Consider the following 72,089-nt stretch of genomic DNA (forward strand, 5'->3'; position numbering starts at 1 on the left):
CACCAACGCGGGCCTCCCTAGGACCACGTTGTAGGGCAGACTGAGGTCCGCCACATCAAAGTTCACCCGTTCCGTGCGGAAGTTGGCGGATCCACCGAAGGTGACCGGGAGGTCGATATGACCTAGCGGCCAAGTGTGCCCCGGCGTCACACCGATAATCGGCTGGGACAGCCGGAGCACCATCCCCGGGGCCTTGATGGCGTCAAAGGCTGCGGGGGAAAGGATGTTGAGGGCTGCTCCCCCATCAATGAGGACACGCCCCAGCTTCACGTTGCAAACAGTGGGGGAAACCACCATTGCGACCTGTCCTCCCCGGGCAACGCACGGTGGGTGGTCGGTCTGGTCGAAGGTGAGGGCAACCTCCGACCACCGCGCCCGGCGCGTTGCCTCATGAGTAGGGGCCGCGGCTAGAAGCTCTCGCTTCATGGCCTTGAGGCTCCAGCGAGAAACGTGAGCACACGCTCCCCCATCGACAGTGGCAATGGTGGCCCCAGGCTCTTGGAAACCTAGGTCATCATCGCCGTCATCGATGTCCTCGGCGGGGGCCTTCTGTTTGGCCTCTCTTCGCCGATTGCCGGAAGGAACCGCCGGGGACTTGCCCTCTCGGCGCTCCTGCCTCCTCTCCTCCTCCCACTTCCTCGTCCGCTCAGCCAAACTTTTGACTGCGCGGCAGTCCGTGAGGTCGTGAAGGGAGGTGTTGTGGATGGTGCACCACTTGCCGGTTGGGCGCTCCCTGCTGGGAGCGCTGGCCTCCTTTTTGTCGCTCGCAGGCCTCCCCTTTCGGGTGGCCCGCGAAGCACCCTCGACGGCGAGGACATGACCCTCGTCGTCGGAATGGGCTGACCTTTTCTTCCTCCTCCTGTCACGCCGCCCTATCCGAGCAGCGGATCCGGGGGCGGCCGAAGCTGCCACACCGGAACCGGAGGGGTTCCAGGTCCATGACTCCTCCTTACGAGCCACTCGGTCTGCGAGCTGAAAAAGCTCCGCGGTAGTCTGGGGCTCCTTGGAGGCGATCTTTTCGAGCATGCGGTTGTGCCGCACACCCCCCCTGAACGCGTAGATCACCTCATGTGCAGGGATGCATGGTATGGTGTTGCGGACTTGACAGAACCGCTGAATGTATGAGCGAAGTGACTCATCATCCCTTCGCTGTACTGCGTGCAAGTCCGCTTCCTCACCTGGGCGCGGATATGTGCCTTGAAAGTTCATGGTGAACTGTTGGCACAAATCCTCCCAAGAGTGGACGGACGCGGGTGGCAAGTTCATTAGCCAACCCCGCGCCTGTCCCTTCAGGGCCATGGGAAAGAAATTCGCCATGACCCTGTCGTCACCCCCGGCGGCCTCGATCCCGGTCGTGTAGACCTGGAGAAACTCGGCGGGGTTGACGCTCCCGTCATATTTTTCGGCGATGGTGGGCCGGAACCTTGGGGGCCAACGGACATTCCGAAGGCTCGCCACAAAGGCTCTACAGCCGACACCACCAACCGGGGGCACGGAGGGCTGATCCCCGCGTCCGTGTCGAGGTGACACTCCGGACGAGGAGGCGCCCTCCGTTGCGTGGGCAGCACGTCGGCCATTACGCCGGTGCTCGATACTGATGCGGGCATCCGGCCCCCCACGCAGATCTTCCCGGGTCGGAGGCGCTGACGAAGGAGTGGCGGCCGAATGGCGAACAGCGGCCGCCGCTCGCCGCGCCCTCCGTCTTGACGACGCGGAGCTGGTGGTAGCAGTACCAGAGGTCTTGGTGGCGGAGGACCGCCCACCAGCATCTAGGCGCTGCCGCGCCGTCATGACCAAGTTGGCCACGTCGTCCAGCCAACGTTGGGCTGGAGACTCCGGGTCGGGGACAATGGGCGGGTGACGTAGGAGCGCGCCCGTAGCTTGGAGCGCGCCCTGGGGCGTGCTCCCGTCGCCGTAGACGAGGAGGCGACGCTCCCCATCTCGCTGCCCTTCTCCATCACCCGTGGATGTCGAAGTCGCAGATCCTTCGACCCTCTCGAGCGCCTCCTCCCGCCTAGGACTTTGGCGTGGAGGGGGCGGTGGAGTACGAGCTCGACGGCGTGGGTTCGGCTCCCCGTCGTCACCGCTAACACTCGGAGAGAGGTTGTGCGCCTTTGCTTGTTCGGCCATTGGGCTGAACAGGAAAAGCTTGGCGCACACGAAGGAATGCGAGAGCTTAGAAAAAACACACGCAGAGCCCCCTACCTGGCGCGCCAGATGACGGAGCGTGGGGCTCCTCACCGGGAGACTGCGCAGGCCCCCCTTTGCCGGTTCGGCCGGGGGCCCTGGGTGAGATTCTAAGCTCCTAGTCTGTGGAAAGTTCGCGAGAATGGAAAAAGCACAAGACACGGATGATGTATACAGGTTCGGGCCGCTGAGAAGCGTAATACCCTACTCCTGTGTTCTGGTGGATCTGTGTATGAAGAAGCTACAAAGAGCTGGAGAGCCAGAGAGCTCTTACTCTAAAAAACCCTCTTCTCCCTTTTTTCCTCTCGTGGGATCTACTCTCCAGATCCTCCCCCCTTTCAGCCCCCTTTCAGCCCCCTTTCTTAAGTGGGCAAGGTCCTCCTTTTATATCTCAAGGGGATACCACATGCGCCACTTCTCCCTCTCTCTCTTTTTGGGTGGGGGCCCATCCTATCTATAGTAAAACTTGGCTTGCCTTCTCTTGGAAGCTGAAACACTGCCTGTTTTTGAGTGTGGCCACGCGTCCTCGTTCGTCTGACCTCGGGGATCACCCTGTCATCTCTTCATAAATGGGTGGAGATTTGCAACGGCTGCTGCCCGAGTGACCCTTCCGATGGGACGGCCCATACCTACCTCCACTCCGCCGGAAGCAGGTGCAACGTGGGAACACGGTCGTCTTCCGGCGACATAACCAGTGTCAGACCAGTCACAGACCGGTCACCTTTGTCCACCACGTGTCAGTTTAGCAATCTGCATGTTCGCCATTCTTCATACAACGTCTTGCTTATAATGGTTGGGATAAAGCCTGGCATATATCTGACCAGGACCAACGTGCCATCTCCAGGAGCTAGCACGCTGGCTCCGGCTAGGGACGAGTGCCTAGAGACTCTCATCCTGACGGGACGGGGCGAGGCGTGTGTCAGATCGCCTGTCGCCACCTAACCCGCAATCTGACCGATGTATGACCGGTCACAGACCGGATAAACGAGCGTGCCATACTGCGCTACATGTGGCGTGACGCGCTCATCCAAACCGCAATAAATGCGGTTAGGTGAGCCCCGCTATGCTCACCTACCCCATATACGCGGCGCAAAACCCACAAGGGGTCGGGGCGCCTCGGCCCTCGGGGCCGAGACGGGAGCGGTCCGACCCCTCGGGGAGACAAAGAGAAGGGCGGCCGTATCGCCCTCGGGCCCGACCCCCCCGAGGGGGTTAGGCCACGTGGGTGATCGTGTCTGCCTCAAGTCTCTAAGTCATGATACTCCCGGTCCCATGTCACCGACATCTTCCATAAATGATTAGCCCATAATTTTATGGTTCATAGCTTGTTCTTCTAACCAATTCAACCTCTAACAGTATATGTTTAGGGATTATTGTTTGTTTCTTTTATATCTTTGTAATATAGCAATACGATGATGGATTCTAATGATTTTCAATACCACTATAGAACATATCCTTTATATTACTATAAATCCATAACTTGTTACTTTACTTCGATAGTAACATTATCATGGAAGTGCAGTAACACATCATGTTACTACAAAATTTATAGGTTATTATTATACTAGTGGTAGTAACATTCGGATGAAATGGCAGTAACATTAAACATATATAGTAGTAACAGTACTGCTATAGAACTACTACGTGTGCATAGCTAACAACTTAAAAAATCTCAATCTTGATAGATCAATATCTCTCACATAATATTTTGTTTTTCTAATCCGTTTGCACTACGATATTCGTAAAAAAGTGCTTAATGAAATTAGAGCCATCATGCTTTTTTTTTGAAAGGAATACTACCAGGCAATGGCCCAGTAGTGTATTTTATAGAAGCTAAGAAAGTATTTACAGGAAAAAAAGAAAAATTACAAAGGCTACAACCCCCTATAGAAACTATAAAGTTTGTAACCAATCAGAAACCAATTGTTTAAGATCATCATTCATCCTACACATGTAGAAGAATTTCATGCTTAAAAGAATTCCACCAGCTGTCATAAGAAGGATCTATATTCTGGAAAATCTTTCCATTCCTTTGCTTCCAAATGTGCCAACATGCAATGAAACAAATCTCCAAGAATCCTTTTTTCTGAAATCTTAATCTTGCTAGCACCAGCATCTGAAAGAATTCTAGAGAAGTGTTCCAAGATATTCCTAGCTTCTGCCAACATTTTCTACTAAAAGGGCATTGAAAGAACAGGTGAGACAAAGTTTCTCTGTGATGCAAAGGACATAAGACACAAGTAAGATCAGCATTTAGGGGGGCGCATTTTCTCCTGTCCAACATGTCTCTCGTGTTCAGCCTATCAGAGAAAAGAAGCCATATGAAAACTTTTATCTTCATCACACATTTGGTCTTCCAGATCCATCGGAAAGGTCGGGGAGGTTGCATGGCTGCAAAATTCAACTTGTAAAAAGCTTTTGAGGTGTAATTGTTCTTGCCCCATATAAAACTCCAATTATCCCCCTGCTGACTTGCTAAGGACAGAGCATCCAGCTCTCCCTTTAGCTGCAGAAATTCTATGTAAGCTTCCTGGGTCAGTGGCAACTTAAAACAATCCTCAAAAGGTTTAGCACAGGTGACAGCTAAGGATTCATTTCTGGCAATGGCATGGCCACAGAGATGTGGGTAAGTGATGCTCCTAATTTGGTCATTCCACATGTCATCCCAAAACAAAACTGTATTACCTGAGATAGCCTCACACTTTGCAATTCCCCTGAAGTAATATGAAAGATTGATAATGTCCCTCCACCAAAGATTGGTCATTCCCACATGTCATGCTTATTTTTTTGATGTCGTTACTATGAAAAGCAGTCGTATTACTACACATTTACTATGACGTTACTACGTTGTTTCTGCGAGACGAGAATTGAAAAGTGGTAGGCGTGGGGGAGGTAGTAGGCGGGTTTGATCGGCCTTTGAAGGAGGTGAGAGGGGGGGTGGGGGGGAGGGTGGGCCCTAGAAAGGAAGGGGGATGGGTTTGGCCCATGAGAGGGTAGGGGGAGGGGGTTGTAAAATAGTTATTCTATGAGGGTTGTAGAATATATCACACACACACACATCCTCTTAGCATATCTGGTTAATGAAGTAGTACTAATCAATTTTGTCTTCCATTAAGGGCTACTTTGATACCAAGGATTTTTTTTTAGGAATTTATAGGATTGAAAACCTATGAAAATATTTCCTAAAGAGCCATTTGGATTATAGAAATGGGTTTCAAAATTCTTAAGGCATTTCTTCCATTCCTACACTTTTTGAGGAATTCAAACATCATTCAAAACTAATGTTTTATATTTCCTTTAAGAAGTCCATGGTAACATGGTTCTTTATCTCCCCTCTTTCATCTGTTCTAATAGTTTATTCAAAATGCCCATGAACTTTTATTCAATCAGAATATATGTTTCAGCAATTACCGTGTTTTCAATTCTAGTAGAACTCCACTAACTACAATGCTTAATTCTTATACTTTACTTATAAGAATTTATATATATATTTTCAATGGGATCTATCCCTTTGAAAAAAAAATCTCAAATCCGTGGAGTTAAGAAAAGTGATAATATTTGTAGATGGGTAGATGAGGGTTATTTGAGGGATAAAATTTCGTGATCTGTAGAAAGGTATGAATTAATTTATTTTAGGATAAAGTTTAAACTCTATAAATTGGTTTATTTCGGAGAGAAGGAAACTCATTTGCTTGGACGGAAGCTTCTGGAACCGCGCCCAAGAGAAAATAAAGATTAGTGACAATTTCTTCTGGTGGGCCCCACCACGGCAGGGGATAGCGTAGGGGGCGAGCAGTACTATCAATAGGTTCATGGGAGGAAGACAGGAAGCAATGCTGTCAAGAGAAATATCTGGCTCAACTAGGCCAACTTGGGAGCTACTATTGCTAACTGTGTTCTTTTCAACATGTATACTCTTGATAGAATTGGCATGCCTCCAATGCTAGCGTCCGGGTAGATGGACATACTCCCTTGAGAACTGAAAAGATCTTCAGAATTGATACAGGGACTGTTCACTTTGATGCCATTTTTAACCTTATCAAGTTTTGGTAAAGTTACTTAAAAAAGTGGCTATATTTAGTTTGTTGCCAAATTTTGGTAACTATATAAGAAATCCTGCCAAAATTTTTGGTAAGGTTTTTTTGGCATCAAAGTGAACAGACCCATATATTCTCCCTCGCAAAAAATATCAATCCTAACTATGTAATTGGATAAATACATGTTAGGTTCATAAGTTAGAGTTGAGGTTTTTTTTAGCAGAGGAGTATGAATCATTTCCTTTTCATCGCTGTGTAAAATGTACTGTAGTACTTTTGTTTGTACTAGACTAAAAATTAAACTAATTAAAGATGAAGAAATGAATGTACTGCCCCATTATCCGGATGATTTTTTTTCTCTATAGCTTGTATAAAATGCAATTTTGCAATTTTCAACCTTAAATTTTCAAAATAGTTTTCCTCCTTTGGTCTAGATTTTCGGTGATTTTATGCTTGTACCAAATCTATCCGGGCTATAAGTACTCCAATATGCAATATAAATTGTTTAAACATAAAATTCATAATCCAAGATTAAAATTGTATTTAACTTTGTAAAATTTACTAAAATACTTTAAATAATTCAAAGCTATTTCACTAGGTTAAAAAAAAGTCTAAGAGGCACATCACAATATTTTAAACATAAATATGCATATTGCACCATAGCAAATAAATGTTTTAGAAAATACTGTTATGTATTTTTCAAGAGCAAATGGCTGTAGTGGTTCATGATGCGGGTGGCGCGTCGCCCTTACACTGTCCAACGACGGGGATGAAGATCACCTTTCTGTCTCCTTCCAATGCTTCTTAGGATTGGTCTTGGGGTTTTCAGGAGTGGCTTAGCATATGCTAGATTGTTACCTAGGTACGAGCCAAACTCTCCCTTAATTTTGATCAAACCCATAATTTTTCTCTTCATGTCTACAGAAAGAATGAGCAAGAGCACAAGACAAACTTGAGCGGGGGGTTAAGCCAATAACACAAAGATCAATTCGACCCCTCCCCTCTCCCTTGCCTCTGTCCTCTCCTCATCGGCTCCCGCTTGCCGTGACACCCCTCCTCGCCAACCGCCTCCTGCCACAGCTACCTTACTGTCGATGGGATAGCGAGCTCAAGCTCGTTGGCTCCCTCGTCTCCGTCCTCTCCTCTTCCTCCGCGGAATGTCGTAACTCCCTCCTTGCCGGCCACCTCACGTTGTTGCTGCCTGAGTGCCTTCGTTGTGACCGCTGACTCTCCATTAGAAGAGGAGGTGAGGCAGAGAAAGTGGTGGGACCCACTGACATATGGATCCCACTATATTTTGTATCTTTTTATTTGACTGTCATATGGACCTACATTTTTTATTTTTATTTTTAAATTTTTGAATTTTGCTTGTAATGTCCGTCAAACGCCACGGGTGACGTGGATAAAGTCAAACCATTCACGTAAGCACCATGTCAGTTAAAACCGTTGTCCAAACCCCATTGGTATCTTGTTTGCAGTGGTTTTGAGAGTTTGGAGACAAGTTCTATATAGTATTTCAGTTTAGGAACGAATTTCAGACTAGATGGTAAATTGACGGACCTGAAGTGAACTTATTGCAGTGTGAAATAGGCCCACGAGGCTGGTCTGCAGCTAGCCCTGCCCGCAACAAGCCCAACTACTCACTAACGCCTCTCCAAAGGACTCCAGCTCCAGCCTCGATCAGCAGGTTGTTCTTTCGTGGTCCTGAGATGCATGGCATATTGGCATGGGAAATGTTTTGGGCCTCATTTTCTCGGGAATTATAACGACGTGGTATAGATTCTGTTTCATGTCATAGTGTCTGAGGAAACAAAATATTTAAAATCATTTACATTTGGCAGAAGAGATGATCAACACAGGTTGTTGGGAAAGCAGTTAATAATCATATCGCGGTTACATGTCATAGAATGATTATAGAGATGCTCATTGTTGTTTCCGAATTTTATAATGATTTACTCCCAGAAATTCATGCAAAGAGGCCCCGGCAAAGTTCAACTTACAAAAGAACCACAGACACACTCCACTGCGGACTTATGGTCATTTGTTGACGTTTTAAAGGATTTAAGTCACTATGCTCCTTTAACCGCGAGGACGACCATTTGAATATATTCACTTTAACTAACAATGCAGTGAATATCGTATTATCTATACTTTGTGTCGCACCCAACACATATGATTTATCATGTTCCGAACAGTTGTCTTTACTACTACTGTGTATGTGTATGACTTCCAAATGTTATTTAAAAAATATCGCATGTGAGAAATTGACCAAAGTTCCTTTGTGAAAAGTGCGTTCACTCTCAAAGAAAAGTGTTTTCTGATCGATGCTATCCTAGAGAACGTTGTGTTCTTGGTGGATAAGCATTCGGCTGTCATTTTTGAACAGCATACAGACTTAGGCCCTTTTTGTTCCTTTAGGATTCTTAAAAACAGCTGTCGAGAATCTACAGAAATTAGTTTATTTTCTGGATTCTACAATTGAATTGTGTTGAGAAGTTTTTTGTTTAGCCGGAGATTATAGGAGAAGCTGCTATATGTTGCTTTTGAGCATCCACGTCGTTTTGCTTGGGTGGAAATTTCTGGAATTGCATCGAAGAAACAGTAAGATTGGAGATATATAATTTGTTTCGATCGGCCAAATGGCAAGTGGATGGGCAAACAAGCGGGGGCAGACAGGCAGGGCATCAGGTTCACCGTTCCACTGGATTAGACCACCGGAAGAAGCACTAGCTAGTGTGCTCCCGAGTTATGGTGCTGTACTACAACTATAGTTGTAGTTACGGAATTTTTACCGAATGGTCTCACCATTAATTGTTTACTCTATGACTTCTTTTGTAGTTGTTAAAATTTTAATTTTTAAACTTAATTTTTTAAATCAATATTAGATATTCTCAATGTATCTTAATTTTTACATGGGTTTTTAAGTCGCCAAGTATATGAGTTGATTATGACAAGGACTTCGTTTTGTCTTATCCATATCTGCACGGATTATAACAAGGGTTGAAAACGATTCCAAAAGTTTTTGGATTTCAGATCCATTTTTGAAGCATCGGTCTGAATATTTTTCACAAATTTTCAAAAAGGAGACGAATCTGAATTTTTTTCTAAAAACATAACAAATATGGAAGTTTTTCCAGAGGATATTTATTGTCTGAAAAGTATAAAAGTTGGACAAAGTAATCTCTGATCTATGATATTTATCCTTATGATATAAAAATTGGTATGGTTAGTTGCTAAAATTTGAAATTTTCAATATATTGTTTTTGAAAAAAAATTATAAATGGAAAAGAAAAAAAAAAGGTATGGTTAGGGTTAGGTAGTTTTGTTTTTGGCAGATAGGGGTTTGTCCAAACCTTTTTATTTATATGCTTTATGGCACATGTCCCAAGGTAAAACATTTTTATTATTAAAAGAGTAAAATTCAAGGAACTGCAAATTTATTTGCCAAATTATCAAATGACTGCAATATTAGCTAGCAATTTCACATCGATGTAATTTTAGCAAATACAATTATCATGAAAATACAATCTTATTATCCCCGAAAGGAGGAGGCATCGCTTCTCCCAACCACAGCATTACAGCAAGATGGCAGGGGAGGGAATAAGGGGAGGGGAATGGAGAAGTGCCGCTGCCGGACTGCTCGCTAATGTTCCATCAGATGATCATGTCAATAATGTTGGGAGTAACAAAAATACAGTTATGTGATAATTGTATTCATTAATGCTGCATTTACACGAAATTGCTCGCTAACATTTCATTTATTTAATTGATAGTTTAGGAAATAAAGTTGCAGTTACTTGAAATTAAAACAAGAGCTTGTTGCTTAAAAAAGTTGTACCAATTTTTGGTAAATTCAATGCTAATTAGTATTTTTATCAATATGTACTTTTATATCTGTTTTTTTTTTAATCAGAGCAGTCTAGCATGCTTGGGCATGAAGAAGCTTCTGGAAACGATAAGATCGATCAGCTAGCAACTGTAGCTTTTGGTAGGCCCCAGGGAAGCAAGTGTGGACATGAAATGATCAGGTTCAATGAAGGAAGGAATCCGGCCAATAACTTCTCCCTGCCTCTCTCAAAAAGTGAAAAAAAAAAGAACAGAAATATGTTTGCCTGATCTCGGCCATCTTGGGAGAAAAGAAATCTGGTAAATATGGAGGGGACAAAGGCAAGCCGTAACGCAAAATAGAACCACTTGTAAGAGTAGACTAAAGATCACCTATCTATAGTACCGGTTCAAGCCGTGTCAGACATTGTCAGGGCGCCGAGCATCTTTAGTCCCGGTTGGTGTGTTACCCACCGGAACTAAAGATCGAAACATTTAGTCCTGGTGGGTAACACCAACCGGACTATATTTGGGATCCTTTATATATGGATCTTCTTCTACCTCCAGCTCGAGCATGCTTCAAAATTTCTTGAGGAGGGGGAGGTGCTGCCAAAATTTCTTGTGAATTTGTTTTGGTGATAATATATAAATTTATGGTGTCTAAAAGGTTAGCAACTTATTCCTCCAATGTTTTTTGCTTAGCATTTATATTTAGAGATATGTTTTGTATACATTATTGCCTCTAGAAACTTAGATGAAAGATGATGAGAGAGAAAACTTGTGTAGGGAAGAAAGAATATAGAAATTTTGTTTATTTAGAATTTTATAAAAATTTGTGATAAAAGAGATGAGAAGGAAAAATATACAAAATTAATCTAAAAGAATAGAAAACAAAGTTAATTTAAAATTAAAATAAGTACAACACATTAAATATTTGTTTACAACTTCAAAAATAATTAAAACATCAATAATATGTGGGATTATTTTATAATTATTGTATGAATAATTATATATAACTATTGTATGATTGTTTAATTGGTTTGACTTTCGTGGATTATTTTTTATGATTTTTGTGCATTTCATGTAAATGGATCGGCAATGAATGTACAAAGCGGACCGACGGTCGAAAGAGTTTATTGACGGCGAGCATTATTTTTTGAGAGTGGCCAATGTTAACAAGCATAAGGGTTTTATCTGTTGCCCATTGAACGTGCTGATGAAGCCTAGAGGGTGGGGGGGAGGGTGAATAGGCTGTCCCTGAAAACTTAAAAACAAATCGCAGCAGTAAAATTCAAACAGACCCGGAACTTCCTAGTAAGGAACTCCGAAACTTCCGGCCTGCCAAACCCGGAACTTCCGGTGTTCTTAGGACAGGAACTTCCGGGTTACAGATAAAAGATGAAATTCAAATTTCGAAGCAGGAGACTAAGCCAATCTTCTCAAGATGATGCACATGTATTCTAAGCAGGAAATAGATCACAGAATCATCCACAGAAACATCACAGAAAGAGACAAGAGCGATTTTTTTCCGAAGTTCGGATCTTGCGATCCTACTCTCTGTTGAGGAACTCCAAAGAGCTGGGTCTCAATTAACCCCTTGCCTCACTTGTGCAAAAACCCCAGAGAAAATCCACAGCCTTCAACCCCAAACACCCCTAGGCAAATTTCTAGAATTGAGTGACCACCAAGATCCAACTCAACCTACTTCTAGAAATCTGTCACAAGTGTGGGTTGCTCTACTTGGAAAGCCTCTAGAATCTCAGCACAAGAACTTCACTAACTTACCTCGTTCCCTTTCGGAGGAGAGGAGATCCTTCACAAACTTACCCGAGACATCCACAATATGCAACGGATTCTCGCGGGCGACACCTAACCATCTAGGAGATCATCTCCAAGAGTTATAAGCACCGAGATGACAGCCCACGAGATACTCCAAGTGCTCACCCAAGATCCTAGTCTTCACACATCTCCAAATCTTCCTCTCTCCCTCTCAATCTCTCAATCTCACAAGAATTAGGCTCTAGATTGAGTGGAGAAGGCAAAAAACACTTGGGAGAGGCTAGCAACAGTTCTAGGTTCGAAAAGTGAAAGTGGAATAGCCAAAGAACGAGCTGGAAACGAGTTGTATATGTATAACAGCTAGGTGACGTCATCTAGCCGTTACTCACAATTTTGAACTGGAAACTAGACAGGAAGTTCCGGACCTGGAAGACAGGAACTTCCGGACTACACTTAGGAAAAATCTTTTTCACAAGACCGAAACTTCCGGACCTGGAAGACATGAAGTTCTGGACTTGCACTTTTGGACAGATGGAGTATTTGCAAAAATAACTCCTAGGGAAACTTGACACTTGGTTTACTCTAAGAGCACTTGAGATATCTCAGAGCATCACCTGGAACCCCTCTTAATAGTACGGTTTTTCCTAAAAACTCGATTGCAATAAATAAACTATCCTATGCACTTCTCGAGTTCCGGTCCGCTTTGATTTTATACTTTTGGGGGCTCTCCAAGCATCCATCTTCCACACCTTGGACTAATGCACCTGAAAGTTACTCAATGAACTCATTAGTCCCTTAACCACATTTGTCATTAATCACCAAAACCCACTAGGGGGATTAATGCACTTTCACCCATGAAATAAGTGCAAAAACCAAAAGGAGTATTCTACATTAAGAACCATTCATTTCCACTTGTTTGAGTCGGGGTTCATGCCTAGCTATAATTGTTGGACCTTGCACGGAGAGCTAGGGGTTCAAATGGAAGAAGATGAAGTAGAAGATGAGAACATTTCGGATTGGGCTCAGTACGATAATTGGGGGTTTATATTTGAAGATAAAATTATATCAAAATTCCAGTGAGGTGAACATAATGAGTGGCATCTACATGAATTACCCCAAGAAGTGCCTCAAGGCCTACCACCGTAGGTCCAGGGGTGCCTGCCTTCCCACACCACCCCCACACCCGACCGTCATCGCTGCCCTTGGTCGACCGCCTCCGCACGCTCCTTTGTTCCCCCAGATTCACTCACCACGCTGTCGCCATACCAAAGGTGGAAGAGGAGGTGACATGGCTAGAGGAACGGCGCCTAGAGGCCATGCATCGCCGCCTGGCTCTCTCCCTGCTGCCCACCACCGACCACCTTGGAGAAAAAGAGAAGAAAAGAGAAGTGGAAGGAAGAAAAGGTTTTACGTGGATGTGGAGCGCCAACGCCGCCGCTCTAGCTCCCGCCCTGCAGCTAGCCACTGCCACTTCGGCCTCACCCACCGCCACCGCTCTAGTCCCTGCTCCCCACGGACGGCCAAAGGGAAAGATAAAGGAAGAGAAAGAGAGGGAGATAAGGGAGAGGGAGGGAGGGAGGAGGGAAGGAGAGAGGACATGTGAACCCCACATGTCAGTGGGTCCCACAATATTGTTTGTGTGAATGACAAATGATCTCATGTATATTCTTTTAATTCTAATGCCACATAAGCATCACGTGGAACGAAGATAAGATCAACACCTCCATGTAGGTGCTAGTAAGCTAAACCGTGTTTTAAAACCACTGAGAAAGATAAATTACATCGGTTTTAATAATTGGGTGATAAGATTCGGTGACTAGTCAAGGTAGCCAAAGTGAACTTATACCTATAAGATAGAACCAAGCATTTTTTTGGCCGCTCTATAAACTTGGTTTTATCAGATACAGTACTGGTATTTAATGCATCTAGAGGTTTTCATTTATCTCATCTATCTATTCATGTTATTCCTTCGGTGAGATCTAACGATTGTTACAACTTATACAAGAGGAAAAATGACTAAATGAGGATTAAGAAAACAGCTACAAAAATGGCATCTATCTTTAGTTACAACGATTTATGGCTTTACAATGCCATGAAGCTTCCATCCCCCAAGCCCAGCCAGCGAAAAGGCCTGCATACCATATTGCAAAGAGATTTAGCAAATTTTCTAACACCAAACGATCTAGAGACTCAGTATTTAAAAAAAAATATGTCGAGCAAATTGACGTGTTTACAGAACTATGGCCTTTCATGCCTATACTTATATGTGTGCACAGCATGCACGCGGTGGCACGTGTTTTTGTGTGTGTTTCTGCAAAGGTTACAATAGGCGTATTATCAATTTTGGAATTCAATTTGCAGTGTAATAATTGGAATAATAATTTCTACACACTAATCATTGTTCCTACGCGTCATAGACTGAAATTATTGCGAAACTTAGCCACACTTCTGGCCAACAAATTGCTAGCCTCACTTTGTGTGGCATAACACACTTGTGACAAAGTGAGATGTAGTAAACTTAGCCATCAACCAAACAACCCCTAAAGACACGCCCTCTCAAAATACCACGGGCACACATGAGTACATGACTATGCATGTCCAGTTGGAGGCATCAAATGCGTCCCACAGAGTGTGGATGTACACTTGTAAAATTGATGGATAGATGTCATTGCCAAATATTATAGAATTTGAGCCCTAGTATGCTGCATGTACAACCACACTTACACTACTAGCATTTGGCCACAGGCCAGCTTCTTGCTTGGGTGTGCATTTGAAAATACTGACTTTTGCAATGGTGGAACTAAGACATTCTTGTTGCAAGCACTTGCTAGATGCCATTCCTTGCAAAACAATGAAAATAAATGCCGTGTTTTAAGTCATCCTCAATCTCACTAGTTTCAAACCCCTACTACATTTACGTTAGACCCAGCCAGCCAATTTCATGCATTTCTTCTTCTGAGAATGTCATTAATATGCTACCCTTTTCATGCACCCATGAACTACTGTTTGAATTGAGCTAAACGGCATAACAAATTTGATCTTTTTTTGACTTATTGTTCTTAAGTACAAAATTGGAGTTGTTGAAATACCAATGTTTGCTACCTTAGGTTCCATGTGGTAAGGTGCTAGATTATTGATTTTACATTTCTTCTAAACATCAACAAACAAACCGAAAACATTGGATGAGGCCAAGTCACCTCATGAATCTCACATAAGACCAACTTCCACATGACTAACCAAGTTGCATAAGCTACTGAAACTTGATCAACTAATGGTTATATATGCTAATATTTCCTCATCTCACATACACATAACACATTAACAACTGTCAAGGTATGGGCCTATGAAAATTTAGTTGCATTGCCAAATTTGTGTGTCCCCATTAGTTTAGTCTTGAGGGTTCGAATTTGTCATACATTGATTTCCTCGAAATCAAGCAGTACATCATATGTTATATGTTATAGTTGGATTTCTAAATTGCCTTTTAGGACCACTGTTACATGATGCAAGGACAACAGAACTACATTTCAATGGAGGTTCAATAACAGCTCTAAGAATGTAACCCGCCGTAAGATTCAACTGACAATTCACAAGTAATCCAAATGATGGTATGGCATCAGACACAAAATAGAAGTGTACAAAAACTAGGAAATAAAGGAATCAACTTTTGGTCACAGGAATAATACTAACCTCAACCCATGATTTTCCTTCAGCCTCAAGCAATGCAGCATTACATGTCTTAAGCACTACTGAATCACCAGAGAACATAGAGGCTGCTTCTTCCCATCCTTTATTATGTCCCATACACCTGAATATTTATTCTACAAAAATGTCATGATCGGACTTGAAGAAAAAAAAAATCTGAGCATGAGATTCAAAGCATAGGATGATTGGAAACAAATTAGAAGACTTACATTACAGTTAGGATTTCATCACTTGAATATTGACAAATTGCCTTTTGCAAATGTTCAGCAGTTTGACCATCCATTGCTGCAATTGAATAGAAACTTGGGATAAAGTGAACGATTGCTTCAGACAATCCCTTAACATGGTCTTGCAAGATCTTAAGAGTTTCCTTTGTACGAGTTGCATCACTGTATTGAAGAAGGATAAAAAAAAATTAAGGTGGATGGCCTATTCTATTTATATGCATACCAGAAAAACAATTTATGTGATTTTAGGCATTTCAGAGACATAAGTTCAAATAATTGGATGGGCAAGATGATACTTATAATGAATAATAGAGAAGTATTCCAGGCATGTACATTCCACTGAAACAAGATATCACCAAAAAGAACTCGGTAGAGTATATATGATGAACCACTACACATCCAAGGCAATCATAACTCACGTGGCAATACCATATCAATTATGGCGACACAAGATCTACTCCTACCTGAAAAAAGAAAGAGCAAAGAAAGGGGGAGGTAGAGAAAAAGCTAATGTGAATCTGCACCCTGCTGACCGGAAAGAAGTTCCAGAAAAACACTCATATTGCATTAGCAGCCTTTCAAGCTTTTTTGTCCATTAGCAGCCTTCTACATAATCAATGTATACAGATTTTCTTACAAAAGCTAAGTTGTTACCTGCATAGGACGAGCTCAGGTATCCATCCCATCTGTTGTAGCTTGTTAGAAACACTGATTGCAGCAGCTCTCCCTGCTTTGCTTAGAGGTCTGTCATGATCTGACATTGATAGCCATGCCAAATGGTGTTTAGTCTTTTAGAAATAAATGCAAGAGCCAGTAATTATCAACAACAAAGACATCCGGGATTATCATACTACTGCATGGCTACCGAAATGGTGCGTACTAACTAGCAAATCGAACAAACAACAAATGAGCATATGGCGATTTTGACTCTTTCTCACCCGGTTCCCTTTTCTCACATCTATACTTTCTATAAAGTTATAGCTCACTAAGTATAAAGCTCAACACACAACCATGCCACATCATCACTTGCAATAATTACATATTTAACCTCATGCAAGCATACAACATTATTTACAATTTATTTAATTGTACAAATCAACATGCAAGCATATCCAATCAGCACCCCTCACATCATTTGCATAATATTTTAATAAGTATATCTATCATTTTTATAATGTTTAACATATATTTATCATCAATATGTTTTACAATAAAGCACGAGTATCATTTGTTTGTTTCACAATAAGTACTGATTAACCCTGATGTTTTTTTTTCCCGTTTTACTCCTAGCTTGACTGTCAAAAAAAAATATTGAGAATCGCTTACTAATTCCCGCAGCAAAGTGCGGGGAATCACCTAGTTTATTCAAAGAGTTGGCCGTTAAACTAATGTTGTGAAGTATATAACACACAAATGGTAAATGCATTGGAACCATTTCTTTTGATAACTGCAATAACCCTTTTGTTGAGTAGTATATGTAGCAACATTTCTCTAGAATAAGTACATTGTTTCATTTCATCGGACCATTGTAATTCTGCTGCAAGCAACACTAGTAAAGAAATGTGTCAAACAGCATAACAAGTGCACTATCTCATCCAATCTTTTGAGCAGCCAGAGCATAGCAAAGAAATGTACATCATATTCCCTATCGCAAGAAAGAGAAATCGCTGATGCTCCTATCCACTGTCAGGTGTAAACCATCCGATTTCTCGAAAGAAAGGAAAGCAAGAGAGAGAAGGAATGGGGGCCCCGTACCTCTGGTGAGGCGCCCTCCGGCGGCGCTCTCCCCGTGCCGGAGGAGGATGAGCCGTCGCCGCGGCGGCGCCGCCGGCGCGGGGGCCGCGTCCCCTCGCGCGGGCTCCGCGGCGGCCGCCGTGGGCGCGTCGACGGCGGTGGAGACGGAGACGGAGACGGAGCGAGCCGCCGCCGCCGCGGCGGGAGGCATGCGGCAGGCGGCAGCGACCGTGGGCAGCGACGGCGCGAGGGAGGAGTTGGAGAGGAGGAGCAGGTGGGGAGGCGGGGAGGCACGGCCGGAGAGCGGCGCGGGTGGAGGTCTCATCTTCCGCCGCCGCCGCCGCCGCCGCTGCTGGTGGTGGGTCGTCGTCGTGGAGGTGGTCGGTCGCTTGTCATGGACTCATCGGAGAAGAGAATAATGGATGGATAGGGAGACGATGACTCTAGATGCTCCTGATTTTCTTTTAAAAGTAAATTTCAGAAAAAAAATAGGTAGAAAGTTGCAGAAAATCACAGGGTTTTTTTTTTGTTTCCGTGTATCATGAAACCCTACATTTATTCAATTTTTGATAATTTTTAAAATTTTATAGGTACTCTATATTTTTGAATTTTGCCTTAATCCGTGCTCAAAAATGCATAACAGTGGAATTTCGTGAAACATTTAAACCATAATACCTAGAATTTAATGCCAAATGACATAATATTTGTGGTTTTTTATAGCTTGTACCCAAAACATGGGATTTTATGAAATTTACACTTTTTTTCTCCTTCTGTTTTCTTTTTAGTATTCCACATGTTTTAAAATTTCAAATAGTGACAACAATGCCACACAATTTCTCTGTTTTGACCTACGTAGAACACATTAATTTGACAAGCCAAAAAGAATATTTAGACATAGGTCTTCTGAATTCAGGCAGTGAATTTTATAACAGGACAAAAAGGATTCTAAATATAGGAAAATTTTCGAATTTAGGCCAAAATTAGGCAGTGATGTATACATATGTCCTGGTTAGCACTATAGCTCAAAATAAAATTATTACAACCAACTAAGTGAAATTCAAAACAGAAGCGACTGTATACATATGTCCTGGTTCAGTCATTGTTTGAACAGGAGAGACTAGCTAGCAAGAAAACATAACCTTTTGGAAAATAGTCAATAAGACAAGTAGCTAATTAAATAGTGTGCCTGGTGTGGACATAGCCAACTACAGAGTCATCTTACAACAGGCTTCATTATTTGTCTATAGGAACAGATGGGCATCAAACTAGAGTATAATATATCTACATGAATTTCATACAAAACAAGACTACATCATATGTACATTTTATAGCCGAAGTAAAGTTCACAGCATATCTATCTGCATACAACACCACAGGAGCAGCTTCGACCCTTGGAGTTCACTCGTTGTATCATTGTCAGCTGAATAAATCTTGTAAGTACATATAAGAAGGTGATTTGGAAACTCAGCTTCCCACTTTGAACGCGTCCACAAAAAAGCCCAGACATACGCCGGCTTTCCAGTAGTTCACCATTGTGATCATTGACCAAAATCGTCCAGGAGGCCTACTGGCCGGTTTTCTGTACATGAGCATGCCAATTCCCTCAATGGTAGCCACTACAATAGCAGCAACAAAAACATCCCAGTCACCAGTCTGCCCCAGGACTGTTGCCAATGCATTGGCGGTATAGAAGCCAAGGAGCACAAGGAAAATCTTTGTGGGGGATTTGTTCCTGGCAGAATTCAGTTTTTCAAGTAGTTCCCTCGCAGCAGCCTGGATGAGTCTTCCCAGCCTTGTTCTGCCAAGAAAGCCACCATCATCTTCGAAATCTTGGTTGTCAGCGTTAGATGGTCCACCTGTTTCCAAGGCAAAGACTGGCTTCCATCTGGTTCTTTTCATCTGGCAACTACAGAGTGGAGATATTGAGTCAAAAGTGCCAAAGCTTCTACAGGGTAGAGATTTTAAGAAGTTGATTGCGCAGCGCCAATCATGTTTTTTTTCCCAATTTGTACAAGGCTTCAGTTTTGAAGCTAGCAATTCGTCTACTCCCATCCCCCAGAGAATATGAAACTTCGAATTTGACTAGTTAAACATTCCGAACTTTTATTTTGTGGGGAAACATTCTGAACTTTGACCACTACAACATAGAGAACTATCTTACATTTCTCATGTCAAAATAATACAATTAAGTGACTAAAAAATGTTTTGGTAACACAATGTATTACAGTTATTTTGACGGTCAAATTTACACACTAGCGATCTTATCATGTCCAAAGTGTCATATATTTGTTGACAGATGGATTAGTTCTATTGTTTTATTTTGTTTATTCAAAATGGTATAAGCATACAACGCGGTAGATACCATATAAACTAAAAATGGGTACTATCAGTAATAAGATCTAATGTATACCACAAATTGATATTATATAACGATTACGTGCCGAATTCTTATATTTTGTATGGAACCTAGTGGCATAATCACAATACTGTTTGAAGAAGGTAAATGCAATACTTTGTCGAAAGTCTGCATCCATGTCACCTTCAAGAGCACAACCTGCAGGCGTGCATTTCCTAACAACATGCAGTGCAACGCAATTCCCTTTATTCCATCCTTTTTGTTTGGGTGAGCCCATATTATATTCATTTTAAACAGTCAAACCCCCAACTTACATCAGCCCAGTGCCTAGCTTTACATTAACCTATATGCTTCTTAACTTCAATATAATCTGAACAGACAATATAATCGGACTAACAGTCAGCAAAAAATGTGCTAAATCCATGAACATCCCGACTATGGACATGGTTCAGGTAGCACGAACTCATCATAAACATAAACAACCAGATATACTAAAAGTGCCACGGAACTGTCGCAGCACACACCCCCAACTAGAAATATGTGCGCAAATGAATTGGAGAAGGTAAAACTGCTGCTCCCCCAAAATTCCCCCAATCCATACGGGCTCGAAAGAAACTGGTACAAGGTACATATTCAAAAGTGACAGTAAAAATTGACGCCCAGCCTCCCAATAGCTCCGACAATTTAGTTCTGAATTAGTCTTAACCCCAAGTATCCCAATTTCTGATGCCCCTAGTACTGAACTTAGTCTAATTGGAACCCAATTGCCAATTGGTGTTTCTTTTTTTTTTTTTATAACAAAATTCAAGTAACGGATAGAAGACAACAATGAGCAGAGCTAACCTGAGGCCCAAGGCTCGGCCAGTTGTTCCCGGCGGCGACAAGCAGGTCGGGTGGAGAAGCGCGGCACCACGGCCGCCGCCTCCGCGGAGGCCACCGGCTGCCGCCCGCGGGGCGCTGAGAGGGAGGGCTCCGCCGCGCCGCAGCGGCATGGGCGGCAGCAGGGGACACCGCACGAACGAGACCTCTGCGCTGAGCCGCTGAGGAGTGAGGACTGTGTCCGCCTGTGGCTGTTGTTGAGTCTTCCGTGGATATATGCAATTTGTTCCATTGGGCTGTTACTGGGCTGGAGATTATGGACAGTGGGCTCTTTGTGTTTGGTTTATTAGAGAATCTCTACGAGCGCTACCAACAATAAGTTCACTTTCACTCCTTTAATTAGTGCCTAAATCTGATTCGTATCCCTGAACCATAATACCATATATCACGACCCCTGATTATTGAAACCAGTATAATTTGACTCTTTCAACGGTTTTGGAGAGTGGTTTCGCTGACGTGACGCTTACGTGGCATTATAATTAAAAAAAATGTGTGCAACCCATTAGTCATTCACACAAAAAAAAAGTGTGGAGCCCACATATTATCCTCTCTATCTCCATCCTTCTTCCTCCTCCCGCTCTCGTTTCTCTCTTCCTCTCTCCCCATTTCTCTTCACCTTGGCCGGACTGCCGGAGCAGCGATGACATGTCTTGTGGGTGGTGCGGCCGAGGAGGTCTTTGCCCTCTCGGCGTCTCGCCTCTCCAGCTGGAGGAGGAGCTTGTCCTTGGCGTCGACGGTGAGGTTGGCTCGCCCCTTCACCTTCAGGACGCCCTCACGGAGGCCGACGCTTGCCCGTCTCCTCCTCTCTCTTTCAGCTCTTCTCGCCGCCGACGAAAGAGGCACCGAGGTGCCGTCGCTCGCACAGCAAGAGCCAGACGACGATGCTAAAATGCGAGGGCGGCGACGAATGAGGAGACGGGATTAATTAAACAAATGACTAAAATGGCCACCAAAATCAACAGTGGGATTTATTCTTACTACACTAGTACACCCACCTGTGGGAGGTACAGTAAAAACACCCTTCCAATGGCTATATAGTACATTCAAAAAGAAAACCAGATTATTTCTTCATGCGATTGTTACAATGCTGGGAGACGGTGGATTATTTGAGATTGCTAGTTAAACTGCATTTTCCTCGTGATCTGAAGGAGGAAGAAAAGGTGGCTGCCATCGCCATGGCAGGGTGTAGAGGAATAACTTGAAGCACATTGGAGAAGCTCATGGATTCTAGCTCCAGGGACAAAAACAAGGAGACATTCTGCCTCCCCAGCGCCACCCCTGGGGGCGACGCAGTCTCTAGGCTTAGGTGAAGCACACCGCGCTACCACGTTCGTGCCGATCAGGTCCACCTGGTGCTGCTCCATGATCCAACAATCAACGCGTATTGTCGTCGTCAGTCCGGCTGCGTTGCTGCAAGCATGCATTGCCATACCATCTCTTCCGCTTGTGGACTTTGTCGGCGAGATCGGGCAGGTCAGCGTCTCTTTTGTCGAGGCTGCTGGCAAGGGCGGGAAACAGACGGCATGTATCCCACAGAGTGCTACGATGGGTGTTCACGTGGTTAGCCATGGCCTCCAAAATCCTAAGCTCGTCGGCCTTGGACCACAACGCTCGAATGCCGCCACCCGCTTTTTCTTGTTGTTGCGCTTCTGAGACGAGGTCGGGGCTGGCTTTTTCTTTGGCTCGCCGTCGCCGAGCTGCAGTTGCACCTTCGCCTTGGATACCTTTGGCATGGCCTTTCGCGGTGAAGGACGATTCTTGCTGGGCGCGGGCTATAGCTGCGATTGCGAGGGTTCGGCTTGGGCTTGGGCTTTGGCCGGCCCGCCCTCCCGAGGCTTCTTCGTGCGAGCGCTTTCCTGGTGGCGCGCCCCTGCTGCTGCTTGTTGAGCTTGAGGGACGGGAGGGGAGGAGGAGGTGCCGGATCCGGAGGAAGCGTCGGCTTTGCTGCCCCATCCATTATCCAACGAGGAGAAGAGGCGGCGCCATGACCACCATGAGCTCATTGCTGCTGCGGTTTCTCCGCTTCTTGGTGAAATGATTGGGGGAAAATTCATCTTCATGGTGAAGAAAAATGAGTGGAGTGGGTGGCACAGTGAAGTAGTAGTAGTACAAGTACTTGTGTGATTTTTTTTTACCGTGCACTGCAGCTCCCACATGAGAGTTGGTAGCACAGTAGAGTTTGCACTATTAATAAAGTATGCAATTCAAACATGATCTGAAAAACATGCATGTTTTGTTTTGAGTTGTATCTTGCCTCCGTTTATGGAAACATACTATATATATGGGATAATTCTTTATATGACTATGTTTCGAAGCCTAACCTAACTACTAATCTGACCTTTTTTTGTTTGCTTATTTGACTCTGCTTTTCAAAAAGAAATGAAATATAATAACTTTTTATAATGATGAGAATACCCACGAAGCAACCCTATCCACATCTAATTCTATATATTCAGATTAACCCTATCCATTCATCTCTCATATCCCGTCTCTCTCTCTCGGCAAGTGGCGGCGGCGGCGCCAGCTCGTTGTAACTCTAATTCGCTGAAAATGCTAGATCGGGGAGGAGCGCCTGTAATTAGTGCCCTGGAGATGTAGCCCTCGACTGAACTCCGGTATCAAATATCGTGCGTCAGTGATGTCATCGTGTTTGGATCTCCTATGACGTTTCTTCCGCGCTCAACTATCGATGTTGATTTCGGGGCTGGTTTTATAGTAGCCGCTTCGGACAATGATTGGCGTCGATTGTTGGCAGCGCTGTTGAGAAGGGCGGAGTCACCATGTGCCCGTCCCCATGTTCACGTGAAGAAGGGAAATGTGACCGTCGATGGCGGACAATGCCCAGGAGCGATACGACGACCATCCTTCTGCTTCGTGAGCTTAGGACTGAACGCTATTGGGCTAGGTGGCTGGCAAGCATCGGCCTATCATACAAATATAATTACTTAATTGTCCTTCCACCTTATTACCAAAATCAATGGTGGGATTTATTCTTACTATGCTAGTACATCCATCGGTGGGAGGTACAACCAAAACACCCTTCCATTGGCTATATAGTGTATTCAAAAAGAAAACCAGATTATTTCTTCATGCGATTGTTGCAACACTGGGAGACGGTGTATTATATGAGATTGCTAGTTAAACTACATTTTCCTCGTGATCTGAAGGAGGAAGAAAATGTGGCTATCATCGCCATCGCCGGGTTTAGAGAAATAACTTGATGCACGTTGGAAAAGCTCATGGATTCCAGCTCTAGCGACAAAAACAAGGAGACATTGTGCCTCCCCACCGCCACCGTCAAGGGCGATGCTGCCTCCAGGCTCAGGTGCAGCACGCCGTGATACCACGGTCGTGTCGATCAGGTCCACCAGGTGCTGCTCCATGATCCAACAATCGACGCGTATCGTCGTCAGTAGGGCAGCGTTGTTGTAGGCGTGCATTGTCATACCTCTCTTGAGCTTGTGGACTTTGTCTGCGAGATTAGGCAGGTCGGCGTCTCTTCTGTCGAGGTTGCTGGCAAGGGCGGCAAAAAGATCGTAGTTATCCGGCAGAGTGCTGTGATGGGTGTTAGGGTGGCTGGCCATGGCCCTCAAAATCTTGAGCTCGTTGGCCCTGGACCACGTGTTAAATATGTGATCCGAATTTTGGGCCCACAATATATTCGGATTAGTTTCCTAGTAGGAGTCCTATTAGGTGTCTTTCTATTATCCCCTATATATACTCTTGTAAGCCGTACGGGAAGGGGTGACGTTCTCGTTGTGATTCCCCTATGTTTGTAATCATCTCCTCTATAGTGATCATTGCCGGTCGGCGCCCGTGGTTTTTTCCCGCAAGGGTTTTCCACGTAAAAATTCGTGTCTCCGTTGTGCATCTATTTTCATAACAAGTGGTATCAGAGCATTGGAGATCGATCTACTATTCCCGACCACCGGCGATTGTTTCCCGATCGAAGAAATCGATCTTATCGGCTGCGGCGGCGGCTCCCGTCGTCTCGTCGATTCCCAGTCCGACTCAGTGTTTCCTGTCCTCGCGCAGAGGAGAAAAGCCGCGCAAGCAATCGAAGCAGCAGCAGCCGGCCAACGAAGCAGGAGAAAAGCGGAAGCAGAGGAGTACTACTGCAGCGCACGCGCACCGAGGAAAAGTATAGGAGTATCAGCCGAGAGGTCTGTCCAGTACAGGCTGATTTTTCCTAGAGGCGAATTTTCTATACGCACCAAGCTTGTGTACCCAGGAGATCTACATACTTCGCTACGTGCACACGAGAAGTGTACCAGGTTTCGTGTTTTTGCTAGGTTTACCCTAATTTCTTACTAGCAAATTCAGGATTAATTCCCATGGCGAGTTTGAAGTATGATCTACCGCTCCTGGACCGAGACACAAGATTCTCACTTTGGCAAGTGAAGATGCGAGCCGTTCTTGCACAGCAAGACCTCGATGATGCGCTTTCTGGATTTGACAAGAGGACTCAAGATTGGTCCACCGATGAGAAGAAAAGGGATCGTAAGGCTATGTCATATATTCATCTTCATCTATCTAACAATATTCTGCAGGAGGTGCTTAAGGAGGAGATAGCTGCTAGGCTGTGGTTGAAGCTGGAACAGATATGCATGACTAAGGATCTGACCAGTAAGATGCACCTGAAGCAAAAATTATTTTTGCACAAGTTGCAAGATGATGGGTCTGTAATGGACCATCTCTCCGCTTTTAAGGAAATTGTTGCTGACCTTGAGTCTATGGAGGTAAAGTATGATGAAGAGGATTTAGGCCTTATTCTATTGTGTTCATTGCCTAGCTCATATGCAAACTTCAGGGATACTATTCTTTATAGTCGTGATACTCTAACTTTGAAAGAAGTTTATGATGCTTTGCATGCCAAAGAAAAGATGAAGAAGATGGTACCTCTGAAGGTTCAAATTCACAAGCAGAAGGCTTGGTTGTTCGGGGCAGGCAACAGGAGAAGAACACAAACAACAAATTAAGAGATAAAAGTTCAAGTAGCTACCGTGGGAGATCAAAGTCCAGGGGCAGGTATAAGTCATGCAAATACTGCAAGAGAGATGGACATGATATATCTGAGTGTTGGAAGCTACAGGACAAAGACAAGAGAACCGGAAAATATGTACCAAAAGGTAAGAAAGAAGAGGAAGGTAAAGCCGCAGTTTTTACTGATGAGAAGTCTGATGCAGAATTGCTTGTTGCTTATGCTGGTTGTGCACAAACTAGTGACCAGTGGATTTTTGATACTGCATGCACCTATCACATGTGCCCGAATAGGGATTGGTTTGCCACCTACGAAGCTGTTCAAGGTGGTACTGTTTTGATGGGTGATGATACACCATGCGAGGTTGCAGGTATTGGAATAGTTCAGATCAAGATGTTTGATGGCTGTATCAGAACATTGTCAGATGTGCGGCATATTCCAAATTTGAAGAGAAGTCTCATCTCTTTATGTACTCTTGATCGCAAAGGGTACAAATATTCCGGTGGAGACGGAATTTTGAAGGTAACTAAAGGCTCTCTTGTTGTGATGAAAGCTGATATTAAATCTGCCAACCTGTACCATCTGCGAGGTACAACTATATTAGGTAATGTTGCTGCAGTTTCTGATTCATTATCTAATTCCGATGCTACTAATCTTTGGCATATGCGTCTTGGGCATATGAGTGAAATTGGTTTAGCAGAATTGAGCAAGCGAGGATTGCTAGATGGACAAAGCATCAGGAAGCTCAAATTTTGTGAGCATTTCATCTTTGGCAAGCATAAGAGGGTGAAGTTCAACACATCTACACGTACTACTGAAGGTATTCTTGATTATGTGCATTCTGATTTATGGGGGCCTGCTCGTAAGACATCTTTTGGAGGTGCTTGTTATATGATGACTATCATTGATGATTATTCGCGAAAAGTTTGGCCTTATTTCTTGAAGCACAAATATCAAGCTTTTAATGTGTTTAAAGAGTGGAAAACTATGGTTGAAAGACAAACTGAAAGGAAGGTGAAAATCCTTCGTACTGACAATGGGATGGAGTTCTGTTCTAAGATATTTAAATCATATTGCAAGTTTGAAGGCATTGTGCGTCACTACACCATTCCTCACACACCTCAACAAAACGGCATAGCTGAGCGTATGAACAGGACAATTATATCAAAGGCCCGTTGTATGTTGTCTAATGCAGGTTTGCCTAAACAGTTTTGGGCGGAAGCCGTTTTCACTGCTTGTTATCTTATCAATCGATCACGCAGTTATGCCATTGATAAGAAGACTCCAATTGAGGTATGGTCTGGTTCCCCAGCAAATTATTCAGACTTAAGAGTATTTGGTTGTACTGCTTATGCTCATATTGATAATGGTAAATTGGAGCCTAGAGCTATTAAGTGCATTTTTCTTGGTTATCCGTCTGGTGTGAAAGGCTATAAGTTATGGTGTCCTGAAACTAAAAAGGTTGTGATTAGTATAAATGTTGTCTTCCATGAATCAGTTATGTTACATGACAAACCTTCTACTAATGTTCCTGTTGAGAGTCAGGAGAAAGCAAGTGTGCAGGTGGAGCATTTGATCAGTTCAGGACATGCACCAGAAAACGAAGTTGTTGCTATTAACCAAGATGCACCTGTTATTGAAGATTCAGATTCTTCTATTGTTCATCAGTCTTCAAAACGTTCTATTGCAAAAGATAAGCCCAAAAGAAATATGAAACCTCCTCGAAGATATATTGAAGAAGCGAACATAGTTGCTTATGCTTTGAGTGTGGCAGAAGAAATTCTAAGGCTATTGTTTCTGATGATTGCAATAGATGGATAACTGCTATGCATGATGAGATGGAGTCGCTTGAAAAGAATCATACTTGGGAATTGGTGAAGTTGCCAAAGGAGAAAAAAGGAAGGTATGTCTCCAAGTGATGAGGCAAGATACAAAGCAAGGTTAGTTGCTAAATGTTATAGCCAGATTCCAGGTATTGATTTCAATGATGTCTTTTCCCCTGTTGTGAAGCATAGTTCAATTTGCACTTTACTCAGTATTGTTGCAATGCATGATTATGAACTAGAGCAAATGGATGTTAAGACTGCATTTTTACATGGGGAGTTAGAAGAGGACATTTATATGGAGCAACTTGAAGGTTTTGTTGTTCCTAGAAAAGAGAACCTAGTCTGTAGGTTGAAGAAATCTCTTTATGGGTTGAAGCAGTCACCTAGACAGTGGTATAAGAGATTTGACTCTTTCATGCTTTCTCAGAAGTTTAGAAGATCCAATTATGATAGCTGTGTTTATCTTAAAGTTGTTGATGGTTCAGCTATATATTTGCTTCTTTATGTCGATGATATGTTGATTGCTGCAAAAGACAAATTAGAGATAGCAAAGTTGAAGGCACAATTGAGTAGTGAATTTGAGATGAAGGATTTGGGTGCAGCGAAGAAAATTCTCGGTATGGAAATTACTAGAGAAAGACGTTCTGGCAAGTTATATCTTAGTTAGAAAGGTTATATTGAAAAAGTTCTTCGTCGTTTCAATATGCATGATGCAAAACCAGTGAGTACTCCTTTAGCTGCACATTTCAGATTATCTTCAGATTTATGTCCACAGTCAGATTATGATATTGAGTACATGTCTAGAGTTCCTTATTCAAGTGCAGTTGGTTCATTTATGTATGCCATGGTATGTTCTCGTCCTGACTTATCGAATGCATTAAGTGTTGTCAGTAGATACATGGCTAATCCTGGCAAAGAGCATTGGAAAGCTGTTCAATGGATTTTCAGATACCTACGTGGTACATCTAGTGCTTGTTTGTAGTTTGGGAGATCTAGAGATGGACTTGTTGGTTATGTGGATTCAGATTTTGCTGGAGATTTGGATAGGAGAAGATCGCTCACATGTTATGTTTTCACTATTGGAGGATGTGCTGTTAGTTGGAAGGCAAGTTTGCAAGCAACGGTTGCCTTATCTACTACTGAAGCAGAGTATATGGCTATTTCTGAAGCTTGTAAAGAAGCTATTTGGCTTAGAGGTTTGTACACTGAGCTTTGTGGAGTTACATCTTGCATTAATATATTTTGTGATAGTCAAAGTGCAATATGCCTTACAAAGGATCAGATGTTCCATGAGAGAACAAAGCACATTGATGTGAGATATCACTTTATTCGAGGTGTGATTGCTGAAGGTGATGTCAAAGTATGCAAGATAAGTACTTATGATAACCCAGCTGATATGATGACAAAGCCACTTCCTGCTACTAAGTTTGAGCTTTGCTCAAGCTTGGTGGGTGTTACAGTATAGTCCTAGAGACTATTTGGCGCGCGGTGATTTTACCTACATGAGGTATTTTTGGTGATTGATGTTTTTATGCTACAAGAGGAAATTCGTCTCAAGGTAGAGATTGTTAAATATGTGATCCGAATTTTGGGCCCACAATATATTCGGATTAGTTTCCTAGTAGGAGTCCTATTAGGTGTCTTTCTATTATCCCCTATATATACTCTTGTAAGCCGTACGGGAAGGGTTGACGTTCCCATTGTGATTCCCCTACGTTTGTAATCATCTCCTCTATAGTGATCATTGCCGGTCGGCGCCCGTGGTTTTTTCCCGCAAGGGTTTTCCACGTAAAAATTCGTGTCTCCGTTGTGCATCTATTTTCATAACACCACGAACGCTCGAATGCCGCCACCCACTTTCTCTTGTTATTGCGCTTCTGAGATGGGGTTGAGGCTGGCTTCTTCTTAGGCTCACCGTCACCAAGCTACAGCTTCTCGTTCGCGTTGGACGCCTTGGGCGTGGCCTTTTGGGGTGAAGGATGATTCTTGCGGGGCGTGGGCTGTGGCTGCGATTGCAATGGTTTGGCTTGGGATTTGGCTTCGGCCGGCTAGCCCTCCCAAGGCTTCTTCGGTGAGCGCTTCAACGGCGAGGTGCCCCTGCTACTGCTTGTTGAGCTTGAGGGACGGGAGGGGAGGAGGAGGTGCCGGATCCGGAGGAAGCGTCGGCATTGCTGCCTCCTCCGTTGCCCAAGGAGGAGAAGACGCTGTGCCAAGACCACCATGAGCTCATTACCGCTGGGGCTTCTCAGCTTCTTGTGGAAAATGTTGGGGGAAATTCGTCTTTAGGGTGAAGAAAAGTGAGTGGAGTGGGTGGGACAGTGAAATAGTAGTAGTACTTGTCTGATTTTTTTTACCGTGCTCTCGAGCTCCCACGTGAGAGTTGGTGGCACAGTAAAGTTTGCACTATTAATAAAAGTATGAAATTCAAACATGATTTGAAAAACATGCATGTTCTGTATCTTGCCGCCCTTTGTGGAAAGATACCATATATATGGGAGAATTTCTTATTTGATCTGGTTCGAAGCCTAATCTAACTACTAATCTGACCCTACTTTTTTAGTTTGCTTATTTGACCCTGCTTTAAAAAATGAAATAAAATATAATAACTTTTCCTAATGATCAGAATATCCTCCAAGAAACCCTATCCACATCTAATCCTATCCATTCAGATTAACCCTATCCATTCATCTCTCGTATCTCGTCTCTCTCTCTCTCGACTAGTGACGGCGGCGGCGTCTCATTGTAACTCTGATACACTGTAATATGCTGGATGGTGGAGGAGCGCCTGTAATCAGTACCCCGGAGATGTAGGCCTCGGCTGAACTCCGTTATCAAATATCGTGCCTCGGTGATGTCATCGTGTTTGGATCTCCTATAATGTTTCTTCCATGTTTAACTACCGATGTTGATTGCGGGGCTGGTTTTATAATAGTCACTCTACGCAAGGACGGGTGCCAGTTGTTGGCAGCGCAGTTGGGAGGGGGGAGCCGCCGTGTGCCCATCCCCGTGTTTACGCGAAGAAGGGAAGTGCAACGATCGATGGCGGACGCTGGCCAGGAGCGTTACAGTGACCATCCTTCTGCTTCGTGAGCTAAGGGCTGAACGCTTTTAGGCTAGGCAGCTGGCAAGCATCAGCCTATCATAGAAGTATAATTACTTAATTATTCTTCCACCTTAATACCAAAATCAACGGTGGTATTTATTCTTACTACACTAGTACACCCGTTAGTGGGAGGTATAGTAAAAACACCCTTCCAATGGCTATATAGTACATTCAAAAAGAAAACTAGATTATTTCTTCATGCGATTGTTGCAATGCTGGGAGATGGTGGATTATATAAGATTGCTAGTTAAACTGCATTTCCCTCGTGTTCCGAAGGAGGAAGAAAAGGTGGCTCCCATCGCCATGGCATGGTGTAGAGAAATAACTTGATGCACGTTGGAGAAGCTCCACTGCCACCCCCGGCGGCGACGCTGCCTCCAGGCTCAAGTGCAGCACGCTGCGCAACCACCTTCGTGCCGATCAGATGCAGCTGGTGCTGTTCCATGATCTAACAATCGACGCATATCATCATGGTCAGTCGAGCAGCATTGCTGCAGGCGTGCAGTGCCATATCATCTCTTGAACATGTGGACTTTGTTAGCGAGCTTGGCCTGGTCGGCATCTCCTCTGTCGAGGCTGTTGGCAAGGGCGGCAAAGAGATCGCTGGTATCCGGCAGAGCGCCGCGATGGGTTTTGGCGTGGTTGGACATGTCCTCCAGAATCCTGAGCTCATCGGCCCTGGACCACGAGCGCTCAAATCTCGCCACCCGCTTCCTCTTGTTGTTGTGCTTCTAAGACGGGGTCGGGGCTAGCTTTTCTTTGGCTCACCGTCGCCGAGGTGCAGCTGCGCCTTTGCCTTGGATGCCTTGGGCGTGGCCTTTCGGGGTGAAGGACGATTCTTGTGGGGCACAGGCTGCGGCTGCGATTGAGAGGGTTTGGCTTAGGCATCGGTCGGCCCGTCGTCCCGAGGCTTCATCGTGCGAGTGCTTCGCCAGCGAGGCGCCCCTGCTACTGCTTGTTGGGGAAAAGGGATGGGGGGGGAGGGGGAGGACGAGGTGCTGGATCCGGAGAAAGCGTCGGCATTGCTGCCCCCTCTGTTGCCCAAGGAGGAGAAGAGGATGAGCCAAGACCACCATGAGCTCATCGCTGCTGCGGCTTCTCTGTTTCTTGGGGAAAAGATTGGGGGAAAATTCGACTCCAGGGTGAAGAAAAGTGAGTGGAGTGGGTGGCATAGTGAAGTAGTACTAGTACTGGTACAAGTACTTGTGTGATATTTTTTTTTTACTAACAGTTGGTGGTACAGGAGGGTTTGCACTGTTAATAAAGTATGCAATTCAAACATGATATGAAAAGCATGCATGTGTTGTTTTGAGTTGTATCTTGCCGCCTTTTATGGAAAGATACCAGATATATGGGACAATTCCTTAATTGACTCTGTTTCGAAGCCTAACTACTAATTTATCCTACTTTTTTAGTTTGCTTTTTTTGACCTTACTTTTCAAAAAGAAAAGAAATATAATAACTTTTCATAATGACCAGAATAGCCTCGAAGCAACCCTATCCTCATCTAATCCTATCCGTTCATATTAACTCTATCCATTCATCTCTTGTATCCCGCCTCTCTCTCTCTTGTGGCTTCGCTAACTCGTGGAGGGAGGGAGCAGTGGCAGCTCATGGAGGGAAGGAGCGGCGGGGGCAGTGGCGGGAGGCAAAGGGAGGGATTTGCCTTGCCAGCTCCCATAGCGTCACCTTCCAGAGCTGTGCCGGAGCTAGACACGGAGGATGAGGCGTCTGTCGTCTATGGCGAACAGCCCGATCACGCCGGCCATCTCCATGGCTTTGAAGCTCCGTTCTTTGTTGTACACCTCTGACACCCGCAGATACCAACCTCGGTAGCTCAACTAGGGATCACGAGGGATCGTTCCATCATATTCGTGTCGAGCGCCACCAGGCTGCGGGTAGTGCGAGGACAGGGTGTAGACTACGTCACCAGCATGTACCTGGTGGCGTTGGTGTCGCGGCTGCACCACCTGCCACTCCTTGGTGGTGGCGTACTAGTAGTAGTAGTGGCAGTGGTCGAATCTGACCGGCCGCTGATCCAGCTTGGCCTTCCGTACGTCAAGCAGGTACACCTCGTACACCCGAGCGTCATGTAGTAGACGAGAAGAGCATTTACTCCCTCCGTCCCATAAAAAATCAACCTAGTATTGGATGTGACATATCCTAGTACTGTGAATCTGGACATATATATGTCCAGATTCATCGTACTAGAATATGTTACATCTAGTTCTAAATTTGTTTTTTAGGGGATGGAGGGAGTACGTTGTATGGGCGTGGCACCCGTGACCTGTGTGCACATGTCATAGCAGTTCGATTCAGTGAGTAATATAATGTCTCTATAGCAGTTAAGAAATGTTTGACAATATATACAAGCTAGCAAGATGAAAATAATCTAAAATGTCTTGTATGGATATATATTCCATTATATATATGAGAAAATGCCGCAATGATATTCCATTGTCTATAAAATTAGATATATCTATACATATATATTAATGATGAATGGTGTTATATATTTTTTCTATTTATTGTTTCTGTCAGTTGTACTGATTCAGTTTAATCAAATATTTTAATCATTGTGCAGGTCTTCCCATATATAATTCATCTAAAAACATAATTCGTATCCGCGAACACGTGCATATGATTCCCATATATAATGAAAAGGTATTCCGTATTCCTCTGGAGTTAAATATTCCAAGCTGCAGTACAGTTTGATGAAATCTTGCCCCTGCTAGGAACACGTGCATCAACTGATCACTGTACAAAAAGAACGTGTGGGAATCAGTATCAAATTTGGAAGGGGAAAATTATGCAGAATACAATGTTCGAAACACTGTTGTAGCATGGCACCTTCTGTAGAATGCCTGGAACTTTACGGAATTATAACCTTTCCAGTATCTAGAAAATATTGAACTTCAGGCTTTGAGCGAAATTTATGATTGTAATCCTTGTGGCGGTAGTACTGCAATGTGAGCAAAAAAATAATTTCATTTAACATATGAACAACAAAATAAATTTAGTATATATATGTATATTTTACAAATAACCAACATGCATTTTTTTTCTTTTTTCTTTGGTTGGAAAGGGATATGGGAGGGAAAAACTCAATAGATCCCAATACTGCATCACATGTATGACCCTAGCTAGCCACCCAAAGGTGCAAGGATTCACAGTATACAGGTTTTGATCCAAATTAATTTTTTATGTTCTCGCATTCCAATGTTAGAACTTATAAGTGAGATTAATGAATTAGCAAGAGATATATTATTGATATGCAACATACTGTGTTCTGATAGTGATTATATTTGAAAAATAAAAGTCAAATATGTTTTCTGAATGCCATTTGTACTAAAGGTAGCTATCATAAAATAATTTGGTTTTGTACATATTACTTTGACTGCACACAAATTATCATGTTATATAAACAAGAATATGTTTTTTTAAAAAGGAATGTAACTTTGCAAACCACTCCAATCCTGCCAGATGTCATTACTAGGTAAAGAACTATCCATTCCAATTAATGCTTCCGTGTTACATATTGGCCAGATATGATCATATCCACCAGATATATTCTATGAATGCAAATTGTTTGATTACCGTTATTTAATTGTAGGATGAGAAGTATTTTTGCTAGACGATATGAGATTTAATATTCAGATTTAATGAATGACTAAATGTGGGTAATACTCCCAACCAACAGTATTGTTTAAACACTAAATATGTTTGTTGGATTTCAATTGTTCCATGTGTCAGGTTTTTATACTGTAGTTATACAAAGTATAAATTTTAAAAGAGTAACACATGTTTGGGTTTACACAAAGAAATAAATAATATATATATAGCTGATTTTTCGATCATGCACCATTCTTTTAGGGTAAACATATAACACATCTTTATGTAAAAAACACTTGTGCATTTAACATTTTCAGCCAATCTCTAAGATTACTATTTCATGTGTACAATCACCGGTACTTTCAGAAACGTTCAACCTGCTAAGATTTAAAATCCTACATATTATTTGTTATATTGGTGACAGGGCGGGTTATCTTTCCCCAAAACTATCTACCCTAACGAAGTAAAACAAAACTGTCGAAACAAGATTTCGGCAATAATAAAAGTGGGTGGCTATCAAGCTAGAAAAGTGGATGGGTTTGAAGACAAGGAATTTTATACAGGTTCAGGCCTTCTTATTCAAGAAGTAATACCCTACTCCTGTCCGGGGATGATTCCGCCGAGTATATTATTGATTGTATAATCTGGGAGAAAAAAGTCGTCCCGAGAGGAACCCAGACCCCTCCTTATATAGGGGAAGGGGTCCGTATTACAAAATACAGTCCATATCCCTAACGGAATATGTGATTACAGATAAAATACAATCGTAACCGACTAGGATCTCGGGTATTTCCTTGTCATACAAGTTAGAAAGTAACCCGAGTCCTCGTAAAGATATTCTATCTATATTTGGTACCATATACCCAACCAAACTATAACTGTCGTGTAGATATGGGGTATCCATAATCTCTACAAAAACATTTTTAAAAAAAACTTTGTTTGTGATACACTCATAAATTTGAGAATGACTCTTAATAAACCAGTAATCTCAAATCAACCCAAACAGCTTTTGCAGCCTAATAAAGCTTACAAAAACAGTATAACACCTTTCTATCGGGTACCTTTTTATTTGCATCATGGCAATTTCAAAGAATTACCAAACTGCATTAAAAATGATTTTAACAACATCGGGTCACATCATTGTGAGCACAAATTGCCAAAGCAAAAAGCGCCTAAGTCCCTAGGGTCACAACGGGCCACGCTGGTAATAACATTGGGCTGAAGTACTGTATAGGCCCAAGCCCATTAGCACTCCCGATACCCTAACAAAACACCGAAGTCCAAGCGACGCTTCGTCTTCCCCGTTGAAACTCTCGCCATTTCCCCACTTCTTGCTACAGTTCAAAACCGCGCCGACGAAGCAAGGGTTCATCAATCCGCCCCAATCTAATCTCAAAAATCCACGAAACTTCTCCACGCGCCCACCGCACCAATTTCCCATTCCTCTCTAGCTATTTCTCAGACCGAATCATACCATTCGACTTGCATCCATCGCGGAAGAGAGAGAAAGTTTCGAGAGTCAGTGGGCGCCCTCCGATGTGACGGAGGAGAATCTGAAGGAAATGGTGGCGCACGGCGTTCTTCCGGCGAAAGAGATCATCGGGTGGCGACCGGCATTCGGCGAAGCATTCCCAACCCCGGATACACACGAGGTCGTGGTATTTTCTCACTTCTTTTATGGTGGATTTTCTCTCCCAACTTCAAGATTCTTCTGAGGAATTCTGAGCTTCTATGGAATTAGTCTGCATCATCTGAATCAAAACTCCATAGTGCACATTGCCAATTTCATTCATGCCTGCGAAGCTTTTCTGGGCATTAGGCCTCATTTCGCCTTATTCCGCCGAATCTTCTTCCTCAAGCCCCAACCGAACAAGAGCAAACCATGCGTGGTTGGGGGCGCTGGCTTCTAACTCAGAGGAACACTAAGCCAAAAGTATTTCTCCTTGCCTTCAAGACTTCAAACAAAGGCAGTCACGCAAACTGGTTTTACGTTTAAAATCCTGAACCTGCACTCCCCGAGTACTCCTGTCTTCCTCCAGTTTACCAGGACACATGGAATTCATTGCCTATGGGAGATGAAGCTGCTCAGGCGGTGGAGTTGATGGAACGTATGCTAAAGCTGAAGGAACAAGGCTTGCAGGGAGAACAAATCACTCGGCACTTCATCAAAAGTCGATTAGCTCCAATCAAAGAGAGATCCCGCACGACTTTTGAGTTTGACGGCAAACATGATCCAAATCGTGAAGATCCAGACTCCCTTTGACTTCAAGGTCATGAAGGAAAGAATGTACAAGATCTTCTCAAATGCGATTGTCGTCAGCTATTCACATCTGCTGCCAGTTGTGCCATTCAATGCATTCAACCCCCCTCCACCGGTATGTGCTCAAACACTTCAATCTTCCTCGAAATATAATCTTGTCTTTTTGTTAAATCAATTGACAGTGGGAGATATTATATCTAGGAATTTGCTCTGATGAAGTCAGATCCCCCAATCGCTCAGCGCCGATCACCTCGCCGTCACACTGGTCAGGGGAGCGGGGGACCAAAGATACGGCCTGAAACCCAGCCCAACACCTCTAATCCAGCCGGCCAGTCAGATTCCGGGCTGAGGAAATTAGTGCTGAGTGACGACGAAGTCGACGACGTTGAAAAGCCTGGAGATAGAGAAACAACCAGAAAATTGCCAAAACAAGCTATTCCAAAGAAGAAAACATCTAGTTGTCCTGCGCCGAAGATCAGGAAGTCTTCCAGGTACAACTCATATAACGATATTCCTTGTATTAATGCGCACCCAGCATGGAAGTAATACTGATAACAAAAACATGCAGGAAACCATCTGATATAGATCCTTCCGGAAAGGACTCTGATCCGGCTAATATGAAAACAAGCTCTTCCAAAGAAGCCGGGCCGACTGCTGAGGATCATCCGAGTGACAATCAGTCGGCAACCGACAATGTAGAATCCGGCGATCAAACCCCGACTAGAAGCCAGTCGGCCAAAGCTGAAGCCGGAGTGAGTCGAGAGCCCTCGACTGGAAACCAATCGGACCCAGGGCCAAGCCAAGAGATTCCAGAAGTTGAAGCCCAAGCAGATAGCCCTCGCGGTCATGATGCTAGCAATGACCGGAGGTCTGGATCTCCTTCAAAGGCATCTGAGCCCACTCGTCCTCGTCTAGAAATCATCACGGGTAAACACCTTGCCTGAAACCGTATTAATCCAGCCAACTTTAATTGATCGTTTGACCTTTATCCATGGATACATCACGACCAATGATTGGTGAGGAAGAGGAAGTTCCCCGGATACGCGCGGCTGAAGACTCGCGCCCTCCTATTCTGGTCAAGTGGTGGGATGATGACTTGCAACCTCAAGGAATTGTAATAAACCTGCAAAAAGAAGACGAAGAGGTTTGCCTACTGAAAAAGGCACTCAGCCAAGCAACTCGTATTGTAAACATAAGTTCCTTGACGCCTGACCTCAGCCCTCTTGTTTGCCATCTAGCTTGAGCGCCGATAAAACCATTTTGCAGAGGATTCACCTTAGGAACGAGGCAAAGACCGCAACCCTAGAGAAACTAGTTCCTCATCTTGGAACCCTGGAAGCTGTCAGAGATCAACTGCACGAGGCCAAAGAACTAGCTAAGAAAACCGAGCACGATCTAAGAGATCGAATTGCCTAGCTCCAGGAGTCTAACTTCGAACTAAGTGGCTCGTCAAAAGGTATACACAAAATCTGTCTGACTAACTTATGTTGTCATCTTTGTAACTTCAATTAATTGGAGTCAAATGCAGTGCAAGCAGCCAAGATATCTCAATTGGAGAAACGAATTCAGACTCTGGAGAACGATAAAGTAGAGCTGGCAAGTCAGAGGGACTCAGCGTTAAAGGACGTCCAAGCGATGTTCTTCAATAACAATGGCCCGAGTACACTTGATGCTTCCGAAATCTTCGACAAGCTGAGAGTTGCTCCGGATACATATTTCAAGAACATCAAAGTCTGGCGTTGGCGATGACCAAATCCCAGCACTCCATTATTATTATAATAGCCCCCGACTGATAACTTCAAGGGGAAGCTTGATGTTGTCAGTCAAGACAGGGAAACACAGAAGCAAACTTAAGCATAAAAACGACGAAGATGTTCGATATTCCAAGAGTTGTCGATAGGTGTACCGTCTTCACGCTTGAGTCGATAGGAACCTGGCCGAGTGACTTCAGAGATGATAAATGGCCCTTCCCATAAAGGGGATAGCTTATGCCGATCCCGTGTAGTTTGAATTTTCCTCAAAACCAGGTCGCCGACTAAGAAAGCTCGCGATCGGACGTTACGATTATGATAATGATGCAAACCTTGCAGGTATCGGGCCGACTGAATTAAGGCTGCTTCACGGGCCTCTTCCAGTCGGTGTAGGTCATCCACTCGGTCGTCTCCGTAGCGCTCTTCGCAAAAGTTGCGAAAACGCAATGATTCAAATTCTACTTCACTAGGCAACATTGCTTCTGCTCCATAAACCAGGAAGAATGGTGACTGACCCGTAGCCCGACTGGGGGTGGTGCGCAAGGACCAAAGTACAGATGGCAGCTGTTCCACCCATTTGCCGGCATAAGGATTCAGGCGATCAAAAACTCGTGCTTTTATTCCTTGGAGTCGCATGCCATTGGCTCGTTCAACTTGCCCATTGCTCATAGGATGCGCTACGGAGGCATAGCAAATTTTGATGCCGAAGTCTTCACAAAAATCTTTAAATACTCCGCCAGTGAATTGAGTGCCATTATCAGTAATAATCCGATGAGGTACCCCGAACCGATGTACAATGTTGATGAAAAAATCTCTAGCTTTGTCTACCGTGATCGTGATGACCGGTTTAGCTTCAATCTACTTGGAGAATTTGTTGATAGCCACAAAGAGATGTGTGTAACCGCCGACTGCCTTTTTGAACGGGCCGACCATGTCAAGCCCCCAAACCGCAAATGGCCAGGACAGCAGGATGGTTTGCAACTCTTGGGCTAGCAGATGAGTTTGTGTGGCGAAAAATTGACAACCCTCATATGTCCGCACAATCTTGTCGGCATCGGACACAGCGGTGGGCCAGAAAAAACCTTGCCGGTACGCCTTGCTGACTATGGTGCGTGCAGCAGCATGGTTGCCACAAATACCAGAATGTATGTCCTTCAGCAATTGTCTCCCTTCTTCTAAGGATACACAGCGTTGCAGAATTCCTGATGGACTTTTCCTGTACAGCTCGGTCTCATGAATAATATAAAGCCTGCTACGCCTGGAAATCTGCTCGGCTTCGTCTTTATCTTGACGGAGTTCTTGGCAGGTCAGAAATCGTATGAGAGGCTCTCTCTAGTCGGCTTCGACCATAGGTATGTCTTCAATGTCCGCGTCTTCACCCGTTTCTCTCTTGGGCACTGTTGGCTCATAAAGATGTTCGACGAACACATCAGAAGGGGCCGCTTCGCGTTTGGATCCAAGATTCGCTAGTCTGTCGGCTGCTTCATTATTGTGCCGAAGAACGTGAGTGAGTTCGAGTCCATCGAACTTATCCTCCAACTTTCATACCTCTTGTCGATAAGCGATCATATTGCCGTCGAGGCAAGACCACTCTTTCAAATTTACAACTAACTGTGAATCTCCACGAACTATCAGACGCCTGATTCCCAAAGAGATCGCGATCCGTAGTCCGTGAAGGAGTGCCTCGTATTCTGCCACGTTGTGAGATGCGGAAAAATGTATCCATAGCACATAGCTCAGTCTTTCTCCAGTTGGGGAAATTAAAACAACTCTAGCCCCAGTGCCTGAAAGTCTCTTTGACCCGTCAAAGTGCATAGTCCAATACTCCATCTTTTCCTCGGGCGTGTCTTCTTGGCACTCGGTCCACTCGGCGACAAAGTCGGCTAAAAGCTTGGGATTTAATCGAAGTTCGCGTCTTGAAAGATATATCCAAAGACATCAATTCTAAGGCCCACTTTGCGATTCGCCCGTTTGCTTCGCGACTACGGAGTATATCACCGAGAGGAAACGATGTAACCACCGTGACCGAGTGGCCTTGGAAATAGTGGGATAATTTCTTGACGGTGATTAGAACACCATACAACAGCTTCTGAACCTAAGGATATCTCGTCTTGGAGTCGGCCAAAACCTCGCTAACGAAGTAGATCGGTCGCTGGACCTTCTGAACATGGCCTTCTTCTTCACGCTCGACAACCAGGACCGCACTCACAACCTGAGAGGTGGCCGATATGTATAGTAATAGTGGCTCTTGTGGGTGTGGCGAGGCCAAAACTGGTGGAGTGTGAGAAGTTTCTTGAAATCTTCAAAGGCTTTCTGTGCTTCGGGTCCGCACTGGAAATTGTCTGTTTTCTTTAACAGTTTGAAGAAGGTCATCCCCCGCTCGCCGAGTCGTGAGACAAACCGGCTGAGCGCCGCCATGCATCCAGTCAGCTTTTGAACATCTTTCTGAGAGCTCGGCGGTTTCATGTTGAGGATGGCATTGACTTTCTCCGGGTTGGCCTGTATGCCTCTGTGAGACACCATAAATCCAAGCAGTTTCCCTGACGGTACTCCGAAGGTGCATTTTTCAGGGTTTAATTTCATCCTGAAAGCGCGGATGCTCGCAAAGGTTTCTTCCAAATCCGTAATCAAATCATCCTTCTGCTTGGTCTTGACGACTACATCATCCACATAGGCTTCAACATTGCGACCAATTTGAGTTGTGAAACATCTCTGAATCATGCGTTGATAAGTTGCTCCCGCGTTCTTCAATCCGAAAGTCATGGTGATGTAGCAGTAGGCCCCAAAGGGCGTGATGAACGAAGTCTTCAAGCAGTCGGATTCTTTCAATCGGATCTGGTGATATCCCGAGTAGCAATCCAAAAAATTGAGCAGCTCGCAGCCGGCGGTCGAGTCGACTACCTGGTCAATGTGAGGCAGCCCGAAAGGATCTTTGGGGCAAGACTTGTTGAGGTCGGTGTAATCGACACACATGCGCCATTGCCCAGTCTTCTTCCGAACTAGGACTGGGTTAGCCAGCCAGTCGGGATGAAGGACTTCTTTGATGAAGCCTGCTGCCAACAGCTTGGTCAATTCCTCCTTGATCGCGTCCTTCCTGTCTTGTGCAAAGCGGCGGAGTCGTTGTTTGATAGGTTTTGCATCTTCCTTAACATGCAAAGAGTGCTCAATCACCTATCTAGGAATACCAGGCATATCGGATGGTTTCCACGCAAAGATATCTTTATTGTTTCGAAGAAAGGTGATGAGCGCGCTTTCCTATTTACAATCTTACTCGGCGCCTATTACAGCAGTTTTAGTAAGGTCAGAAGGATCTAGGGGAATTTTCTTGGTCTTGGCTTCGCTTTCTCCACTCTTTGAGATCTTGGCCATAGGCACTTCTCCTTCGCTTGCCGTGGTTGCAGCCAGTCGGATGTCTTCTCGAGCAATCGCGATCTCGCGGGTTTGAGCCATCTCGCAACTCTCCTTGTCACATGTGACGGCTTGCTTGATGTCGCTCCGTAGGGATATGACTCCTCGAGGACCAGGCATCTTCATCATCATGTAGGTGTAGTGAGGGACGGCCATGAACTTGGCTAACACCGGGCGTCCGAGTATGGCGTGATACGCTGTCTCGAAATCAGCGACTTCGAAGCAAATGTTTTCTGTGCGGAAGTTCTCCCGAGTACCAAAAGTGACCGGAAGAGTGATCTAGCCAAGTGGCGTAGCGGATAACCCTGGAATGACTCCATGGAAGGGCGCGTTACTCGGCTTTAACTCGGTGCGAGGGATCTGCATGTCGTCCAGGGTCTTGGCGAAGAGGATATTGAGTGCACTGCCACCGTCGATGAGGGATCTGCGAAGCTTGACGTTTCGAATTACTGGGTCTAGTACCAGGGGGTACCGCCCCGGGTGGACCACTCGGTCGGGATGATCCGAACGGTCGAACTTGATCGTTATCTCCGACCACCAAAGATACTGCGGCGTATCAGTCTGGACAACATTGATCTCCCATTCAGTCAACTTTTGCTTTCTTTTAGACTCGTAAGCTAGAGGGCCGCCAAAGATGTGGTTGAGCTCCTTGCGGTGGTCTTGAAAACCTGTCGGGGCATCATCATCATCATCTATCTTTTTTGACGTGCTTTGTCCTCCGTCAGAGGTCTTCTGTGCATTCTTAGCATATTGCTCTGCAAACTGCTTGTAGACGAAGCAATCCTTAGCTGCGTGTTGGAGTTGGGATGATGCGGACATTGGGAGTTCATGATCTTGTCAAAAGTGTTGACACGCGAACGTTGTCGGGAGAAGTGTGTAGTAGTCGCAACAAGTTCCTTGGGCTTACGTTTGCGGTCCTTGTGATTGTTACTTCCACCCCCTCCCGTAGTCGGCACATCTTTCTTTGGCTTCCAAGTAGGACCCGACTGCTTGGATGCGGCAATGGCGTCTTCGGCTCTGGCATACTCATTGGCTTTTTCAAACATCTGTTTGACTGTCCTGGGAAGTTTGCGCCCGAACTTGCCGACTAGTTCTTCGTGGCAAATTCCTTTGGTGAAAGCGGTGATGATAACGTCGTCGGTAATGTCGGAAATCTTGTTGCGCTGTTCAGAGAAGTGTCGGATATAATCTCGAAGGGATTCTCTAGACTTCTGAATGACGTTGTAGGGATCAAACTGTGTGCCGGGGCGTTCAAAGGTGCCCTGGAAGTTGGCGATAAAGTTGTCGTGCAGTTCCGCCCATGATCCAATCGTGCCACGGGGTAATCCGTGGAGCCAGGACCAAGCAGAATCCGCTAGGACCACAGGTAAGTAGTTTGCCATGGCCTTACTGTCTCCTCCTGCTACGCGGATTGCAAGACCGTAGACGGTAAGCCAGGACTCTGGATTGGTGGTGCCGTCATACTTCTCGATTCCAGTCGGCTTGAAGCCGGCCGGCCAATCCACTCGACGCATGTCGTTAGTAAAGGCAGCTACTCCATCCACGTCGTCGTCATAGCGGTCTGGCGTACGGCGGTGACCTCGTGTTGCACGGCACTGGTTGATCGTATCGCGAAGATCGATGGGACGTTGACAAGGTAGGGAACGAGGCCGTTCAACTCGGCGCTCCCTGTATCGTTCAGGAGGCGAGTGAACAGATCACTCGTCTTGGCCTCTGCTCCTACGATTGGATCCTGTGCCGACGATGCTGAGGCTTGGCTGGTGATAATCATGAGATCGGAGATGGGGAGCCCGGCTGCCAGTCGGTGTGCGAACACTGTCGGAGTTAACCGGGACCGAAGCGGCGATCATGGTCTTGGTCTGGTTCAAGATGTTGACGACGTGGTCGGCTTGATTAAGTGCGTCTTCCTTCAGGAGGGTGTCGAGAAGGGTGATCGCAGCGACAGCGTTCTGTTGAGGGGTGCGGAAAACTGCTGTCCCCTCGACGTCTTGCTGTCCGATGAGATCTCACGCTCGTCGTCCTGCGTCCAAGGCTCGTTGTTGTCGGTCCTCGGCCTCCTTTGCAGCCCGTTCGCGATCTTGTTGTTCTCGCCGCAGCCGTTCTTGCTCTTGTGCTTGGCGCTCCTCTTCCAGTCGGCATCGCTCAGCTTCCTGCTGTAAGCGTCGTGCATCTGCTTCTCGGGCTTGGCGTTGTTCTTCCATCTCGTTGTCGGCCATGAAGACGCCGAAGAATAGAGGGGTGTAATTGTCTTCAAAGCTTTCGTCGAAGTCGTCGAGGTCGCGGTTGTCATAGCGGTAGCCGAATTCGTCGTACTCCACGATCTCGGTTGGTCGTGAGTCGACGCCGGGGGAGCTGAGGTAGCCTTCCAGTTGATCCGTCGAAATCGTGCCGAGTGGCTGGAGTATGACGCCGACTTCCCTGGAGCTAGGCATGATCGGTGTTGAAGCCGACTTCCGCCTAGGCCTACGGGGAGAAGACGCCCTTGTAGTGAAGACGGCGGCCAAATCGTCGGGGAGTTTCATCAGGATTGGAGGGTAGGCCCCATCATCTTGATCTGGTGATGTTGGAGTAGATGGGATCTCGTCTGAGTGGTTTGAAGCCGACTTGATCGAGATAAGCTTGGAGTAGATCTTGGCCGAGTTCGGAATACCGAATGGGGCTGAGACCTGGTTCTTTCCCGACTGGTTTGGATCCGAGTCGAGGAGAGAGATCTTGCCGAAGTCGTTGGTGATGAAGTCGAGGCCGCCGAACCGAAACGCCTGCCCGGGAGGGAAGACGAAGTCATCGATGCCGGAGACGGAACTGATCGCACTAATCGGCGAAGAACTTGACGCTACCCCTACCTGGCGCGTCAACTGTCGAAACAAGATTACGGCAATAATAAAAGGGGGTGGCTATCAAGCTAGAAAAGTGGATGGGTTTGAAGACAAGGAATTTTATACAGGTTCAGGCCTTCTTATTCAAGAAGTAATACCCTACTCCTGTCCGGGGATGATTCCGCCGAGTATATTATTGATTGTATAATCTGGGAGAAAAAAGTCCTCCCGAGAGGAACCCGGACCCCTCCTTATATAGGGGAAGGGGTCCGTATTACAAAATAAAGTCTATATCCCTAACGGAATATGTGATTATAGATAAAATACAATCGTAACCGACTAGGATCTTGGGTATTTCATTGTCATACAAGTTCGAAACTAACCCGAGTCCTCATAAAGATATTCTATCTATATTTGGTACCATATACCCAACCAAACTATAACTGTCGTGTAGATATGGGGTATCCATAATCTCGACAAAAACATTTTTAAAAAAAACTTTGTTTGTGATACACTCATAAATTTGAGAAAGAACACATGTAACTCTTTCAATCAATCATGAAAATTTATGGAACAAATATAATTGATCAACATATAACATTAATTCACAAACCTTATCCTTGGTCTTCTGATCATTTCGAAGATGGATCTCGATGTCTCATCCAGTTGGATCAAACTGATCTTTTCTTGGATGAACATTCCATGATTCAGGAATATCCTTAATGTTTTTCATTTGTGTTTTCCCTTAGGACCACAGAAACACCCCAGAGTCTGCATCTTGTCGTTGACCACTCTAGACAAGATTCGCTCCATAACTGTTGTCACCGCTTAGAATCCTCTGAAAGTATATAACCATGGTGAGAATCTTAAACAGTACAACAATACAAGGTCTCGTGAACGATTTAAACTAATTCATGTGATAGGAAATACACACACTCAGCACACACACACACACACATATGGCTCAATCACTGTGCTGCTCTAGGATGCACCGGATTGCATACAATTTTCTAGAAACTACAAGAATTATTGTATCTTTATTCAAATTTACATCTATAATAAAGAATACCCATTTCAGAAAAGATGTTGAAATATATGTTGTATTGTTGGACTGTTTAACAAAAATAAGAAAGGAAGTAAAAAAACCCCATGGAGCTCAATCATGTTGTGTTAGTTACAGAGAAAAGGTGAGGTTGAAATTAATAGATTACAGTTGCTATTTTTCCAGGTGATTGTGTTCCAGTACTTAAAAATCTGTTATAATTTGTTATGTTACAACATTATTTATTGTAATCAGGAACAAGAAACCTACACGCAAGACAATCAGATTGAACTGGATTTCAAAAATAACTGAGATAAAGCACCGTTTGTGATATTCTCATCAAAACTAAGGGATTGCACTCGTATATTTTTTGATGAACCATAAAAAGATCATGGAGTCAAGAACAATCAGGATATGATAGAAATTCATGAACGTCAGGTTGAAACACTAAATTCTTCTGCCTTTTTCCTGGGAGCAACTCAGAGTCCACATAGGAGAAATGGCGAGAATTACTAAAACTATTTACGATCTTCCCAAAGCTAGCACCTTCAGTTCTCTCGCTATCAGTTTCTGAATCTGCCTCATGGTGATTAGCCGTACGAGAATCCACCTCCTGATCACCATAACCACCAGGATGCACGATTATTCCGAATTCAGCTGTGACTGTTCTCTCGCTGTTACTAGTGGTATTGCTTCCATCAGAGCCATCCCCCGAATACCACGGATTAGCTCCTGCTATTGCTACACCATTGCCTTTGCCACCACCAGAAGATGGAAGACCAGATGGACCATGGCTACATACCCCTTCTGGTGGTGCCCTGGGTCTAGAAGTAGGAAACCTGCAAGAAGAGAAGGAGAGACAGAAGAGAGGATTTGGAGAAGAAAAGAGGATTGGAGTAGGGGTAGATCCAGGAGAAACGAGGTAGATGTTCATACATATCTGTGCTGAAAACAGGTAGCTCCAGAAAGGCTGTAAGCTTTAATTAGGAGATATGCACATTAGCTGTAAACTACCGTTCTAACTAGAAAAGAGCTAAATGCCAAACAATAATAATGTTGCCAGCACAAGAAAACACATTTCTTACTGTTGCTGCCAAAAATGTATTTTGGGACGCGTTCACACACAATATACTCTGCTTAAAATAGCTTTTTTTATTGCCGTGCAATATGGGATGGTGTTTACACAATACTACATATATAGCACTTAATTTAATTATACACCCTCCATCTAACAAAAACCACTTCTGATGATTAGATAAAATTTGGCATTTTAAGGACACAGGGAGTATGTATTTTGTTAAAACCAGTGGCGAGGATATCATCAACCTCCAATGGTTTCTCCAAAACCCCTACCCCGTAACAATGGAATTTAAACTTTCCTTGGAAATTATGTATTGTGCTGACTGCACAGCAAATGCAATTAGGAGATAGCAAACTCATATCAAAGTACGGTTACATAGTTGCATGTGAGGCTCCTAGCTAATTAATTTGGGAGATTAATCCTATTGAGGCATATGGATTAATTTGAGTATGAGAGAAGAGATGGAGATATTTCTGCATGCATTAGCTTGAAGGGCACCAAATAAACTTTTATGTGATATGCTTTGACTAATTTCAAATCATCTCCAAAATTATAAATATGTGCCATACACACCGCTTCCATTCAAGTGTACATGCAACGATTTTTTTTCTATACAGAGGGCGTCAGGCTAAAAAAGATAAATTTAGAGGACAATCCCAAAATAATTAAACAAATAATAGAATAATATATCAATAAGTGGATTCACATTTTGCTTCAAAAAGACTGAAGGTTAAAGGTACTGCTGGTTATTGTGCACGTGCAATACACATCACAGTCAGATGCGTCCGTGGGAGTAGGAGGGAGCTTAGGACACTACTAGAAAACTACTAGAAAACTGATATTTGCAGGGTCGATCAAAAACTACAATAGTCCCAGTTGTAATAAAAACCGGGATAAAAACCATTTTTAGTCCCGGTTAAAAAAAATCTTGATCTTTAGTCCCGGTTGGTGTTACCAACCGGAACTAAAGATGATGTTTAGTCCCTGTTCATTCTATGTTAGTGGCTTGTCAGGGGACCGAGAATTTTTAGTCCCGGTTGCGGCGCCACCAACCGGGACTAAAGATTACCACTTTAGTACCGGTTGGTAATATCAATCGGGAGTAAAAGATTATTTATATCTTTAGTCCCGGATTGTCGGATTGTATTACCAACCGGGACTAAAAATCCATATGCAGTATAGAATCCTTACGACTTATCCTCCCAACTCCTCATCTTCTTCTATCTCTTATACTTATCCTCTCCTTCTCCTCATTTTCTTCTCTATGTTATCCATCCTCCCCTTCTCTTCAACTTCTTCTCCCAACTTCCCCTTCAGACCGAGGAGCGGTCGGGTAGAGGGCCTGCGGTCAGCGGCGAGGCCGCGCGGAGGGCGACTGGCGGTGGCCGGTCGCGCGGAGGGGCGGCGGCTGGCGGCGAGGCCACGTGGCAGGTGGCGGCGGCCGACGCGGATCGAGACATATTTGATTTTTTTTTCTTTTTTTAAGAATTTCTGATTGGATCTGAGATGTATTTGTGTGATGTGAATATGTGATTTATTTGCGATGATTTTTTTTGTAGAACTTATGATGTAATTTTTTTAGAATTTGTGATGTATTTGGTGATGATTGATTTGAGGATTTGGAGATATCTTTTTGTGCTGTGATATGTGTTGATTGATTTAGGGTTGATTTGTAGATGGAGTGAAATCATTATTCGATGTTAAAAACAATAAAAAAAGGAAAAAAGGAACCTGGCGCCTGGCTACACCCGGTTGGTAATAACAGCCGGGACTAAAGATCCATTTTTACTCCTAGTTATTTTAACCGAGACTAAAGATGAGCATCTTTAGTTCCGGATTGGGTATCCCGGTTTGAAACCCGAGAGTAGAAAGGGTTACAAACCGGGAGTGAAGAGCCTTTCCCCAGTAGTGGGAGTAGATAATAGAGGAATATACTCCCTTTGTCCCAAAATAAATCATCTTGATACATTTTAAACTATGTAGAGACACGTTTTAGAATGACAATGTGTACTAAAGGACTAAATATAAGTAACTAAAGGCACAAACATATAAGTAATGACATGGAGTTGAGTTGGTTAGTGCACTGAAGATAAAAATGATTTGTCCAAGAGATCTTGAGTTTAAGACTTGTTAAAACCAAGGAAACTATTTTATTCTCCTTTTTGACTAGTTTCATATATTTGTGGTATAATTTAATGTCTCTAGAAAATGCCTCTACCATCTTATAGACATTTTATAAAATGTCTCTTCGTTTGTAGAGACAATTCACCATACGATACTTATTAGACATTTTCTAAAATGCCTCTATAATATTGTAAAGGCATTTGAAAAATACCTCTACAGTACTAGAAAAATGTCTCTGCAAAGCATTTTTTAGTGGCAAGAAGATTTATGGCGCCAACAGTTGTAAACTAGCCATGCACCAATGACTGCAGAAGAGAGAGGTTTAGTGTGGACCAAGTCCAACCAGGTGGCACATGGTAAACGATGGTCTACATTGATAGAAACCGACCGGCCGGCCGAGATGGCATCCCATCGCACAGGACACATGGGATGCCATAGAGGACATGAATGTGTAGGTGGCGCTTACATCACAATGCAATGGCGGCCATGTCAGCAGATAACCTGGTCATCTATGTGGCGACAACACAGCGTGGTGGCGGACAACAAGAATGGGACAAGTGGAATGAGCTAGATATGAGGACCTCACCTATCTCAACAACCATGGCCGGTGAAGACAGAAGGTGCGTTCATGAGAATGAAGAATGGCTGAAAATGGCTACTCCCTCCTTCCTAAAATATAAGCATTTTTTTACTCTGACACGGTCTCCGAGATGTTACTTTGACCAACAATATTTATAAAAGTAAGATGTTTAAATAAAAAGAGTTATATGTTATGATAGTTTGTTTAATGATAAATCTAGTACCATCAATTTTACATGATTGATTTTTTTAATTTTTTTTGTTATTAATGGTCAAATTTAAAAATGCTTGACTTGTCACTATGCTAAAATGCTTAAATTTTGTGATGGAGGGAGTAACTTTTACTGCGGTGAGCAGCGAACAGGTTCTTCTGCAATAAACTTTAGAAAGTAAAGAGTAAATTGCATTGGTGATACATAATCTTGTTAGGTGAGTGTAATTTAGTATATAAACTTGTAAAATATTCGTTTCAGTACACGAACTTGTCTAGTTTGTGCGAATGAGACCAAAATAGTTTGGCAATGTTAATTTTACGAAGTTGATGTTGATTAGTTAGGATGTGACGTGCATATGTGTAGTGAATATGCATAATACATGCAATATTTATAAATTTGGTCTCTAGTTTATCCTTCGTCATGGAAATGATAAATTTCATATATTTTTAACCCTGATATCAGTGCTCATTTTTTTTAAATATTTTTCTACGATCACTATATCCCATACTATTTTTTATTGATGAGGTGTATGTCTAATAGCAACCTTCTTAGATATATGTTTACATAGTATCCTAATCAGCCCCTGATTCAATAAGATTAGCCATATAGTGTCCTTTTTGCCTTTCTCGGCACGCACAAAACAAGTTCATGCATCACAACGAGCATTATATAAATTCGTGCACTAGATTACACCCACCTGTCATGTTCGTTACCAGTGATGCAATTTACTCTAAACTTTAATTAGAACATATGCATACACTGCTGGAGAAGTTATCTTTAATCCTGGGTTACAAACCGGGACCTAGAATCCGGAACTAAGGATATCCATCTTTAGTTTTCTTTCTTTTTTTTCCGTTGTTTTTTTGCTACTTGCATCACCAACGCCATCACCCCGAATCCTTACAAATCATACACACAACAAAATCATCCACAATTCACAGGTCCATACACAAAATCATCCACAATCCACAAATCATTCACAAATTACATGCCCATCCACAAAATCATCTGCAATCTACAAATCATCCACAAATATAAAAAAATCTATAAAAAAAATCTAAAAACAAATCAGGAGGGCCCGCACGGCCGCCGCTGCTTCTGGCCTGCCACCACCCGGCCACCACCACTTCCGCCGGGCACCAGCCTGGCGTCACCTGCCGCCTTGTGTGCTTGCCGCCACCTGCCGCATCCCCTTCCGCTGGATCCAGCGGAGGGGAGGGCACCGCCGCCCGCCATGGAGATGAGAGAGGGAGAGGGGAAGGGGAGGAGGGGATCAGAGGAGAGAGGGGAGGGGGAGGAGGAGAAGAATTGGCATGAAGAGGGGATGAGGAGGAGTGGATAGGGCGTGCGAGCGGCTACCAATGCCGAGATAAGGAAGAGAGAGCGAATGACGTGGGAAAAAGATATTTAGTCCCGGTTCGTGATACCAATCGGGATTAAAAATATGATCTTTAGTCCCAATTGGTGTTATTAACCGGGATTAAAAATGATCTTTTAGTCTCAATTGGTGTTATCAGCCGGGACTAAACATAAAAAAATATTGCTGGGCTTTTCAATTAGGATTAAAGATATTCTTTAGTTCCAGTTCCTATTCAAATCGAGACTAATGCGAGTTTTATCATGCGGACAAAGATCAGTTCTTCAGTAGTGATATTTGCTGTAAACTTCCGTGCTATTAGGAAAGAGCCAAATCTCAAATGTATAAAGTTGGAACCTCTTTATACTTGGTGTGGTATCCAGTAGAAGAAAACAGTTTTTTTATTGCTACTGCCAAAAATATATTATGTATAGTACGTGTTCACACAATACATGCATACAGCCTAAAACAACTTTCTTTATTGCCGCTACCAAAAATGCAATATGTCCCATATATGTACAGATACATAGATAAATTTAGGTTTTTTTTAAGAATGGAGGGAGTACATATTTTGTTAAACCGGCAAGCACATCATCAACCGCCAACAGTTTCTGCAAAACCACTATCCAGTACAGTACAGTTTAAACTTGTCCATGGAAATTATATATTGTGCTGAGTGCACACAAAAATGCAATTAGGAGAGAGCAAACTCATATTAACGATTACATAGTTGCATGCGTCTCCTAGCACTTTTCGGGATTAATCCTATTAAGTCCCATATTTCGAATTATTTTCTCTTAATCCCCTCCAATGCTCTCCGATCCCCTACAAAACAAACAAGGCCTAAGGCGAGGAGACACATCCAACTATATCCAGCTCCCTCAGCTTCACTTTCCTGTGCTGCGTCCACTCCTCGGCGTGCTGGAGCCAGAAACGGAGGATGAGGCGTCTGTCGTCTAGGGTGAACAGCCCAATACCGCCGGAATCGCGTGCTCCATGACTGTTAAGCTCCGTTCTTTGTTGTACACTTCAGCTGATGGCCATAGATACCTGGGTAGCTCCACTAGCAATCGCTCCATCGTATTGTGTCGAGCATTGGTGATTAACTAATCATTCATTTTCATTTAATTTCCAATAAAATGGCCTAGCATTGATCTGAATTGGCTCTTATCTTTATACATTAGATGTTCAATTATCATGTCTTCATGCTTACGAGGTTTGTTTTGTTTAGCAAGTAGCATAGTTGCAAAAGAAAAAGAGTTTCTTCCACCAATAATATCTATACTCGGTATACCATTATTGGTGAGATTTATTTAGTTTTATTTTCCCATGCACATTGGTGGGATGGAAGTTCAGCACTACTGGTAATCACTGTTTAATGTTTTTCTTGATGAAATGTAATCTACAGGTTTATCACATATTCATATATGTCTAGATTGACACCATGTTATGTTAGATTCAGTAAAGAAAAAACCTACCGGGTAAACTAAATTGATTCACACGGATTTCAGTTCATGTACCAAACCTACTGGGTAAACTAAATTGATTCACATGGATTTCAGTTCATGTACCAAGGTTCTTTAAGTGAAATTCTGTGTTAAATTTGGATATGGGATGTGGTACCTTTTTTCCTAGAGAATACTTCAGTATAATAGCTCTTTTTAAAATGAGTTAATTAATGATTATCAGAATAGTTTTTTGCTTTCCTAAAAAACTTATCAGTTATAGATAACGCGTGCATGTATGGAGTTGCAAGTTGCAGCGAGAAATTGTCTGAAACTGACAACAAGGCATACTGAAGAATTCAAATTTCAAACTGCTAAGCCTATTCACCAAAAAATAAGATATGCTACAAATTAATATACCCACCGTCCATTCCTCATGTTCAACAGCGAAAGGAAAACAAGGTTTAACTGTTGCTTTTGTTTATATATTAGTATCGTAGCTTCCATTTATATATTTAGATCATGAAACACAGTGCATGTTGACTACCCAAATTTGTTTTGAATCCATCAATCCACTCAACATAACTAGGATTAGTCATTTGCTTACTGCTGTAGAAAACATAATATGGCCCTTCTAGCATATGTACTAGAACATACGAGCTATACTTTTTCTTATGTGCTGATCTGGTTGGCAAATATTCTATACATCTATAAATTGATTAAAAAAAAGGGGGAGGAATGTGCCATATATTCCATAAATATTGGCTTTGGATTCCTCCCCCCCCCCTAATATGTGCACATTTTGTGCTGCCTTTAATTGGATGACTTAAGCAATATTTCGGACATAATCGTTATTTGTAAAAAAATGAGTTTTACATTTTTTATCCATTACTAACAAATTTGGGACAAATAAAACACGATCAAAACCCTAATCATGCCATAGTGACCAGTTTAATTTAGTGTTTATAGCAAGCAATTCTTTCTGAACAATTTGTTAGTTTTGACAAATTGGACCATGAAAACGAAAACCTAACTTTTGTATAAGTAGTGGGCTACAAAACCCTGCATTTAGATGCTAATTAATTATCCTACCTTAAAGCATATGTTGTCACTAGTTTGCACATGCATCAATCCCATAGAATCAACACTGCTTTGACGATATTAATTATGTCAAAATACTGAACTCCATAAATTTCACAAGAGAAATTAAAAAAAATGTATTTCTTCCTCGAAATACCAAACTTGTTCACAGAAGCAAATGACTGAATGTCCAAGGAAATCTTAACTTCTTAATAATACCATGAATACTTTGTGATTATGAATTAGTTTTTAAAGAAAAAAATAGAGCCCAAACACATGATCTAGGGAGCACATCAATATCTTTTCTAAAGATGCATCTTCGAGTAGTCGCATTGTCGAAATAAGATTTCGGCAATACTAAAAGGGGGTGGCTATCAAGTTAGAAAAGTGGATGGGTTTGAAGACAAGGAATTTTATATAGGTTCAGGCCTTCTTATTCAAGAAGTAATACCCTACTCCTCTCCAGGGATGATTCCGCCGAGTGTATTATTGATTGTATGATATGGGAGAAAAATCGTGTCCCTAGAGGGACCCGGACCGCACCTTATATAGGGGAAGGAGTCCGTATTACAAAATACAACACATATCCCTAACGGAATATGTGATTACAAATAAAATACAATCGTAACCGACTAGGATCCCGGGTATTTCCTTGATATACAAGTTTAGAAACTAACCCGAATCCTCATAAAGGTATTCTATCTATATTTGGTACCCTGTACCCAACTAAACTATAGCTGCCGTGTAGATATGGGATATCCACAATCTCCACAGTAGCCCCTGAGACCTTTGCAGTCGACGAAGTAGCAATAATCCGAGTGCTTCAATTCCTCCTGCTCTGTCCTGCCGAGCACTAAAATCAAAGACTGTGAAGGGCGAAAATAAAATATGGTGCAGCGGGTAGATGCACCTAATTAGGTGTAGCCCCCGACTATGTGGTTAGTTAAAAAACTAAACATGTAGTCAAGAACCGAGTGGTTTTACAACCAAACATCATATAGCAAAGCACGCATGGTATTTAGTAAAATACCCAGCCGACTGCTCCTCAGCTTTAATATATCAAGAATAAAAATATGAAAAGGCCCGAGTGATAAACACTCAAAAGGTCCACAAAAAGACATATTTGGCAAGAATCTGAGTAAGAAACTCTTAAAATGATCCACCAAATATGATAAAAATCATGGTAATTAAGAAATTTAATAGCCTAGGCTACAACCCTTACCATAATCAAAATAAGCATATAACATGCTAAGAGAATGACTCTTAATAAACTAGTCATCTCGAATCAACCCAAACAGCTTTTGCAGGCTAATAAAGCTTACAAAAATAGTATAACACCTTTCTGTCGGGCACCTTTTTATTTGCATCGTGGTAATTCCAAAGAATTATCTAACTGCGTTAAAAAGGATTTTAACAGCATCGGGTCACATCATTGTGAGTACAAATTGCCAAAGCAAAAAGCGCCTAAGTCCCTAGGGATCACAACGGGCCACGCTGCTAATAATATTGGGCTGAAGTACTGTACAGGTCCAAGCCCATTAGCACTCCCGATACCCTAACAAAACACCAAAGTCCAAGCAACGCTTTGTCTTCCTCGCCAAAACTCTCGCCATTTCCCCACTCCTTGCTACAGTGCAAAGCCACGCCGACGAAGCTAGGGTTCATCAATCCGCCCCAATCCATTCTCAAAAATCCACGAATCTTCTCCACGCGTCCACCGCACCGATTCCCCATTCCCCTTCAGCTATTTCTCAGACCGAATCAGATCATTCGACTCGCATCCATGGCGGAAGAGAGAAAGTTTCGAGAATCAGTGGGCACCCTCCGACGTGACGGAGGAGAATCTGAAGGAAATGGTGGCGCACGGCGTTCTTCCGGCGAAGGAGATCATCGGGTGGCGACCAGCCTTCGGCGAAGCATTCCCAACCCTCGATACACACGAGGTCGTGGTTTTTTCTCAGTTCTTTTATGGTGGATTTTCTCTTCCAACTTCAAGATTTTTCCGAGGAATTCTGAGCTTCTATGGAATTAGCCTGCATCACCTGAATCCAAACTCCATAGTGCACATTGCCAATTTCATTCATGCCTGCGAAGCTTTTTTGGTCATTAGGCCTCATTTCGCCTTATTCCGCCGAATCTTCTTCCTCAAGCCCCAACCGAACAAGAGCAAACCATGCGTGGTTGGGGGCGCTGGCTTCCAACTCAGAGGAACACTAAGCCAAAAGTATTTCTCCATGCCCTTGAAGACCTCAAACAATGGTTGGCACGCAAACTGGTTTTACGTTCAAAATCCTGAACCCGCACTCCCCGAGTACTCCTGTCTTCCTCCGGTTTACCAGGACACATGGAATTCATTGCCTATGGGAGATGAAGCTGCTCAGGCGGTGGAATTGATGGAACGCATGCTAAAGGTGAAGGAACAAGGTTTGCATGGAGAACAAATCACTCGGCACTTCATCAAAAGTCGATTAGCTCCAATCAAAGAGAGATCCCGCACGGCTTTTGAGTTTGACGGCAAACATGATCCAAATCATGAAGATCCAGACTCTCTTGACTTTAAGGTCATGAAGGAAAGAATGTACAAGATCTTCTCAAATGCTATTGTCGTCAGTTATTCACATCTGCTTCCAGTTGTGCCATACAATGCATTCAATCCTCCCCCACCGGTATGTACTCAAACACTTCAACCTTCCTCAAAATATGATCTTGTCTTTTTGTTAAATCAATTGACAGTGGAAGATATTATGTCTAGGAATTTGCTCTAATGAAGTCAGATCCCACAATCGCTCAGCGCCGATCACCTCGCCGTCAAACTGGTCAGGGGAGCGGGGGACCAAAGATCCGGTCCGAAGCCCAGCCTAACACCTCTAATCCAGCCAGCCAGTCAGATTCCCGTAAGAGGAAGTTAGTGCTGAGTGACGACGAAGGCGACAACGCTAATAGCCTGGAGATAGAGAAACAACCAGAAAGCTGCCGAAGCAGGCTATTCCAAAGAAGAAAACATCTAGTCATCCTACGCCAAAGATCAGGAAGTCTTCCAAGTACAAATCATATAACAATCTTCCTTGTATTGATACGCAGCCAGCATGGAAATAATACTGATAACAAAAACTTGTAGGAAACCATCTGATATAGATCCTTCTGGAAAGGACTCTGATCCGGCTAATATGGAAACAAGTTCTTCCAAAGAAACCGGGCCGACTGCTGAGGATCATCCGAGTGACAATCAGCTGGCAACCGATAATGTAGAATCCAGCAATCAACCCCCGACCGGAAACCAGTTTGCCGAAGCTGAAGCCAGAGTCAATCAGGAGCCCCCGACTGGAAACCAGTCGGACCTAGGGCCAAGCCAAGAGATTCCAGAAGTTGAAGCTCAGGCTGATAGCCCTCACGGACATGATGCCAGCAACGACCCGAGGCCTGGATCTCCTGCTAAGACACAAGAGCCGACTCGTCCTCGCCCGGGAATCATCACGGGTAAACACCTTGCCTGAAACCGTGTTAATCCAACCAACTTTAATTGATCTTCTGTCCTTTATCCATGGATACATTAGGACCAATGATTGGTGATGAAGAGGAAGTTCTCCGGATACGTGCAGCTGAAGACTCGCGCCCTCCCATTCTGGTCAAGTGGTGGGATGATGACTTGCAACCTCAAGGAATTGTAATAAACCGGCAAAAAGAAGACGAAGAGGTATGCCTACTGAAAAAGGCACTCGGCCAAGGGACTCGTATTGTAAACGTAAGTTCCTTGACGCCTGACCTCAGCCATCTTGTTTGCCATCTAGCTTGAGCGCTGATAAAACTGTTTTGCAGAGGATTCACCTTAGGAATGAGGCGAAGACCGTAACCCTAGAGAAACTAGTTCCTCATCTTGGAACCCTTGAAGCTGTCAGAGATCAATTGCACGAGGCAAAAGAGCTTGCCAACAAAACCGAGCACGATCTAAGAGATCGAATTGGCTAGCTCCAGGAGTCTAACTTCGAACTGAGTGGCTCGTCAAATGGTATACACAAAATCTGTCTGACTAACTTGTGCCATCATCTTTATAACCTCAATTAATCGGTCAATGTAGTGCAAACCACCAAGATATCTCAATTGGAGAAACGGATTCAAACTCTGGAAAGCGATAAAGCAGAGCTGGCGAGTCAGAGGGACTCAGCTTTAAAGGACGTTGAAGGTACCATCAATTGATACTCCAAAAGCCATTGCCTTCTGTATCCTGACTCGTTAATATGAATCTTTGATGCAGACCGCAAGATCAAGTTGCAAGCCCAATTCGACGTCCTGGTCGGCAAAATTAAAAGGCTTGAAGGGGCCCGGGATGAAGTTGCTAACGCCGCTACTCCACTCACTCAAGCAATGTTCTTTAATAACAACGGCCCGAGTACATTCGACGCTTCCGAGATCTTTGATAAGCTAAGAGTTGCTCTGGATACATATTTCAAGAACATCAAAGAAGCCGGAAGTATGGGAGCAAGTCTAGCGTTGGCGATGACCAAATCCCTTTACCCGAAAATCGACATTGATGCCGTTGATGGCTTTGCGGACGGGACGAGCGAAGAAGCTGCTCTCGATCTTATCAACGATGCGTAGAAAGCCGCTGACAAAATAGCAGTTGATGTAGTAGAGAGATTCCAGGACACCGATCTTCGACCGACTAGTCCTGATGGCTCTGATGATGAAAGGACTGATACTGATTGATGTTTGATGATGGAGGCACAATTTGTACAATATTGATAAATTTATGCTGTGCTTGGTGTTTCATACTTAGCTTCTGATTTCTTAAAAGCCTTTGTCAAGCCTTATTGAGCCTAAAACCCGCAAAAGCTATTAAAAAACTTTCAGTCCTCATGGACTAAGTCGAAAAATCAAGCAAGGCAATGATAAATAAGTAAGCAAATTGAATTGATAAAAATCACACTCCATTATTATTATAATAGCCCCCGACTGATAACTTCAAGGGGAAGCTTGATGTTGTCAGTCAAGACAGGGAGATACAGAAGCAAACTTAAGCATAAAAACGACGAAGATGTTCGATATTCCAAGAGTTGTCGATAGGTGTACCGTCCTCACGCTTGAGTCGATAAGAACCTGGCCGAGTGACTTCAGAGATTATAAATGGCCCTTCCCATAAAGGGGATAACTTGTGCCGATCTCGTGTAGTTTGAATTTTCCTCAAAACCAGGTCGCCGACTAAGAAAGCTCGCGATCGGACATTACGATTGTGATAACGACGCAACCCTTGCAAGTATCGGGCCAACTGAATTAAGGCTGCTTCGCGGGCCTCTTCCAGTCGGTGTAGGTCATCCACTCGGTCTTCCCTGTAGCGCTCTTCGCGAAAATTGCGAAAACGCAATGATTCAAATTCTACTTCACTAGGCAACATTGCTTCTGCTCCATAAACTAGGAAGAATGGCGACTGGCCCGTAGCCCGACTAGGGGTGGTGCGCAAGGACCAAAGTACAGATGGCAGTTGTTCCACCCATTTGCCGGCATAAGGATTCAGTCGGTCAAAAACTCGTGCCTTTATTCCTTGGAGTACCATGCCATTGGCTCGCTCGACTTGCCCATTGCTCATAGGATGCGCTACGGAGGCATAACAAATCTTAATGCCGAAGTCTTCACAAAAATCTTTAAATACTCCACCAGTGAATTGAGTACCATTATCAGTGATGATCCGATTAGGTACCCCAAACCGATGCACAATGTTGATGAAAAAATCTCTAGCTTTATCTGCCGTGATTGTGATGACCGGTTTAGCTTCAATCCACTTAGAGAATTTATCGATAGCCACAAAGAGATGTGTGTAACCGCCGACTGCCTTTCTGAACGGCCCGACCATGTCAAGGCCCCAAGCCGCAAACGGCTAGGACAGCAGGATGGTTTGCAACCCTTGGGCTGGCAGATGAGTTTGTCTGGCGAAAAATTGACAACCTTCACATGTCCGCACGATCTTGTTGGCATCGGACGCAGCAGTGGGCCAGAACAAACATTGCCGGTAAGCCTTGCCGACAATGGTGCGTGCAGCAACATGGTTGCCACAGATACTAGAATGTATGTCCTTCAGCAATTGTCTCCCTTCTTCTAAGGATACACAGCGTTGCAGAATTCCTGATGGACTTTTCCTGTACAGCTCGGTCTCATGAATAATATAAAGCCTACTGCGCCTGGAAATCGGCTTCGTCTTTATCTTGAGGGAGTTCTTGGGAGGTCAGAAATCGTATAAGAGGCTCTCTCCAGTCGGTTCCGCGGCTTCATCTGTTTCTCTTTTGGGTACGGTTGGCTCATAAAGATGTACGACGAGCACATCAGAAGGGGCTGCCTCGCGTTTGGATCCAAAATTCGCTAGTCTGTCAGCTGCTTCATTATTGTGCCGGAGAACGTGAGTGAGTTCGAGTCCATCGAACTTATCCTCCAACTTTCGTACCTCTTGTCGATAAGCGATCATATTGTCGTCGAGGCAGGACCACTCTTTCATAACTTTGTTAACAACTAACTGTGAATCTCCGCGAACTATCAGACGCCTGATTCCCAAAGAGATTGCGATCCGTAGTCCGTGAAGGAGCACCTCGTATTCTGCCACGTTTTGAGATGCGGAAAAATGTATCCATAGCACATAGCTTAGTCTTTCTCCAGTTGGGGAAATTAAAACAACTCCGGCCCCAGTGCTTGAAAGTCTCTTTGACCCGTCAAAGTGCATAGTCCAATACTCCATCTTTTCCTCGGGCGTGTCCTCTTGGCACTCGGTCCACTCGGCGACAAAGTCGGCTAAAGCTTGGGATTTGACCGAAGTTCGCGGCTTGAACGGTATATCCAAGGACATCAGTCCTAAGGCCCATTTTGCGATTCGCCCGTTTGCTTCGCGATTATGGAGGATATCGCCGAGTGGAAACGATGTAACCACCGTGACCGAGTGGCCTTGGAAGTAGTGGGATAATTTCCTGACGGTGATTAGAACACCGTACAACAGCTTCTGAACTTGAGGATATCTCGTCTTGGAGTCGGCCAAAACCTCGCTAACGAAGTAGATCGGTCGCTGGACCTTCTGAACATGGCCTTCTTCTTCACGCTCGACAACCAGGACCGTGCTCACAACCTGAGAGGTGGCTGATACGTATAGTAATAGCGGTTCTTGTGGGTGTGGTGAGGCCAAAACTAGTGGAGTAGTAAGAAGTTTCTTGAAATCTTCAAAGGCTTTCTGTGCTTCAGGTCCCCACTGGAAATTGTCTGTTTTCTTTAACAGTTTGAAGAAGGGCATCCCCCGCTCGCCGAGTCGTGAGACAAACCGGCTGAGCGCCGCCATGCATCCAGTCAGCTTTTGAACGTCTTTCTGGGAACTCGGCGGCTTCATGTTGAGGATGGCGTTGACTTTCTCCGGGTTGACCTGTATGCCTCTGTGAGACACCATAAATCCAAGCAACTTCCCTGACGGTACTCCGAAGGTGCATTTTTCAGGGTTTAGTTTCATCCTGAAAGCGCGGATGCTCGCAATGGTTTTTTCCAGATCCGTAATCAAATCATCCTTCTGCTTGGTCTTGATGACTACATCATCCACATAGGCTTCAACATTGCGACCAATTTGAGTTGAGAAACATCTCTGGATCATGCATTGATAAGTTGCTCCATCGTTCTTTAGTCCGAAAGGCATGGTAATGTAGCAGTAGGCCCCGAAGGGCGTAATGAACGAAGTCTTCAAGCAGTCGGATTCCTTCAATCGGATTTGATGATACCCCGAGTAGCAATCCAAGAAACTGAGCAGCTCGCAGCCGGCGGTCGAGTCGACTACCTGGTCAATGCGAGGCAACCCGAAAGGATCTTTGGGGCAAGACTTGTTGAGGTCGTTGTAATCGACACACATGCGCCATTGCCCGGTCTTCTTTCGAACTAGGACTGGGTTAGCCAGCCAGTCGGGATGAAGGACTTCTTTGATGAAGCCTGCTGCTAACAGCTTGGTCAATTCCTCCTTGATCGCGTCCTTCCTGTTTTGTGCAAAGCGGCGGAGTCGTTGTTTGATAGGTTTAGCGTCTTCCTTAACATGCAAAGAGTGCTCAATCACCTCTCTAGGAATACCAGGCATATCGGATGGTTTCCACGCGAAGATATTTTTATTATTTTGAAGAAAGGTGACGAGCGCGCTTTCCTATTTACAATCTAACTCGGCGCCTACTACAGCAGTTTTAGTAGGATCAGAAGGATCTAGGGGGATTTTCTTGGTCTTGGCTTCGCTTCCTCCACTCTTTGAGACCTTGGTAGTAGGCACCTCTCCTTCCCTTGACGTGGTTGTAGCCAGTCGGATGTCTTCTCGAGCTATCGCGATCTCGCGGGTTTTGGCCATCTCGCAACTTTCCTTATCACATGTGACGGCTTGTTTGATGTCGCTCCGTACGGATATGACTCCTCGAGGACCAGGTATCTTCATCATCATGTAGGTGTAGTGCGGGATGGCCATAAACTTGGCTAACGCCGGGTGTACGAGTATGGCGTGATACGCTGTCTCGAAATCAGCAACATCGAAGCAGACGTTCTCTGTGCGGAAATTCTCCCGAGTACCAAAGGTGACTGGAAGAGTGATCTGGCCGAGTGGCATAGCGGATAACCCTGGGATGACTCCGTGGAAGGGCGCGTTACTCGGCTTTAACTCGGTGCGAGGGATCTGCATGTCATCCAGTGTCTTGGCGAAGAGGATATTCAGTGCACTGCCACCATCGATGAGGGATCTGCGAAGCTTGACGTTGCGAACCACTGGGTCTAGTACCGGGGGGTACCGCCCCGGGTGGACCACTCGGTCAGGATGATCCGAGCGGTCGAACTTGATTGTTTTCTCCGACCACCGAAGATACTAGGGCGTATCGGGCTGGACAGCGTTGATCTCCCGTTCTGTCAGCTTTTGCTTTCTTTTAGACTCGTAAGCTAGAGGGCCGCCAAAGATGTGGTTGAGCTCCTTGCGGTGATCCTAAAAACCTGTCGGGGCATCATCATCATCATCATCCTTCTTTTTCGACGTGCTTTGTCCTCCGTCAGAGGTCTTCTGTGCATTCTTGGCATATTGCTCTGCAAACTACTTGTAGACGAAGCAATCCTTAGCTGTGTGGTTGGAGTTGGGATGATGCGGACATTGGGAGTTCATGATCTTGTCAAAAGTGTTGACGCGCGAACGTTGTCGGGAGGAGTGTGTAGTAGTCGCAACAAGTTCCTCGGGCTTACGCTTGCGGTCCTTGTGATTGTTACTTCCACCCTCTCCCGTAGTCGGCGCATCTTTCTTTGGCTTCCAAGTAGGACCCAACTGCTTGGATGCGGCAATGGCGTTTTCGTCTTTGGCATACTCATTGGCTTTTTCAAACATCTGTTTGACTGTCTTGGGAGGTTTGCGCCCGAACTTGCCGACTAGTTCTTCGTGATGAATTCCTTTGGTGAAAGCGGCGATGATGACGTCGTCGGTAATGTTGGAGATCTTGTTGCGTTGTTCGGAGAAGCGTCGGATGTAATCTCGAAGGGATTCTCCAGACTTCTGAATGACGTTGTAGAGATCAAACTGTGTGCCGGGGCGTTCAAAGGTGCCTTGGAAGTTGGCGATGAAGTGGTCACGAAGTTCCGTCCATGATCCAATCGTGCCACGGGGTAATCCATGGCGCCAGGACCGGGCAGAATCCGCTAAGGCCACAGGTAAGTAGTTTGCCATGGCCTTGCTGTCTCCTCCTGCTGCGCGGATTGCGAGACCGTAGACGGTAAGCCAGGACTCCGGATTGGTGGTGCCGTCATACGTCTCGATTCCAGTTGGCTTGAGGCCGGCTGGCCAATCCACTCGACGCAGGTCGTTAGTAAAGATACTCCATCCATGTCGTCGTCGTAGCGATCTGGTGAATGGCATTGACCTCGTGCTGCACGGCGCTGGTTGATCGTATCGCGAAGATCGACAGGACGCCGGCGAAGTGGGGAGCGAGGACGTTCAACTCGGCGCTCCTTGTGTCGCTCGGGAGGCGAGTGAACAGATCGCTCGTCGTGGCCCCTGCTCCTGCGATTGGATCCTGCGCCGGCGATGCTGAGGCTTGGCTGGTGATAATGTAACATACTGAAAATTAGCTATTTTCTAATCTTGCATCATGCCGGGTTTTATGTTCTTAATTACCTCTTTAAACTTAGGAAAATATAATTACCGAGACCTCCTAAAGCTAACCTGCATAAAATCCCTCTTTGATATTCAAAAGCCTTTGTGATTTTCATTTAAAATTTATCTCGAAATATTCCTTAATTTGGTTTTAATCTAAAACCTTCTTTCGCCTAAAATTTCCTTTATTTAAATTTAGTTTGAAAAACCCTTTTTACTATTATGAATTATGGTCCAAGAAACCATCCTATATTGTGCTAGAACCTAAACCAAAGCAATTCCGATTTTATTGGAATTAATTGTTAGCCCATCCTTTGATCTTAAACCCATCCTTTGATTCTCAATCCAAATATCCAAATAGGACTCCTTTTGATCTAGCCACCAATTTAATCTCTGTGGCTTGATTTCCTCTTTGGCACAAGAATAATATTGTTACAAATATTGTGAATAATTGATCTTGTGCTAAGTGAATAGACTTTATCCCTCCGTCCCAAATCCAAAACCTTATTTAGCCCATATCTAATTCTCTAAATTTCATACCACATATTTTGGGCTAAAAATTTATTTACTCTACTCCCTCCATATTCCCTCCACATACTCAAAAATATTCAAATCTAGAGCCAAATTATTTATGGTGTTGAATATTTTGAATTTCTATTTGAGTGCATTAAATAAACTCCCTCTCCAAAATATTGCACTCAAACCAACTAGAGAAATATTTCTTTTGGAAATTATATTCAAATATAATTTCCTTCTAAACTCTCTCTCAGTCAATTTTCCTTCAAATTCAAATTATTCAAATCCTTTTTCAAAATCTAGCCATCCAAATTCCTGTAAATCTATTATTTGAATCTCTAGGAAAATTAGACTTCTTCCTTTTTAACTTTGAGCCGAATTCTTCTTCTCTCTCGCGCGGCCCAAGTCGGCCCATAGCTGAGCCGCCCCTCCTCCTCCCGCAAGCGCGCATGCCGTGCACGCGCACGCCGCCGCCAACGCCCTCCGTCGTCACGAAGTAATCGGCGCCGTCTTTTCTTCCTTCACGCCAGCATCGCCGTGGTCAAGCCGTCGACCGTCTCCAGAACCGCCTCTCTCCACCGCCTCTCCTCGCCTATAAATAGCCAGAGAAACCCTCCTCCTTTTCCATCCATCCGAGCTATCTCTCTCTTTCTTCTCTCTCCTCCATGACCGGCCACCACCATTGCCACCGGCCGATCTCCTCTTCCACAGCCCTACATCCCAAAACCTTGCGCCATTAGCTCGGCCTCGATGTGGTGAATCCATTTTGCCCCTTTCCCCCTTCTCTCCCCCTTTGAATCAAGCCATCACCACCACCATCCATGTCGGCCGGAGGTAAGCACTTGCCGCCGCCGTTCCGGCCTCTTCCCTCACTCCCTTTGCCAGCCGACTGCCTCCTTGGGTGAGCATCGCTCGGGAACATGTTTCCCCGCCAACGTCTCCGTCCCCCGCCATCTAGAGCACCGGCGCCCCTCGTCTCCCTCTCCTCTGTGTTCGGCTGGAAGAAGAAGCAGAAGGAGAGAGGATACGGGAGGAAGAAGAAGGAGAAAAAGAAAAAGAAAAGATACTGACAGGTGGGCCCCTGCACAGTACTATTTCGCATTTTCTTTATTTAACTCAAAACCCAAACTTTAGAAACCCATATCTCCTAAACCGTAGGTCCGATTCCAGTGAAACTTGGACCTAAATTTATCTAAATTCAAACCCTACCTTTTGATACCAAATTTGCTATTTTAAGATTTTATTTGAATTTCTTTAATTTATTCAAATATCATTTGAATAAATATTTGATTTAAACTTATAATTGAAACTTATATTCACCTTTCAAATATTTACTTTTATTTTCAAAATACCGTTTAGCCACTAAACAACCATTGGTTGGAACTTTACACCTTCCATGGGGACGTTCGCACGGTTTTCTGACCCCGACGTCGAACCATTGGTTGTAAAGTCCGACAAAACCCAAACCTAAGGTCGAAGTGTTGCTTCTGACACCTTACGCCTCAATGCGTATAACGAGCAGAGCTTCACTATTTCCCTCGACCTCCATAGCACGCCGCACAGTTAGCTTTTAAGCTCTGTGTGATCCTAGCCGCTCCGCCGCCACTCACGGTTGTCCGAGTAACACTTCCACCCCGCTAAACCTACACAAACTTCCTATCCTTCTAGCCGTTATATTGTCTGTTGACATCGGCTAGACACCAAACCTAGTCGTCATACTACCCAATTCTAATGACGACTAGCAAACACGCAAATCCCAGCCGATAGTCATCCTACCTCGATATTGGCTTAATCAAATGAAACCCAAGCCAGCCTGCCATCCAAACTCCATATCAGCCATTTACCCTCCAACTACCCATAGTTTAAACATGAAATGCGAGCCGATATGCTATGCTATTTCAGCATCGACTCGAGAACAACTAAACCCTAGCCACTATTCCACCAAAGCCTAATCTTGATCCCCTCTCCAACCTAATCTCCAACCCATTAGAGCCTACGCATAAAATACTATCTCAATAACCCATTAAGGAGATAGTTATACCCCAAACCCAGCCTTTCTCGCTTTTCATCGTTTTCTTGCTATTTTATGGCTTTTATTGAATTTGGTTCTTCCTCTTCTTAAATAGAGTCTATTTTATTCTGGATGGCAACCTGTGGTATTTCGAGCATCGGATAATCAGGTTGCCTATCTCGGATTTATTTGCGTTGGAGCAAGGCAAGTTATTATTCCTCTCCTTTGAGCATAATTATCCTATACTCTATAGCTTTATTCTATGCATTAGTAATTCATGATTTTGAATGCATAACCTGAACATATAGCAAACCAGATATATGCTAGATTTTGCTTAGCCATGCTTAGTTAGAATATGCATAAAATTTAATGAACTTAGATTGGGACAATACGTAAGATTTGGTTGATTTCCGGGTGGCTAGTACTGTCTCGATCGATAAAATTGCCACCAAATACTTATGTCAAACGAACGAGTACGACCGCAGCTTTTAGAATGGGGACAGACCTAATTATTAGGTTAATTAACAATGTGGTACCTCTGTACAGTGGTTCTTATATAAGTCCTCGCGAAGGAGGCAAACTTATGCCGCGAAGGGCAAATGTGATATTTACTGAGGCGCAGGTAAATATGTTGATTATATTGCGATCGCTGTGTGTGTATATTGTGAAAACCTGGTTGAGATGACATGGGGTCTCTCATCCAGTTCTCTCTAAAAACCCCGGGAACGCCAGAACTCCTCTCGCTGCTGATAACGTTATGTTCAGAGCGCATGGGGACTAGAGTTCATGGAACAGGTGCCACTATTGTTAGTAACCTAATACTGGGCATGACTAAGCTAATGAATATTGGCAAGTCGTGGACTACGGGTAAAGCGTATATCTACTGCAGTAGAGTATTCATGAAACTATTCGAATAGCCGTGCTCACGGAATTAAGTATCGGGACTCATATGGTATTTGGTTCGAAACTTAACTCAAGATTTTACTAAATATTGTTGCATAAAGACATCCCAGGCTTTCTTCCTCTTTATTCTCAGCTTTCTGCCAGTAAACCTAGATCTACTTAAATACTACTTCATGCATTCATTATTTGATATAATAGCTTGCTGAGTACATTGTACTCACCCTTGCTTCAACCTCCTTTCTCAGAGTCCATTTGATGTTCTTGCCGAAGTCAGGAGTTCAATCGCATAAGTTAGTTCCCTTTTAACTTAATCTTCAAGTCTAGGTAATTTAAATGGTTTAAGTCTATAGTAAAACAGCAGAGTTAGGTCATTTTAAAGCTTCTGCTGTAATAGTTAGCCACAATCTCGTAAATACCATATTACTTTATGTAATAATATCTCCTTCAAAGCTATGTCTAAACGTATGCAAAGACGATCCAGATTGTTGAAGCTGTATCAACCTACTGATCCAGGGCTTGATATAGTTAAACATGTCGGTTTCCGAATCATTAGTTTTGGGACCCGACAGATAATCATGAGATCGGAGATGGGGAGCCCGGCTGCCAGTCGGCGTGCGGACGCTTTCGGAGTTAACCGGGACCGAAGAGGCGATCATGGTCTTAGTCTGGTTCAAGATGTTGACGACGTGATCGGCTTGATTGAGTGCGTCTTCCTTGAGGAGGGTGTCGAGAAGGGTGATCGCAGCGACAGCGTTCTGTTAAGGGGTGCGGAAGACCGCTGTCCCCTCAACGTCTTGCTGCCCGATGAGATCTCGCGCTCGTCGCCCTGCGTCCAAGGCTCGTTGTCGTCGGTCCTCGGCCTCCTTTGCTGCCCGCTCGCGTTCTTGTTGCTCTCGCCGCAGCCATTCTTGCTCTTGCGCTTGGCGCTCCTCCTCCAGTCGGCGTCGCTCGGCCTCCCGCTGTATGCGTCTTGCTTCTGCTTCTTGGGCTTGGCGTTGTTCCTCCGTCTCGTTGTCGGCCATGAAGACGCCGAAGTAGAGAGGGGTGTAATTGTCTTCCAAGCTTTCGTCGAAGTTGTCGAGGTCGCGGTTGTCGTAGCGGTAGCCGAATTCGTCGTACTCCACGATCTTTGTTGGTCGCGAGTCGACGCCGGGAGAGCTGAAGTAGCCTTCCAATTGATCCGTCGAAGCCGTGCCGAGTGGCTGGAGTATGACACTGACTTCCCTGGAGCTAGGCAGGATCGGTGTTGAAGCCGACTTCCGCCTAGGCCTACGGGGAGAAGACGCCCTTGTAGTGAAGACGGCAGCCAAATCGTCGGGGAGTTTCATCAGGGTTGGCGGGTAGGCCCCATCATCTTTGTCGGTGACATGGGACCGGGAGTATAATGACTAGAGGCTTGAGGCAGACACAATCGCCCACGTGGCCTGGCACCGTCAGGGGGCGTTGGGCCCGAGGGTGATGTGTTCACCCTCCTCTTTACCGGGAGTATCATGACTTAGAGACTTGAGGCAGACACGATCACCCACGTGGCCTAACTCCCTCGGGGGGGGGGGTCGGGCCCGAGGGTGATACGGCCGCCCTTCTCTTTGTCTCCCCGAGGGGTCGGACCGCTCCCGTCTCGGCCCCGAGGGCCGAGGCGCCCCGACCCCTTGTGGGTTTTGCGCCGCGTATATGGGGTAGGTGAGCATGGTGGGGCTCACCTAACCGCATTTATTGCAGTTTTGACGAGCGCGTCACGCCGCATGTAACGCAGTGCAGCGCGCTCGTTTATCCGGTCTGTGACCAGTCACAGACCGGTCAGATCATGGGTTAGGTGGCGACAGGCGGTCTGACGCACGCCTCGCCCCATCCCGTCAGGACGAGAGCCTCCAAGCACTCGTCCCTAGCCGGAGCCGGCGTGTTAGCTCCTGGAGATGGCACGTTGGTTCCGGTCAGATATATGCCAGGCTTCATCCTAACCATTACAGGCAAGATATTGTATGAAGAAGGGCGAACATGCAGATTGTTAAACTGACACGTGGTGGACAAGAATGACCGATTTGTGACCGGTCTGACAATGGTCATGTCATCAGCAGACAGCCATTTTCCCACGTCGCGCCTGCCTCCGGCGGAAGTGGAGGTAGGTATGGGCCGTCCCGTCAGAAGGTCATTCGGACGACAGCGATGCAAATCTCCGTCCGTTAATGAAGAGAAGTCAAATTGGAGGGAAGAGAGGATGAGTCCCCAGGCAAAAGAAAGAGAGGGAGAGATGGTGCATGTGGTATCCCCTTGAGATATAAAAGGAGGACCTTGCCCACTTAGAGAGGGGGATGAAAGAGGGAGAAAAACGATCCTAGAACGATCGGGGGCTGGCATTTTGTAGCTTCTTCATACACTGATCCACCAAAAACACAGGAGTAGGGTATTACGCTACTCAGCGGCCCGAACCTGTATACATCGCCCGTGTCTCGTGTATTTCCGCTCCCGCGAACCTTCCACACTCAGACAAGGAGCTTAGAGTCTCACCCAGGGCCCCCGGCCGAACCGGCAAAGGGGGGCCTGCGCGGTCTCCCGGTGAGGAGCCCCACGCTCCGTCATCTGGCGCGCCAGGTAGGGGGCTCTGCGAGTGATCTTCTGAGCTCTCGCACTCTTTCGTGTGCGCCAAGCTTTTCCTGTTCAGCCCAATGGCCGAACAAGCAAAGGCGCACAACCTCTCTCCGAGCATTAGCGGTGATGACGGGGAGCCAAACCCACGCCGTCGAGCTCGCACTCCACCGCCCCCTCCACGCCAAAGTCCTAGGCGGGAGGAGGCGCTCGAGAGGGTCGAAGGATCCGCGACTTCGACATCCACGGGTGATGGGGAAGGGCGGCGAGATGGGGAGCGTCGCCTCCTCGTCTACGGTGACGGCAGCACGCCCCAGGGCGCGCTCCAAGCTGCGGGCGCGCTCCTACGTCACCCTCCCATTGTCCCTGACGCGGAGTCTCCAGCCCAACGTTGGCTGGACGACGTGGCCAACTTGGTCATGATGGCACGGCAGCGCCTAGGTGCTGGTGGGCGGTCCTCCACCACCAAGACCTCTGGCGCTGCTACCACCGGCTCCGTGTCGTCAAGGCGGAGGGCGCGGCGAGCGGCGGCTGTTGCTCGCCATTCGGCCGCCACTCCTTCATCAGCGCCTCCGACCCAGGAAGATCAGCGTGGGGGGCCAGATGCCCGCATCGATATCGAGCGCCGGCGTAATGGTCGGCGAGCTCCCCACGCAACGGAGGGCGCCTCCTCGTCCGGAGTGTCACCTCAACACGGACGCAGGGATCAGCCCTCCATGCCCCCGGTTGGTGGTGTCGGCTGTAGAGCCTTTGTGGCGAGCCTTCGGAACGTCCGTTGGCCCCCAAGGTTCCGGCCCACCATCGCCGAAAAATATGACGGGAGCGTCAACCCCGCCGAGTTTCTCCAGGTCTACACGACCGGGATCGAGGCCGCCGGGGGTGACGACAGGGTCATGGCGAATTTCTTTCCCATGGCCCTGAAGGGACAGGCACGGGGTTGGCTAATGAACTTGCCACCCGCGTCGGTCCACTCCTGGGAGGATTTGTGCCAACAGTTCACCATGAACTTTCAAGGCACATATCCGCGCCCAGGTGAAGAAGCGGACTTACATGCAGTCCAGCGAAGGGATGATGAGTCACTTCGCTCATACATTCAGCGGTTCTGTCAAGTCCGCAACACCATACCATGCATCCCTGCACACGCGGTGATCTACGCGTTCAGGGGGGGTGTGCGGCACAACCGCATGCTCGAAAAGATCGCCTCCAAAGAGCCCCAGACTACCGCGGAGCTTTTTCAGCTCGCGGACCGAGTGGCTCGTAAGGAGGAGGCATGGACCTGGAACCTCTTCGGTTCCGGTGTGGCAGCTTCGACCGCCCCCGGATCCGCTGCTCAGACAGGGCGGCGTGACAGGAGGAGGAAGAAGAGGTCAGCCCATACCGACGACGAGGGTCATGTCCTCGCCGTCGAGGGCGCTTCGCGGGCCACCCGAAAGGGGAGGCCTGCGGGCGACAAAAAGAACGAGGCCGGCGCTCCCAGTAGGGAGCGCCCAACCGGCAAGTGGTGCACCGTCCACAACACTTCCCTTCACGACCTCGCGGACTGCCGTGCAGTCAAAAGTTTGGCTGAGCGGACGAGGAAGTGGGAGGAGGAGAGGAGGCAGGAGCGCCGAGAGGGCAAGTCCCCGGCGGTTCCTTCCGGCAATCGGCGAAGTGAGGCCAAGCAGAAGGCCCCCGCCGAGGACATCGATGACGGCGATGATGACCTAGGTTTCCAAGAGCCTGGGGCCACCATTGCCACTGTCGATGGGGGAGCGTGTGCTCACGTTTCTCGCCGGAGCCTCAAGGCCATGAAGCGAGAGCTTCTGGCCGCGGCCCCTACTCTTGAGGCGACGCGCCGGGCGCGGTGGTCGGAGGTTGCCCTCACCTTCGACCAGACCGACCACCCTCCGTGCGTTGCCCGGGGAGGACAGATCGCAATGGTGGTTTCCCCCACCGTTTGCAACGTGAAGCTGGGGCGTGTCCTCATTGATGGAGGAGCAGCCCTCAACATCCTTTCCCCCGCAGCCTTTGACGCCATCAAGGCCCCAGGGATGGTGCTCCGACCGTCCCAGCCGATTATCGGTGTGACGCCGGGGCACACTTGGCCGCTAGGTCATATCGACCTCCCGGTCACCTTCGGTGGATCCGCCAACTTCCGCACGGAGCGGGTGAACTTTTATGTGGCGGACCTCAGTCTGCCCTACAACGCGGTCTTGGGGAGGCCCGCGTTGGTGAAGTTCATGGCGGCGGTCCACTACGCCTACCTCCAGATGAAGATGCCAGGCCCCGGTGGCCCCATCTCTGTCCATGGCGACCTCAAAGTCGCGCTTGCTTGTATGGAGCAGCGCGCGGACCACCTCGCTGCCGCGTCCAAGCCCGAGGGTGGCGACGAGAGGCTTGGCACATCCGCCCCCGCCGCCCCGAGGCAGCGGATAGTCACATGCGACGAGGTCCCGGTCAAGGAGGTTGCCCTGGGCGACGGCCCGTCCAAGACCACACGGATCGGTGGTCTTCTGGATGGCAAATAGGAAGACGCGCTCGTCTCTTTCCTGCGGGCAAACGCTGACGTCTTCGCATGGA

At 45.2% G+C, this 72,089-nt stretch overlaps 3 protein-coding genes across 3 annotated transcripts; all 3 read right to left on the reverse strand.

Annotated features, from left to right (window-relative positions):
• Positions 1 to 13,578: 13,578 nt before the first annotated feature.
• LOC9268343 (uncharacterized protein At3g52155, chloroplastic) lies at positions 13,579 to 17,930 on the reverse strand. The gene is made up of 5 exons (XM_015755278.3): positions 17,516 to 17,930; positions 16,415 to 16,514; positions 15,743 to 15,922; positions 15,519 to 15,636; positions 13,579 to 13,959 (listed from the first exon to the last, which is right to left on the reverse strand). The coding sequence occupies exons 1-5, from the start codon at positions 17,817 to 17,819 to the stop codon at positions 13,903 to 13,905; spliced, it is 759 nt and encodes a 252-aa protein (XP_015610764.1). The 5' UTR covers positions 17,820 to 17,930; the 3' UTR covers positions 13,579 to 13,902.
• A 615-nt stretch (positions 17,931 to 18,545) lies between these two features.
• Positions 18,546 to 20,918, reverse strand: LOC4346632 (ycf20-like protein). Its single transcript, XM_015755356.3, has 2 exons — positions 20,694 to 20,918; positions 18,546 to 19,400 (listed from the first exon to the last, which is right to left on the reverse strand). Exons 1-2 carry the CDS (start codon positions 20,840 to 20,842, stop codon positions 18,959 to 18,961), a joined length of 591 nt encoding a protein of 196 aa, XP_015610842.1. The 5' UTR covers positions 20,843 to 20,918; the 3' UTR covers positions 18,546 to 18,958.
• A 21,031-nt stretch (positions 20,919 to 41,949) lies between these two features.
• On the reverse strand, positions 41,950 to 43,184 carry LOC136351676 (uncharacterized). The gene is made up of 2 exons (XM_066303940.1): positions 42,578 to 43,184; positions 41,950 to 42,458 (listed from the first exon to the last, which is right to left on the reverse strand). The coding sequence occupies exons 1-2, from the start codon at positions 43,182 to 43,184 to the stop codon at positions 41,950 to 41,952; spliced, it is 1,116 nt and encodes a 371-aa protein (XP_066160037.1).
• Between the last annotated feature and the right edge of the window lie 28,905 nt (positions 43,185 to 72,089).

This window comes from Oryza sativa, chromosome 9 (genome assembly GCF_034140825.1).
Source record: "Oryza sativa Japonica Group chromosome 9, ASM3414082v1".
Lineage (NCBI taxonomy): Eukaryota > Viridiplantae > Streptophyta > Magnoliopsida > Poales > Poaceae > Oryza > Oryza sativa.

Bases quoted from the DNA above. Each gene is read 5' to 3' on its own strand.
- LOC9268343 (XM_015755278.3), bottom strand. From the start codon at position 17,819: ATGAGACCTCCACCCGCGCCGCTCTCCGGCCGTGCCTCCCCGCCTCCC. The intron at 16,515-17,515 runs GTACGGGGCCCC...TATCAATGTCAG, and splicing joins CGGAGGGCGCCTCACCAGAG to ATCATGACAGACCTCTAAGC. The intron at 15,637-15,742 runs GTAAGTCTTCTA...ATAAATATTCAG, and splicing joins GATGAAATCCTAACTGTAAT to GTGTATGGGACATAATAAAG.
- LOC4346632 (XM_015755356.3), bottom strand. From the start codon at position 20,842: ATGCCGCTGCGGCGCGGCGGAGCCCTCCCTCTCAGCGCCCCGCGGGCG. The intron at 19,401-20,693 runs GTTAGCTCTGCT...TCCACTCTGTAG, and splicing joins GGCCGAGCCTTGGGCCTCAG to TTGCCAGATGAAAAGAACCA.
- LOC136351676 (XM_066303940.1), bottom strand. From the start codon at position 43,184: ATGCGTCGAGTGGATTGGCCGGCCGGCTTCAAGCCGACTGGAATCGAG. The intron at 42,459-42,577 runs GTAAGCCCAAGG...TCCAACACGCAG, and splicing joins CAATCACAAGGACCGCAAAC to CTAAGGATTGCTTCGTCTAC.